This window comes from Rhinoderma darwinii, chromosome 7, assembly GCF_050947455.1.
Source record: "Rhinoderma darwinii isolate aRhiDar2 chromosome 7, aRhiDar2.hap1, whole genome shotgun sequence".
Lineage (NCBI taxonomy): Eukaryota > Metazoa > Chordata > Amphibia > Anura > Rhinodermatidae > Rhinoderma > Rhinoderma darwinii.
In genome coordinates, this window is record NC_134693.1 from 4533919 (window position 1) to 4606007 (window position 72089).

The following is a 72089-nucleotide window of genomic DNA, read 5'->3' on the forward strand; positions in this document are numbered from 1 at the left end:
ATTAAACTTGCATTTCAGTGTGAACCTTGTCCTGACTTTCATTGCAAAGATGATCCATATGTGGTGCGCACTAGGCTATTTCTGGGGGGATGCACATAGGAGAGACCGCGGCACTGAACACCAGCTGGGAGGGTGCACATAGGAGAGACCGCGGCACTGAACACCAACTGGGGGGTGCACATAGGAGAGACCGCGGCACTAAACACCAGCTGGGAGGGTGCACATAGGAGAGACCGCACCTACTAAGCACCAGATTTGGGGTGTGCACATACCAGAGCCCGCAGCTACTGAACACCAGGCTTGTGAAGGGGAAGTGTATATAGGAGAGACCGCAGCTACTGAACACCAGCTAGGAGTACTGTACACAGTAGAGCGAGCAACTACTGAACAGCAGCTTGTGAAGGGGGAGTGTATATGGGCGAGACCACGGCTACTGACAGCAGCTTGTGAAGGGGTGGTGTATATAGGAGAGACCGCGGCTACTGAACACCAGCTAGGGAGTACTGTACACAGTAGAGCGAGCAACTACTGAATAGCAGCTTGGGGGGGGGGGGGTGCACATAGGAGAGCCCACAGCTACTCAGCACCAGCTTGTGAAGGGTAGGGGGAGTATATAGGAGAGAACGCGGCTACTGAACACCAGTTTGGGGTGGTACATAGAAAAGAGAGCTGCCAACTTTTGCTAACTTTTTCTTTTATAGAGCAGTTACTGAACTCCGTCCTTGCGGCGCTGATAACCAGGAGAGAGCAGCACTGCATTACAAGCATGGGGATGCTGAACACCAGGAGAGAGAACAGTGCTGCATTATGAGCTTGCCAAGTTTTCAGCAGCGACAAACACAATGAAGTGCCGCTCTCTCACCGGATGATCAGCGTCACCAAGTGCATAATGAAGCGGTGCGCTCTCACTGATTATCAGCGGCAACAATGCATAATGAAACGCCGCTCTCTCTTCCTGTGTTCAGCGCCAGACACCGGAGGGAAGTGTACCAACAAATGATGCACCAGACTTGCAGGTTGCTGACCCCTGGTATAATGAAACATTCTAAAACCAGTTCAATATTTCTGCTAGCTGTCAGTGAATGGGACTATTCTTGTTAACAATCAGAAGCTGAAAAACTGTCCTGACAAAATTCTGTAACATTGTCTGGAGAATCTAGATAATCCTCTGTGAGCTACAATCTGGGTACCAGGCAGATACATCCTACTTGCACTGACACATTGTAATAAACTATCGGGTTAAGAGAGTGATTTGTGCTGCTAATGTGTTTAGCTCAGAGGATTGTCTTCACTAGATTTAACTGTACCAAACCCTCAGCTTTGAGAAGTATTAGGTATGTAGGATTTTTAAGCAATATAAACCATAATGTTTCCATACATTGATAACAAGAAGAGATTTGGTGAGGACTTGAAGAAGTTGCAGAACTTTTCATTAAGCATTGGTTAAGCTTTAGTTATATAGGACCGGACGACGTTTATATTATGAGCTAGTGAAATCATTGAGACATGTCAATCGCCCCCGTGTGTAGGTGCCGGGTACATGATACAGTGATGTGTACCAGGATACCCTATATAGCTGTGCACAGGTAGTCAAGGCCATAGTATATGTACAATGTAGCAGCATTCTATATGAGAGAACTATTGAAGACACGCCTGGAATTCACATTACACTTAACCTGGTTATACTACATTTACCACACTTATACACTTCATCATAGCGTATGTTGACCGCAACCCCAAATTACAAATAGACCTAATCTACATAAACAGTTGAATTACTTTGTAAACACATTACATTACTTATCCTGACTTATATCCTGTATTATACTCCAGAGCTGCACTCACTATTCTGCTGGTGGAGTCACTGTGTACATACATTACATTACTTATCCTGTACTGATCCTGAGTTACATCCTGTATTATACTCCAGAGCTGCACTCACTATTCTGCTGGTGGAGTCACTGTGTATATACATTACATTACTTATCCTGTACTGATCCTGATTTATATCCTGTATTATACTCCAGAGCTGCAATCACTATTCTGCTGGTGGAGTCACTGTGTACATACCTTACATTACTTATCCTGTACTGATCCTGAGTTACATCATGTATTATACTCCAGAGCTGCACTCACTATTCTGCTGGTGGAGTCACTGTGTACATACATTACTTATCCTGTACTGATCCGGAGTTATATCCTGTATTGTACTCCAGAGCTGCACTCACTATTCTGCTGGTGGAGTCACTGTGTACATACATTACGTTACTTCTCCTGTACTGATCCTGGTGTTACATCCTGTATTATACTCCAGAGCTGCACTCACTATTCTGCTGGTTGAGTCACTGTGTACATACATTACATTACTTATCCTGTACTGATCCTGAGTTACATCCTGTATTATACTCCAGAGCTGCAATCACTATTCTGCTGGTGGAGTCACTGTGTACATACATTACGTTACTTCTCCTGTACTGATCCTGAGTAACATCCTGTATTATACTCCAGAGCTGCACTCACTATTCTGCTGGTGGAGTCACTGTGTACATACATTACATTACTTATCCTGTACTGATCCTGTGTTATATCATGTATTATACTGCAGAGCTGCACTCACTATTCTGCTGGTGGAGTCACTGTGTACATACATTACGTTACTTCTCCTGTACTGATCCTGAGTAACATCCTGTATTATACTCCAGAGCTGCACTCACTATTCTGCTGGTGGAGTCACTGTGTACATACATTACATTACTTATCCTGTACTGATCCTGAGTTACATCCTGTATTATACTCCAGAGCTGCAATCACTATTCTGCTGGTGGAGTCACTGTGTACATACATTACATTACTTATCCTGTACTGATCCTGAGTTATATCCTGTATTATACTCCAGAGCTGCACTCACTATTCTGCTGGTGGAGTCACTGTGTACATACATTACTTATCCTGTACTGATCCTGAGTTATATCCTGTATTGTACTCCAGAGCTGCACTCACTATTCTGCTGGTGGAGTCACTGTGTACATACATTACGTTACTTCTCCTGTACTGATCCTGAGTAACATCCTGTATTATACTCCAGAGCTGCACTCACTATTCTGCTGGTGGAGTCACTGTGTACATACATTACATTACTTATCCTGTACTGATCCGGAGTTACATCATGTATTATACTCCAGAGCTGCACTCACTATTCTGCTGGTTGAGTCACTGTGTACATACATTACATTACTTATCCTGTACTGATCCTGAGTTACATCCTGTATTATACTCCAGAGCTGCAATCACTATTCTGCTGGTGGAGTCACTGTGTACATACATTACGTTACTTCTCCTGTACTGATCCTGAGTAACATCCTGTATTATACTCCAGAGCTGCACTCACTATTCTGCTGGTGGAGTCACTGTGTACATACATTACATTACTTATCCTGTAGTGATCCTGAGTTACATCCTGTATTATACTCCAGAGCTGCAATCACTATTCTGCTGGTGGAGTCACTGTGTACATACATTACATTACTTATCCTGTACTGATCCTGAGTTACATCCTGTATTATACTCCAGAGCTGCAATCACTATTCTGCTGGTGGAGTCACTGTGTACATACATTACATTACTTATCCTGTACTGATCCTGAGTTACATCCTGTATTATACTCCAGAGCTGCAATTACTATTCTGCTGGTGGAGTCACTGTGTACATACATTACTTATCCTGTACTGATCCTGAGTTATATCCTGTATTGTACTCCAGAGCTGCACTCACTATTCTGCTGGTGGAGTCACTGTGTACATACATTACGTTACTTCTCCTGTACTGATCCTGAGTAACATCCTGTATTATACTCCAGAGCTGCACTCACTATTCTGCTGGTGGAGTCACTGTGTACATACATTACATTACTTATCCTGTACTGATCCGGAGTTACATCATGTATTATACTCCAGAGCTGCACTCACTATTCTGCTGGTTGAGTCACTGTGTACATACATTACATTACTTATCCTGTACTGATCCTGAGTTACATCCTGTATTATACTCCAGAGCTGCAATCACTATTCTGCTGGTGGAGTCACTGTGTACATACATTACATTACTTATCCTGTACTGATCCTGAGTTACATCCTGTATTATACTCCAGAGCTGCAATCACTATTCTGCTGGTGGAGTCACTGTGTACATACATTACATTACTTATCCTGTACTGATCCTGAGTTACATCCTGTATTATACTCCAGAGCTGCAATCACTATTCTGCTGGTGGAGTCACTGTGTACATACATTACATTACTTATCCTGTACTGATCCTGAGTTACATCCTGTATTATACTCCAGAGCTGCAATCACTATTCTGCTGGTGGAGTCACTGGGTACATACATTACTTATCCTGTACTGATCCTGAGTTATATCCTGTATTATACTCCAGAGCTGTACTCACTATTCTGCTGGTGGAGTCACTGTGTACATACATTACATTACTTATCCTGTACTGATCCTGGAGTTACATCCTGTATTATACTCCAGAGCTGCACTCACTATTCTGCTGGTGGAGTCACTGTGTACATACATTACATTACTTATCCTGTACTGATCCTGAGTTACATCCTGTATTATACTCCAGAGCTGCACTCCCTATTCTGCTGGTGGAGTCACTGTGTACATACATTACATTACTTATCCTGTACTGATTCTGAGTTACATCCTGTATTATATTCCAGAGCTGCACTCACTATTCTGCTGGTGGGGTGACTGTGTATATACATTACATTACTTATCCTGTACTGATCCTGAGTTACATCCTGTATTATACTCCAGAGCTGCACTCACTATTCTTCTGGTGGAGTCACTGTGTACATACATCACATTACTTATCCTGTACTGATCCTGAGTTACATCCTGTATTATACTCCAGAGCTGCACTCACTATTCTGCTGGTGGAGTCACTGTGTACATACATCACATTACTTATCCTGTACTGATCCTGAGTTACATCCTGTATTATACTCCAGAGCTGCACTCACTATTCTGCTGGTGGAGTCACTGTGTACATACATCACATTACTTATCCTGTACTGATCCTGAGTTACATCCTGTATTATACTCCAGAGCTGCACTCACTATTCTGCTGGTGGAGTCACTGTGTACATACATTACATTACTTATCCTGTACTGATCCTGAGTTACATCCTGTATTATACTCCAGAGCTGCACTCACTATTCTGCTAGTGGAGTCACTGTGCACCAGCAGAATAGTGAGTGCAGCTCTGGAGTATAATACAGGATATAACTCAGGATCAGTACTAAGTAATGAATTTACAACTTTTTATGTAGATTAAATCTGAAAAAAACTGTAAAATGGTTTCCGAGGTGAACAGACCTTTCTACCGATAAGTAAATATGATGAATCATGGTTAAACATCATTACTTGCAGAACGTCATTCATCTTATGTCGTCTTTAATCAACGTTTGAGGATTTACAGCTTCGGAGTGTAGCCACATGGTAACGCGGAGATCGTGGTAGGAGAGGATTCAGCCGGAGGCTCTTAAGACCCAAACGTAGAGAATGCAAAAACAAAATTGATGCATCTCTCCACATTCGTTTCCATGCTGAAGGATTAACAGAATGCAAAACAAGTATAGATTACAGAACCCAAGTATAAGAACAACTGCAAAACAGGACCGGATAGTCCCCCTCAAGTGATCGTCCTCCTGCTGCCAGAACGTCATTTGCTATGTACAGGCCGTGATAATATGTAGCCATTATGTCTATCGAGGTAGAACAGATACATATAGGACTCATGTGAACTTCCTGTGCTGCAAAAAAAAGTCTCATTATTTTATAGCCGTTCATTAAAAAAAAAAAAAAATCTCTAAATTTAAATGGGGTTGTTAAGGATAAGAAAAACATGGCTGCTTTCTTCCTGAAACAGCGCCACACCTGTCAGTGGGCAGTGTCTGGTATTGCAGCACAGCTTCAGTTGTGGCACTGATTTTAGAAGAAAGCAGCCATGTTTTCCTACTCTAGACAGCCCCTTTAATCTGTTAGAAACTCTGTTCATTTCTTGGAAAGCTGGGTGACATCAACGTAGCTGCCATCCAGCTTTCTAAAGCTCTAAATAGCAATTCTGCCAAATTATGCAGAGACAAGACACAGACCCTGTTTTTAATATAGGTCGAATGAGGAAATAATTTGGCAGATATAGGATATGGCCAAGAGTCTGGGTAAACTGGGTGACGGCCCCCGTAGTCTGTCAAATCGGCTGTCACCCATCTTTTCCAGTAACAGATACAAATAAGGAATATCGCAATACAATTCCTTTTTCTGGTAAAGGTGGGTGACAACTAATAGGGCCACCGTGAGGGAGTCGTTATCCAGATTTTCCCTATGCTAAGCCTGTCTAGCTGTGTAGTGATACAGACGCGCCATGGCATAATTAGGCAGATTTGCCATTCAGGAGCCTGAGAAAGCGATCTCCGAAGGCGCTTTCCAAGAAGAAGAAACACAAAGATGGAAGAAGATCATGAAGTTGAGTTTACTGGGGTTTTCTTGCCCTTTGAGCCATTATATCCCCTATATGTAGACAGCGTTATTTTCCCCTACAGCTGGTTGTTCAATATTCGCACATTTCCCGCTCCCTGGCGTCTACCAGCCGCAACGACACAGAGAAAGCGACATTTACATGTAGAGAAGGATGAAGAGCGGGACGACCATCCTGAGTCTCAATGGTCCTGACGGCTGACGGATCCCGGGTGCCCAGCCTGGGCGCAATGACCTATTTACGGGCACGGACTCCTAGATGCCCTCAGTCTCAAGCTCTCTATAGACACATGGGCTGCAGCAGCCGCGGGATTTTTTTTATTTATTTTTTTTGCTTTCTGTGAGTGCGTCTCAAAGAAAGAACTGGAGCAAAACTTGATGGAGAAAGGCTACAGAACATAAAGAAATCATAGGGGGAGGAGGGGGAGAGAACAGAAAGCTAAATTGAATCAAATAAAGAGGAAGAGAGAGAGAGAAAGAAAGAAAAGTGAATGAAATAAACCCAAAACACACCTGTGCCAGGAGTTGCATAAATGAATCAACAATATCAGGATGGTCCCTGGGTCCTAAAAATATAATAAAGATGTAACTTAAGAGAAAATTATACAAACAGCAACTTAATCTCATATAAGTCATGTGATACAGAAAAGTTCACAGGGGGGGGGGATGCGAGGAGGGAGCGGGAAGGACAGAGGGGGGAGCGGGCAGGAAAGTGGATGGTCGGGGGAGGGGAGAAGTGAGGTGCGGGGATAAAAAGACATGAACAACTTGTCAAAGAAACAAAATTATGAGACTTGGAAAACCCAAAATATAGAACGAACAAATTAAAAAGAAAGATGCCTCAGACCCTGACCATCCCGCACACTCAAGACATCAGTGATGGAATGCGGAAGGAGGACGTGGACGAGTCAGCGGTCATGGAGCGCCGTCCCCGTACAGAGCGAGGGATGGGGGCCCCTGAAGAGCCACCTGAAAGATGGCCGCTGTCCTTCTCCAGACCTATGACCTGGATAACATGTCCTGCGAGGAGCCGGTAACATTGTATCACTCGTCCTACTCACGCGTTTCAGTATTTGCCTAGTCTTCTGCACGTGAAGCTCGATCGCTGTATATTAAAAAAAAAACTGCAACTTTTTTTTCTATAGACGGAGTCTCCATTTCTCAAAGGCTAAAAACCCTTCTGACCGAATCCTGCTCACACAGCTGATGGGATTGTTACAATGTATGCAGCGTAGGTAATTCTCTATGAGTAATAAACAGCAGCGGTACAATTTTCTTTCATGTCCTGAGGGTTTGCGACAATGTATCAATGTATATAAGAGCCGTCAGGCCCCCTGCACACGGCCGGAGCCATAATTACGTTCTGTGATTATGGCTACGGACGGCCGCGGACAGTCACCCATTTGCGGGCCGTGCTCTCATTATAAAGTACGGGAACACGGTCCGTAAAAATCAAAAAAATAGGACATGTCCTATTTTTTGCGGATCATTTCTACGGCCCGGACACCTTCCTGTAAATATATGGGAAGGTGTCCGTGGGCCATACAAATTAATGGATCAGTATTTTGATCCGCAATTACGGTCCCTAATTGCGGATCAAAATTGCGGTCTGGAAAACAGGTTGTTCAGCTCAGGGAGGATTGCCTAATAACCTTTCAGCTGCCAGAAGTATTAGGTCTAGACCTGCTCACTCATCTGACGGGTTTGTTACAATGTATACGTCAAAACTGTACACCGGAAGACCAGGACAGGAAAGGGATTTGTTCTGCTGTTATGTTTAATTCAGAGGATTGTCTAAACTGATACATTGTACAAAACCCAGCAGCTGTAATAAGGACTAGGCCAGGACCAATTTTCAGCCTCTGGTTGTAAACACCAAAACAAAAATGTTTCCATTTGATGGCAGCAAACAGAGATCTTGAAAAGATTAACTGAAGCCGGAAGTCTGTTTTAAAGTTGTTGGACTTTGCATTATACAATGATTAAGCTATATTCACATGAGACCGGACGCGCTTTAAGGATCACCTTATGATCCCGGCCCGACATGGCTTTATTAGTTCAAGCCTACGGACTGAGGGGGACCGCCGCGTGCAATGCAAAACAGGGAAGAGAACGCAGAACAGTGAGAAGTGGAGAGAACATGATCTACACCCCAGGTTTAACAGCCGTGACATCACAGGTGACAAAGACCCCCCCCCCCCCCCTCAAGTTTTAGGTAAATACATCTTAATCATTGTATAATAAGTCCTGCAGCTTTATAATCTACTTGGTTTCAATACCTCACCATTTTCAAGATCACTACTTCCTGTCTTTGAATGGGATCGTTGATTCAGTCCTGCTCACATAAAGGCTGGACTTGTTACAGTGTTTCAGTATAGAGCGATCAGCCTGGAGTACAGGACAGGAGAGAGATATCAGCCTGGAGTACAGGACAGGAGAGAGATATCAGCCTGGAGTACAGGACAGGAGAGAGATATCAGCCTGGAGTACAGGACAGGAGAGAGATATCAGCCTGGAGTACAGGACAGGAGAGAGATATCAGCCTGGAGTACAGGACAGGAGAGAGATATCAGCCTGGAGTACAGGACAGGAGAGAGATATCAGCCTGGAGTACAGGACAGGAGAGAGATATCAGCCTGGAGTACAGGACAGGAGAGAGATATCAGCCTGGAGTACAGGACAGGAGAGAGATATCAGCCTGGAGTACAGGACAGGAGAGAGATATCAGCCTGGAGTACAGGACAGGAGAGAGATATCAGCCTGGAGTACAGGACAGGAGAGAGATATCAGCCTGGAGTACAGGACAGGAGAGAGATATCAGCCTGGAGTACAGGACAGGAGAGAGATATCAGCCTGGAGTACAGGACAGGAGAGAGATATCAGCCTGGAGTACAGGACAGGAGAGAGATATCAGCCTGGAGTACAGGACAGGAGAGAGATATCAGCCTGGAGTACAGGACAGGAGAGAGATATCAGCCTGGAGTACAGGACAGGAGAGAGATATCAGCCTGGAGTACAGGACAGGAGAGAGATATCAGCCTGGAGTACAGGACAGGAGAGAGATATCAGCCTGGAGTACAGGACAGGAGAGAGATATCAGCCTGGAGTACAGGACAGGAGAGAGATATCAGCCTGGAGTACAGGACAGAGATATCAATGATACATTGTAACAAAGCCATCAGCTACGTGAGCAGATCTAGGCCTTTCAGCCTCTGAATGTATATTCCCATTCACGGATAGTATTCGGAGGTCCTGAGAATGGTGGGAAATTAAAAGAAAGTATATTGGAAAGTTGCAGGACTTTTCTATGAACTAGGATTACGTTTTATTATAGAAGGAAGTGGCGAAATGCGACCATTACGGAGGAAAAAGCTGCAAAGATTGGATTATAGAGCTACATGTGACAATGTTAGACATGGACCCTACGGAGGCATCTGTTACGCATATCGTCAGCCTCGCGCATTCATTTTCTGCTTCCATTGTAGGAGTATACTTAGGGTACAAAACACATATGGAGTATAATCCACTATGGATTTGCAGGAAAATGTCAATGGGCACAACCCTTTCCATTTAAATTTATCAGAACATATTGTAACCAAGTCAACACACTGCACAGAGTCTAAAATAGAGTGGCTAATGCTAAAAGATCTGGGCTAGCAGCAGAGACGGGCGGTTCAGAGTACGATGCACGCTCTGAATATTGTACATTACAGTATTTCCCAGAACAGATCAAAGTAATTCTGCATGACCTCCGCATTTCCAGGGGAGAACCGCGTCTGCAGAACCAATCTATGTCCCCGGACTGAGGGTATCCGCTAAGCGATGCGGTAATTGGTCTGAATGTACTATATCCGTTATGTCCTGTAGTAGCAGTGGTGACACCTGCTGGCCATTAGTGGTACTGCCACACTCACCAATCAGATCACGAGGTACAGAAAGTGCAACAGAAATAATTCTCCCTCTTAAAATGAACTTGTACTTTTTATCTTCATAACAAAATAATAAAACGTATGATCAGTGAGGGAATCATCTCTTACTGGCACGAGATCAATTCAGAACAGTAATGACTGGATCATAAAGTCATGCCGGTCATCAGTCAATAAGAATGTGTGTGAACGTTACCTTGTGGACCAGCAGCGAGGGGCTCGGTTGGAAATTGGTTAAATGGTTTTAACCTGAATTCTCATTCAAAGGTTTTCTGGGACTTTAATATGGATGGCCTGCCCATAGGATAGGAAGCAGTATTTGATCTGTGGGGCTCTGACTATTCAACAGATTCAGGAGCGCCTCATGCCCTTCATTATTAACCACGTACAGTCCTGTGCCTGGGTGAATAATGACGGGGACTCTATTTATTAAGGTCATTGCTAAGCAACAGCCATGGAAAGTGGGTGACAATGCCGGACCACCTCTCTCCGGTCACTCAGGGGATGGTAACATGTACTAATCACACGTCTCTAGGGGGCATGAGACGCCAACCAGTCCCCATGGCTCCCAACTAAGCTGTAGTGGAATTGCATCGGGGCACAGGAGCACGGTCGTTTTCCTACTCATGTTCCCCTCAGGGTAAGTCACTGCATGGTTATTATTTTGCCCTGTAGGGGGCATATGCTTTACATGTTTGTACTGGACCCATTACAGGTCCACAGAACTGGATCATGCATGGCCGCCAGGTTTGACCATACATGTGTAGGCCTGTTGCATGTCATACTCGGTATATAACTGGGCCTGGGGTAAACTCAATACTCTGCTCTTGTTATTTTTCCTGAGGGTGATCCATTCAAATGTATGTTTTTAAATCTGTCTGTATTTAAGGGCCTGTTCACATCACCGTTCGCTTTCCGTCGGAGGTTTCCGTCGGGTGGACCCCGCAACGGAAAGTGAAACCGCAGCTTCCGTTCGTCACCATTCTGGCAGGTTTCCGTTTTAACGACGGAATCAATAGCGGAGTCGACTGCGCTATTGATTCCGTCGGACAAACGGAAACCTGCCGGAATGGTGACGAACCATTAGCGATGTTTCCGTCACCATTGACATTAATGGTGACTGAAACGGAAGCTGTGGTTTCAGTTTCACTTTCTGTTGCGGGGCTCACCCGACGGAACCCCAGAACGGAAAGCGAACGGTGATGTGAACAGGCCCTAATAAAGAATATTATCTCTTTAGACAACGAGCTCTGTGGAGTTTTTGTAGGATATTCAGTCCCCAAACTCTGAAGCATGAGAGTCCAGTCACACGTTGCGTTGCCGTAATTTTTTTTTTTTTTACTGCAACCGCATTGAAAAATGCACCAAATCGCTGCAAAAACGCGTGTGGTTTTCTAACCGCACCCCAACCACAATGTGTGAACGGACCCGGTCTCTGCAATAGGTTTAGTTTCTGCTCTTCCGAGGACTCTCGAGTGATGGGATAGTCCTGAAGTTTGGACTCCTTAGATTATTATCATTTCTGTTACTTTCACATTCATTTGCTTGTATATCAACGACAGCACGGGACGGGCCGCGCACGCTTCTCATGTGACAGATCTCATCAGGACATGAATATTGTCTGACTCAATAGTTGGAAGTGTATTTGGTGGCTGATGGTCATAGACCTGACAAGAGAAACCGAAACCTGACCGAGAGTGGTCGTCATCCCCTCAGTCTTTAGACCGTCGTGCTCGGACTAAACTCTGTTCAAGGTGGGCAAGAAAGACAAACATGGACTGGAAGGGAGAGGTTGTGGTGAATTGGAAACTGACCACATACATAAAAAGGAAGTTTTCATTCTATGTCCTATAGTAATCTCAGTGAGCGTCAACCATGTGAGTTTCCCTTTAAACGACCTCATGTCTGCGCATTGAAAAGCTGCCGCTGACAACACAAGGGACCCGTTCTGGCGTCACCTGTGACATTATATTGTACGCGGCTTTTCCCATAACACACTCCTGGGGGAGGGGGGGGTTTAGGTCGGACTTTTCCCTAGACTCTGCTGTGTAGCGGATCGCCCCGTGGGACCGGATATTATAATTTTATACTATTGTACAACATGGTATGAACATCTCCCCATTAGAAACCCTCAGCGAGTGCCAGAACGTCATCTAGGAAGAGAAGGGCTGCAGTTACAGCGCGGAGAGTGGCCATCCCGGGGTAACTAACCTTGCTGAAAAAGCGACAGGGTCAGAGAGGTGACCAGCAGGAAAAGGGCTCGGATGGGAGGGAAGTGCACGGGCTCATTGGCAAAAATATGAACCATCTGTAAGAAAACAAAACGAGAGCACCAGGTATTACCGAATTACAAGATAATGTCCAGCTACCACCTAATCAATCTATAGGATCCAACACTGTAAACAATGAATATATTATACAGATTGGAATTCATAGATTAGTATTTTTAGGTGTCGTTTATGTGACTTCCTGTCTGGAATGAATGGGTACTGGGAACCTTGTTCAGCGTTCAGACCCCCATCAATCCCACTCTTAAGCCATATTCATTTAATATAACATGAATGTGTCAATCACGGGCGGATTCTTCAAGTCTTTAGTCCTTTTTCAGAGTATAAGATGTCGCTGGGATAAGCCGCTTACCTGCCGTGTCAGATCAATGGCAGACGCCTGGGGAATTGTACTGTACATTTGACCCAGCATCTCGCATAACTGAGGAACGATGGGGGCAAAATCATCCAGCAGCGTCTTGACAGACTTCTCAAATATGGTGCACACGGCCTGCGGGAGAGAATGGAGGTGGTCAAGATTAATAACAAAGAGGTAAAGCGCCGCAGAGGGATATTACTAGGGCCGGTCTGCTGCAGCCCAAATCAATGCAACCCACATGCAGAAAATAATGTAGAGCCCGGCGACATAACAACATGATCCAGCCTGATAATAACCAGAACCGAAATGCTAAATAAATCATCACACATAAAAAGGGAAGATAAAGCTAAGTTCACATGAAGTATTTTTGCCAAGTTTTTTGACACGGAAACTGCGCCAAAAACGGCCCGAAAATACATCCCATTGATTTCAATGGGAGGCGGAGGCTTCTTTTTCCCGCGAGCGGTAAAACCGCCTCGCGGGAAAAAGAAGCCACATGCCCTATCTTTGGGCGTTTACGCCTCTGACCTCCCATTGACTTCAATGGGAGGCAGAGAAAGCGTATTTTGCGGCGTTTTATGCCCATGGCGTTCAATGGCCGTGGGCGAAAAACGCAGCGAAAATCGGTGTGCAGGGAGAGGAAAATCTGCCTCAAACGTCAAAACGGAATTTTGAGGCAGAAATTCCGCCTGCAAAAAACTCTGTGTGAACATAGCCTACTAATATGTTCACACGGAGTATTTTGGGGGAGGAATATCTGCCTCAAAGCTCCAAACGGAATTTTGAGGCAGATATTCCTCCCCCAAAATACTCTGTGTGAATAGCAATTATCGCGCCGTTTTTCGCCCGCGGCCATTGAGCGCCGCTCCTGCCTCCCATTGAAGTCAATGGGAGGTCAGAGGCGGAAGCGCCCGAAGATAGGGCATGTCGCTTCTTTTTCCCGCGAGGCAGTTTTACTGCTCGCGGGAAAAAGACGCCGACGCCTCCCATTGAAATCAATGGGAGGCGTTCTCGGGCCGTTTCTGCCGAGTTTTGCGACGCGGTTTCCGCGTCAAAAAACTCGGCAAAAGACCCCGTGTGAACATAGCCTTAGAGGGACGCAGCCAAGGAAGAGGAGATTAGGAAGGGAGAAACGTCACACCCACAGCAAACAAGATCAGTGGAATATTCTCTTTTTTCAGTTTCCTTATACGAACCTCCACAACCTGAGCGTCATTCAGCCAAGTGCTGAGAACCTTCCTGATCAGCTGGAAAACCTGCTGCAGAACCAGGACAACCTGCGAGACACAAGATACAGCAATGAGACCGGAAGACGCCCTGCTGGTTATATCGATCATGCTGGATTTACAGGATAGGAGGTCATGGACAAAGCAGTTATAGGAGTATATTGTGTGATAACAGGGTGCAATGTCATAACTTTACCTGCTTCCTTAGGGCTCATTCAGACCAGCGTGAATCTCGTCCGTGTGATGAGACAACGCACAGAACACGGACCCATTGATTTCAATGTGGCTATTCACACATACGTGAGTTTTCATGCAGCGAGAGTCCGTTGTGTGAAACTCACTGCATGTCCTATATTGGTGCGTTTTCACGCAATTAGTCGCCCACTGCAGTCAATGCGTGCGTGAAAACCACGGACAGCACATGGATGACCAATCCGTGTTTCACGCATCAATTACATTGAAAAAAAAAAAAGAGAAGTGCTTGCAAGTCCGTGAAAAACACGCATCACACGCCAGGCACACTGATGCAGAACGCAACGCACACGGACAGAGTTACGCACGTTTTGTGTGACTGTCGCCTTGAGGTTTCGGAGTGTTCTCCAGCACGATCTGATACATACTTTATATTGCTGAGCCGTTTATCTTGCCCATAAAGCTAAAAGCATTTTTCGATATTCTTGGATAATCTTCAGCTTCGCACTTTGCGGTTTTCTTGCAGTTTGTTTTTTATTAACAGGTTCCCGACCGCTGGCCGTAAATATACGGCCAGCGGTCAGGGTCTCTAAAGTCCGGCGTATAGTATATATACGGCCGCACTTCAGAGACTGTGCACGCGCGATCGCGTGCACACAGCTCTATGCCCTGGCTGTTGCTAACAGCCACGGGCACTGGGCAGAATGTCAGGGGTCAATCTTTTGACCCCTGAACATGTGATCGCTGTGACAACCAATCACAGCGATCACATGCATTTCTGCATAGAAAACAGTGTGCACGCGATCGCGTGCACACAGCCCTGTGCCCACGCTGTTACCAACAGCTCTGGGCACTGGGCAGAGTATCAGGGACCAATCTGATGGTCCCTGATCATGTGGTCGCTGTGAAAACCTATCACAGCGACCACATTTGTTTTATTTAGACTTTTCTGGCAGTAAATCTCCTGCCTCTTTTCTTCTCCTCAAACATTGTTTCAGTTTGAGGAGAAGAAGAGACTCGGGAGAATTGCTGCCAGAAGATTACAGTGAAAAAAAATACAGTTACACTCTAAAACATTCTCTGTATAGATAGATTTCTATCTATCTATACAATCTATCTATCCATCTATCTTTTTTTCTATATATCTACCTTTCTATCTTTTATTCTATTAGAATAGGCAGGTAGGGAGTATATAATTATATATATATCCACATATATATAATATATATAGCAATAGCGGTTTATTTTTTTGTTAGCGGTAGTGTAGATATATATAGCAGTTAGTTTGTGTGTTTTATAAAAAAAACAAAAAAAAAAACAATTTGTTTAGTTAGTGTTAGTTACGTTATGGCGAGGAAGTTGTTTAGCGCCGAGGAGGCATACGCCATGCTGTGGTCTGAGTCGGAGACCGCATCAGAGATGGCGTCCGAGATGGAACCTGTTTTAGGTAGTGACGATGACAGCGTCACTTCAGGTTCATCTTCAGGGGACGTTGTCCCTGATGCAGTCGAAACTGCAGAACATGAAAGCGCAGGGCCAAGTAGCGCTGTAGCACGGGACAGCCTGGTCCCTCCAGTCCAGGCTCTTGTATGGGCACCTGCCCCATCTTTTGGGCCTAGAATCCACGGATTTACGGCCACTCCTGGCATAACCGTGGACAATACAAATTTTGTCCAAATGGATTACTTCCATTTATTTATAACGGACGACATCCTAAATCAGATTGTCCACGAAACAAATTTATATGCCACGCAATATATAAGGCAGAAACCTTCATCCACCCATGCCAGAGATTGGACGCCCACCAATTTGCAGGAATTAAAAATTTTTTTGGGGCTCACCCTAAATATGGGTATTGTCAAAAAGCCCTCCATTAGGTCTTACTGGTCAACAAGACCCGCCCAAGCCACCCCAGTATATTCTGCAGTAATGCCCAGGTCTCGTTATGAGACAATAATGAGGTTCCTCCACTTCAACGGCAATGCACAGGCCCCCCCAAGTACCGATGCAAACCGGGATCGGTTGTTCAAAATAAGACCGCTAATAAATTCCCTGAATAATTTATTTCTGCAACTCTACACCCCTGAGCAGAATGTAAGTGTGGACGAATCCCTCCTCAACTTTCATGGCAGACTTAGCTTTCGCCAATATCTTCCTTCAAAAAGGGCAAGATATGGCGTTAAGCTCTACAAATTGTGTGAAAGCGGGTCAGGATATACCACCGCCTTCATGATTTATGAAGGGCGGGACCGCTCAATAAATGTTCCTGGATGCCCCCCTGATCTTTCCACCAGCAGTAAGATCGTGTGGGAGATCATGCAGCCTCTGCTTCACAAGGGGTACCACCTGTACTGTGATAATTTTTATTCCAGTGTGCCCCTGTTTAGGCATTTGCATGCTGCAAGGACTGGGGCATGTGGTACCATGCGCAAAAACAGAATTGGTTTTCCACAGCAATTAGTGGGGAAGCGCATGGTAAAGGGGGACTCCTGTGCTTATGCATCCGAGGAATTGCTGGCGGTCAAGTTCAGGGATCGCAAAGATGTGTATGTGCTAAGCACGATTCATACCGCAGGAACAGTGGCAGTGAGGGAAAGAGGGGCAACATCGGACAAGCACAAACCAGTGAGCGTGTCCGAATATAACAAGTACATGGGGGGGGTGGATTTAAGCGACCAGGTTTTACAGCCCTATTTAGTAAAACGCAAAACTAAAACCTGGTACAAAAAGGTGGCCATTTATTTGTTACAGGTGGCAAATCCACAACTCATTTGTGCTCTATAAAAAAAACAGAGGCAGAGACACATACCTGGATTTCCAGGAGAAAATTATTGAAGGCCTCATTTTTGATGTTCAGGACACCCGAGAATGCCCCCAGTCTGAGGATGTCACGCGACTGACTGAAAGACACTTCATCAGTCGGATTCCCCCAACACCAACCAGAAGCAACCCCCAGAAAAAGTGCCGCGTCTGCAGAAAAGACGGGCACCGCAAAGATTCCCGATATTTCTGTCCCTCATGTCCCTCGCAACCAGGCCTGTGCATTGAGCCATGTTTTAAAAAATACCACACTGTTCTGAATGATTAGATTTTAGTTAATTTGTTGAAAATATATTTGCCCTACATTACGTTTTTATTTTTCCCCTGATTTTACTCCAAGGGTGAGGGAGGGAATGGGTGGGGGGTGGATGTCATGTTTGCATATTCTCTAAAGTTCATCTGCTGGAGAGCTCCATTTGCATAAACCTGCAATTTCTTATTTTAGAAAACCCCAAAAAATAAATTCCTATTATACCCCTAGATGAATATTTTGGGATTTCTGCTTCGAGAGCAGATATTTTGGGTGTTATAGAAACTCTGTTGAGTTTTGTAAAACCAGCTTTGAAAAAAAGCGATTTGTGAAATAATCTTCTTCTATCCTCCGCCCTCCTACTTCTCGATGTGATAAATAAGGCCACATATTTGGTATCCCCGTGCACGGGAGAAGTGGCAGAATGTGAACGGAGATTAATTTTGACCGTGGTCTATACCGTGTGTGAAAAATGCTCAAGTAAACTGACGCATTTGCTAAAAAATTGCTAATTTTATTTTGATCCATCTTATTCAAGAAACTTTCAGAAGAAAACTGGACTGTCTAAAAATATGATAAACCCCTTGAAGGAAACCTTGTGGGGTCTACTTGTGTGAATGAAGTCATTTATGGGGTGTTTCTAATGTTTCAGCAGCATTAGGCCCCCCAGAAACAGTATGCGGCTATAAAATCAAATGCTAAATTCCTGGACCGAAAAGCCCAAAAAGCCTCCTTTTATGCCAAGCCCTGGCACATGCCCGCACAGTGAATAAGGCACACATATTTGGTATCCCCATGCACGGGAGAAGTGGAAGAATGTGAAAGGAGATGAATTTTGGCCGTGGTCTATACCGTGTGTGAAAAATGCTAGCATAAACCGACGCAATTGTTAAATTCTTGCATTTTTTTCCAATTTTGCCCACTTTAGAGAAAAAAATAAAAATGATATATACTGACAAATGCCACTAAAACAAAGCCCTATCTGTCCTTTAAAAAGAGTGTAAAATTCAAAGATGAACTTTATTCACCTGCTGAGTTATAGTCATGTAAAGAAGCGCATAGCAAAATTGTGAAATTTGCTCTGGTCATTTAGCTGTAAAACAGCCTAGTCCTTAACCGGTTAAACTAGACAATGAGGATATGAACTGCGAAGAATGCTCAGGAATAAACATGGCTGCTCTAGTGTGTACAGGCCGGGGCAGGAGACTCACCGGGTTGGGCCCCTGAACCGCAGGTAACTTCTTGACTTCTGTGGCCTCGTGATCGTCGTCATGGCAGCTGATGTCCAGCGTGGCGAACAAGTTGGAGAGAAGTCCGAGGATGTGGATAATTGCTAATTTATTGGAGGGATTTGGCTACAGAGAAGAAAAGGAGAATCACGTCATATGACTATTTTGAAGTAGCCGTTGTAAGAAATGTTCCAGTAATGATTCTATGGAAAACGGTGTTGCGGTTTTGTATGCGAGTACAATTTTTTTATTTTTTTTTAATGGCGCAGTTTTCCTCATTGAAGTCGATAGGAAAAAATCGCAGCAAAGGGGCGGCAATAATGTGATATATAATAGGGCAGGCGTCCGTTTTATAGATTAAAAAACAATTGCACCGAGCCCTAGCAAAATTACATTTCTTTGTGTGAACGGGATCTTAGAAAATGCTGTTCAGTACGATGTCACGTATGGCGTCTATAGTAAATTTAAAGAAACATTTGCACAATATTCTCACTAGACCTGCATCTATGGGAAGTGCCGCTATTCCTCAAATAATTACTGATTGTTAATGCTGCATCATGCCCTTAAAAACAATACTATTGCTTGCTGTCCATGAATGGAAACGAAACATTCTTGCTTACCATTGTCTGAAAACCCATCTTGACCGATAACTATGTACAGCTGAGGGTTTGCTACAATTGTATCCAGTCTAGACAATCCTCTCCTCTAAACAGTATGGACTCCAGGCTGATACATTTGACCTACACCGATACATTGTAGCGCACGATACAGGAGAGAGATTTGTGCCGCTTATGTATTTAGCTCATGAAGGATTGATTAGACTGGATACAACTGTAGCAATCCCTCAGCTGTGAGAAGTATTTAGACAAAACAGAGATTTTGACATGTTAAAGGGAGGAGATTTATCAAAAGTGGCGCAAACATTTTTATCCAATCAGGTTTCTGCTTTGATTTTCCAAAGGACCTCCACGAAATTAAAAGGCTATGTACACTTTTGAAATCGTTGATTTTGTTTTTTTATATAAAAATGTCTATCGGTGCGATTGGTGCAACTTTCAAAATTTGTATTCAAAATTATTTTAACTTTTTGAGATCCAGCTGCTTTGCATCCTGTATACATAGAAGCTGTATCGTGCGCGAAGACCTGAATCCGTCAGATCAGTGGGACTGACGGGTTAAGGGACAGTGGGTCTGGAGTGTCTCGGACACGCAGGATTCACCTGTAATCTATCACATCTAAGTTATGAACAGTCACAGACACTGCAGGACCCGCGGACACTGAACCCGTCAGTCCTGTTGAACTGACGGATTCAGGTCTTAGCGCACGATACAGAGTCTATGTATACAGGATGCAAAGCAGCTGGATCTTAAAAAGAAAAAATAATTTTTAATAAAAACTAATTATAAAGTTGCACAAAACACTCCGATTGATCTTTTTATTTAAAAAAAACTATTTCAAAAGGTGAACGCAACTTCTTCACTTTTTCCTTTGCAGTCGTTTTGATCAATTCCCCCATTGAATAATAGAAACTTGCCGCACTTTTCAATAGACCGATCAAGCTTTACTTACAAAAAAATAATAAAATGCTTTTCCCTGTACGAGCTCCACTTACCGTCTCATCTGCCAGTTTCTCCAACTGCTGGATATACGGGGTGATGAGCGAGTGCAAGTTGCTCAGAATTTCCTCCACCTGCAGCGCTGATAGCAAGAAACCGAGAGCCTGCATGAGCCACATACACTGACTGGTCTGCAAGACAACAACCCCCAGCAGTTATTACCGGTCCTGATGTCACAAATGTCCCGAGCGCGTCGGCCGCAGACAGGGAATATTAACATTACCTTGTGGATCTGTTTCAGCAGCACGTCCTGGAAAGACAAACACCATGAATTACTCAAGTATCGTTCCTGGTCAGGGTACGGCACCACGTAGCGGCACCGCAACCACTCATTTGTGGTGGCCAACGGCCGCACGATTTTCTAGATAATTCCCGGCAAAATCATAAGGCTATTGGCCACCGCAAGTGAACGCGGTCTCAGCCGCACGCAGGCGCCGCTACGTGAGAATATTAAATCAATTACGGATCATTGTACAAGAGAAGTCTGTGCGCCTCCGCTGCCGTTCCTGCCCGCCGCTGTGTATGGACATAGCTGAAGCGATGCCTTATACCCACATCCAATCACGGGTCTCAGTGGGTATACGGGCACGTCAGCGCTGCAGCTATGTCACTACACAGCGGTGAGGAGGAACGGAGCGGCGGCGCTGGTACGACGAGGATCTGGGAGGTAAGTCATGGCTTTTTTTTTTGCATTGGCCAATTTTTTAAATAACTTGGAAAACCCCTTTAATCTTTTGTTATTCCGCACCTAATATCATAGGGGGCATAACAGACCTGCCGGGCTTCAACAGACACATATAAGCTCATGTCGCGCCGCACAGGAAGGACGTTACATGGGGAAGATGGTAGAATTTTTTTTAAATCATGATCAACATGAAGGATCCTAAACCTGTGACATCAATGACAATCCAATTTCAAGCAGGATCCAAACGTATGAATATGAAAGATGTGAAGGAGACACCTACGGGTGGGCTTAGTCCGCCTCGCCCACCCAATCAGTACTAGAGACAAGGAAAAAGGAGGCAGCACTGGCAAAGTCAAAGTGCGACTCTCGTGTGAGCGCCGGCTTTTTCCTACCCAAAAACCTGTGAAATTTGTCACAACCTGCACAAGCAGTTATTAAAGGGGCTTTCCAGTTAGTGTAACTGCCATCAACTCGTGAGGGTCCTAGCAGTCGGACCCCCACTGATTTGACAGTGATGCAAATACTAGTGATAGGACATCAATCTCTGTAATAGGAATAACCCTTTAATGTAAAGATGAATGTTTCCATCCACTAACAGCAATCAGAGATCTTGAAAGTGAGTAGTAACGGAAACAAGGTCTATTAGAGAGTTGTAGCACTTTTTTTTTATTATATAAGTAAACCTTAAACTCAAACAATTAGTAGAAAGGTGAAGGACGACGTTACCTGGGACACGGCGACGATATTAGCAGCGTAGGGAAGAAGATCGTATTTGCACTCTCGACAGATTTTTTTCAAGGTGGAGACACTGGACACGGACAGCTCAGGGTTCCCCAAAGCGTGGAGGACTAACGGCAGCACCTTACTGATCATCACCGGGTGGTCGGCCAGCCATTCAGCCAGCGCCCCTGATAATACAAGCAACAAAATCATTAATCAAAGAGTTACACGACGCGGTACAAACAAACAAACGACCATCATTGACCATCATTGACATGTGCTGAGCCTTGTGGGGAGAACATTCATAGGTCAGAACATGGAAACTTTATACATGAATGTTCTGCCCCCGAGAACTGCTGACCGGATGTCCCAGAAATGTCATATCAGAAGACCAACTAATAAAATACGTCACAAACGTGGTGCCCCTCCTGGTGCTGCAGTGATGTCCAGGGGAAGAACTAGTCAATTTATTGGGTCTGGAATTAAAGTCTTGCTTTTGAAAAAAAATTGCGGCAGGTTCATGAGCGCCCGTCCTACTCAACAGGGTCAGAAATAAAACTCCAGTCATCTTGAGGGAACTTTTATATCTGCAATCGGCTTGAACTGAACTTGTAGACGCTGCATCTAATTCTATGGCAACAGTTGACATTAAAGGGAAGGTGTCACGAAAAAAAATTTTTTTATATGTTTTTGCTTTTAGTATGTTATTATTAAAATTTTATTTATTTGTGTTTTTCTTTTTTCTTTCTTTTACTTCTCCATGGGGGCTGACATACAGAGATGGAATACGGCACATACATCCCCATAGAGAATGCGAACGGGAGCCGTTCCATTCACTGCAGCGTACGCCGTCTGAGGTGTTCAGCCGAGCGACATCCGGCGCCATTTTCATGTGGACCGGAAGCCGCGGCCGGACAGTAAGGTGACTACTTCCGGTCGCGGCTTCCGTCCATATGTTCAGAAGCAAGGTCTAGGAGCGGAGGGAGCGGACGCAGCAGGAGCAGGTAAGTTATGTTTGTGTATGTTCGTGTTATACTGTGTGATTACCACTGTATCTAATCCTCCTACACTGTGCATTCGCTCAAAAAAAATGGCGGCACATAGTGTAGGAGGTTTGAAGATTCAACCCCCTCCTCCTCCTGGCACTAGCCAGAATAAGGGAGGGGGGATTGTGTGAGGACACTAGAGCGTGTGTGTCTTCTCCAATTTTGCAGCATAAAGCAATGAGGTTGCTTTACCACATGCCAATGCTGCAATTTTGGGAATTGCTCCCTCTAGTGGCCAGCACATGGAAATGTTATAAATTAGAATCTAATTTATAATATTTCCTGACTTGTGAAAAAATTAAAAAATTAGAACAATGTGTAATCATTTATATACTAACAGTTTAACTAAAAAAAAAAAATTATTTTTCTAGCGACACATTCCCGTTAAAGGGGTTGTTTTTAAAAAAAAGAATGTTCTTTGCCACTTTTGGTTAAAACATTGTCAACCCCTGGTACTTGTGAATTGAATGGATTTTCAATGTGCCACGCTCCCAATACCGGTCTCCCTTACCAATAGTGAACATCACGGTGTCTGCGAGCTGCACGTTATTTATGTTGATCCTTGGGATGAGGCCAATGAGTCCGGGGACGACATCCGAGTAGTTGACATCAACCGTTTCGGCAATGGACTGGAAACCAAAGAGCAAAGCTTCTGTGTGCTGCAGGGGACGAAGAATGTTACCGTTAGAACGCCGTCATTCTGCGGGACCCCTGAACGCCAGTCCATCATTTTTTAGGACTCCAAAATAATAACAATGATATATTATAACAAATATACGGATAGTATTTGGTAATAAAGGAACACGACCGTCTAGAAGTGCAGCTTCACCTTTGATTAACCTACAAGTTCATACTTGGGAATATGTTTCTAAACCAATTCCCTAATATAGGACTATGATCGGAATCCATAGACTTACAGGCAGGTGTGATAGATGGACAGGGAAGTCCCAATCAACTAAAGATCCCACAGAGGTTTCCATCCCTGAACATTTATAATAAATGTTGCAGTTTTTTGGAATACAAATGGAGTTAAAAATTGAGCAAGAACCTGAGCGCCATTACTTGCATGGGTGTAATCCGCCAGTCATCCAAGCCCGGGTGTGAAAAACACACTCCTAACCCGCTAATGCAATGACGCAGAAGTCAAGCCAGTCCCTGCACGCTCAGCAGTTCTCTGTGAATGAAGGCCGGCCGATAGCTGCGGGTTACATTATATCACCTCATACAGACGCTTAAAGAGGCTCTGTCACCACATTATAAGTGCCCTGTCTTCTACATAAGGAGATCGGCGCTATAATGTAGGTGACAGTAATGCTTTTTATTTAGAAAAACAATCTATTTTTACCACTTTAGGAGCGATTTTTAGCTTTATGCTAATGAGTTTCTTAATGCCCACGTGGGCGTGTTTTACTTTAGACCAAGTGGGCGTTGTACAGAGGTGTATGACGCTGACTAATCAGTGACCAATCAGCATCATACACTTCTCTCCATTCATAGCTATATCGTTATGTGCAGAAACACTAACATTACTACAGTGTCCTGATAATGAATACACATGACCTCCAGCCTGGACGTGATGTTTATTCAGAATCCTGACACTTCTGAATCTTTTCTGTGAGATTCCAGCAAGGCAAGCGTAATCTCGTTTGAAATGACTGTTTACATCGTAATCTCGCGAGATTACGCTTGCCTTGCTGGAATCTCACAGAAAAGATTCAGAAGTGTCAGGATTGTGAGTACACACGACGTCCAGGCTGGTAGTGATGTATATTCATTATCAGGACACTGTAGTAATGTTAGTGTATCTGCACATAACGATATAGCTATGAATGGAGAGAAGTGTATGATGCTGATTGGTCACTGATTGGTCAGCGTCATACACCTCTGTACAACGCCCACTTGGTCTAAAGTAAAACACGCCCACGTGGGCATTAAGAAACTCATTAGCATAAAGCTAAAAATCGCTCCTAAAGTGGTAAAAATAGATTGTTTTTCTAAATAAAAAGCATTACTGTCACCTACATTATAGCGCCGATCTCCTTATGTAGAAGACAGGGCACTTATAATGTGGTGACAGAGCCTCTTTAAGGAATGATGAGGGGGGCACATTTATCATTTTGAAAGTACCAAATCAGCCGTATAGAAGTCTCTGTCCTTCAGTAATTACAATGTCAGTATAACATTATTTGTTTTTGTAATAAATCAGATGCCTACAGCAGATTTGTCACATTTTGGGAAAGACAGAGGGTAAAATACTAAGCTGTAAAACAATTCTAGGCTATGTAAACCTTTAAAAGCGATTTCTTTTTTTTAATGAAAAGGTCAGTGAGTGTGTTTTGTGCAACTTTATAATTAGTTTTTAGTAAAAAAAATGTTTACTTTGATACAGCTGCTTTGTATTCTGTATATAGAGCAGCTGTATCGTTCGCTATGACCTGTATCCGTCGGGTCCGCTGGACTGACGGGTTCAGTGTTAGCGGGGCCTGCGTGTCTGAGAGTTCATAATTTAGATGTCAGAGACATGCAGGACCCCCTGACACTGAACCCGTCAGTCCAGCGGACCTGACGGATACAGGTCATAGCGAACGATACAGCTGCTCTATATACAGAATACAAAGCAGCTGTATCTCAAAAAGTAAAAATAATTTTTAATAAAAACTAATTATAACGTTGCACAAAACACACTGATTGACCTTTTTATTTAAAACAAAATCTCTTTCGAAGGTGTACATGGCCTTTAAAGGGGTTTTCCAACTTCTGACAACTGATGACCTATCCATCGGATAGGTCATCAGTACATCAACTGTGGGGGTCTGACACCCGGGCCCCGCACAGATCAGCTGGTCCGGTGCCTCCATACATCGGACGCACATGCCGGAAGCAGTTGGCTCCGGCCACGGAATAGCGGCTGAGCTGCAGTTCTGTTCAAGTGAATAGGAGCGGACCTGCAGCACGGCCGCTATGCGATGTACGGAGCCAACTGCTACCGGCTCCATACATATTATTATGTGCCATAACATCCGGTGCCGCGGGCCACCAAAGCGGCTTAACGGTGCGGGGTCCGGTAGTGGGACCAGCACCGATGACATACAAATGACCTATCCGGTGGACAGGTTATCAGTTGTCAGAAGATGGAGTCAGTGCACAAAGTGTTACACCAATTATGTCAAACGGACAAATACATTTTTAAGATCTTTTAATTTTCTCTTCATGTGTTCTAGGGAAAGCGGAGTGATAACCCACACGGTACCCGTTACAGGTCCCACACGACTGGTCACCAACTTTCCTACAAACCTATGACAAGGAGGTCTAGTTATCAGGGATATTGGAGCAGGGGAAGGTTTACTGCCTAACAAACCTATTTGACATTGAGGACTCTAGAAAAGTTGGGTGACAAAGACTTTAGAAGCTGCAACGGCGGTCCATCAGCTTTCCTAGAAAGAGAGTATAACGGACAACTTGACAAAGGGAGACGACACAAAGACTTGCATAGCGGCCACAAGGACATGATACATCACGTTAGGACGTCTCACCTGGAGTCTCCAGACTTACCTGCCAGGACGTGGGTTGTTCTGAAGAGGTCAGGAGGCGTCCGAGCTTCTCATACAGGTTACTGAGCAGCTCCGCTCCCAGCATCTCATATACATACATAAGAGTGTCAGATATGTCCACCCTGCAAAACAAAAGGAAGAGTCTGCTGGTGACCGAGTGACTGATATCGGATATCAATATGTCTGACCAGTGCACATGCAGCACATAGCCCGATAGTATCCGCGTATGGTCATTTCCCGCAGTATCGTGGCCCGGATATTTTAATACGACATTTGCACTGTCCCGCCCGCCTCTTCCACAGTAACCCTTTTTTGGGGCTGTCCGTGATTCAGATAAATTACACATTAAGATAAAGCCTCGGTACCTGTAGATTCGGAATTGCTCTTTCTCATCGGACGACCAGGAAGCATACTCATCATCCGCAGGAAATTGAGCTTTCTGAAGCAAAACGTCAACCAGCTGGAAATAGACTGGGCGATAAACCTGCAAATATACAGTCTGTTTCTCCGTCTCGAACGAGAGGATGTCGTCCTAGGAAGAGAGAAGTTTTTCAAAACCTGGACTGTGAATACCATAAAAGTGTACTTAACCCAATTACTATTTTGAGTCCAATTATTATTTCGATAAAATGTTGTTTTAATATAATATTAGTCTCTGTAGGGTCCAACATATCCCAGCACACAACGCTGGGCACATCAGGGCACGGGATATTGTCTGACAACTTTGTTCCCACGCTCTTGCCGCAAACAAATAGGAGAGCCAGATGGAAAGAGACTCCCACCAATTTAAGCCGATAAGGAAAGCAGAAAAATTCACAATGTTACGATGAATCATTTTCTATATGGGAATCTCTGAGATTTTGCCACGGAGAGCAGAAATTGGACACCACTATAAGTCATTGCGTCCCATTGCAACCCATCATTAGGGTGTATTCACACAAGGTCGTTTTGTGGCTTTTATGGGCGAGGTTATGGCAAAATTGCAGCGGTTCTGCAAAAATTGCCGCAAAAATGCCACATTTACCAAAATCTTTGTGTTTTCTCAAAACCACAGCAATTCTTTGCCACCATTTTTGCTAGTTTAACACACCCTTAGTGAACTGAAACATTCTTAGTTACATTCAGTGGCCAAGAACTCGGTTTAACGATTAACACTTAATGACCCATGCACCTTCGGAAGTAAACAAGCATGTTTCCATTCACTGACAATAAACAGAGCTACTAGAAAATAGTGAGGCGTTGAAGCACAGCGTATATTAGAAGGCTGCTGAATTTTTCACTCTACAAGGATAGAGTTTTATTTACATAAGACTGTACAATCCCTTTGAAGGCTTATTCTAAAAAAACTAAAAACGACTTGTGCCCCTAGTGGTGACGCCAGGAAACGGCATCCGAAAAGAGAAGCCTTACCTGCAGCGTGTACCAAAACGTCAGCGTGAGAGAACTGGTGGTCTCATTGACTGGATAGTGCCCGGGAATTCCAGTGCAGAACATGATCATATTCACTAGTGCCAGGAAGCTTTGCCAGTGATCGACTTGATCCAAGAGGGCCCTGCAAGAGATCGCACAAGGATTGACACTTGACCGGGAGCGAATATTATATAGAACTACATTGATATTATATTATCCGCTGCCCAGTTTTGGGGCTACTGATAGGGATGTCAGGTACAACTCACAGGGCGGGAGATCATCCTGCAACACATAATACTAATAATAGGGGTCAGATACGAAAGAGAGGAGGGTTACGGTAAAACTCCTTTAATCCGGCATTGAATAGCGCAGAGAAATAGTCCGACACGAAATTTAAAGGGGTCGGACACTTTATCTTTATTTTCCCAAATGCTCTGGAAACGGCACATAAAGTCAGGAACATAATGTTCATATAAGATCTGCTCCAACATCTGGAACGGTATAGTGTCGCCCCCTTATTCAGTCCAATCTTGATCACTGACTGTACGGAGCTCCAGTTCCAACATGGCCGCTGATGTAGGGACATGTGACCAGACCTATCCATCAGCGGCCTCCATTGAACAACACCGTGCATGGACAGGGAGGCTACTGCAGTGCCAGTCGCACGTAAGCCTGGCCTCAAAATTGTGCAGTGCATGAGAACCCCTGTCAATAGGAATTCATAAACCATTGGTTTTACATGATTGATAGGTGCAGGATTCTGGGATGTTCTGGATTATCGGACTGGCATATATTAGCTTTACTTAGAGAACATTCAGGCAGACCAGGAGTCAGAAATTTAAAAAAAAAATCCATCACAAAATCTGCTGCTGTTTTTGTTTTTAACCCTCTCTGCTTCTTCTTTTCCTAGTCATGTGACATTCCACTCTATATTGCAGATTTGTGCTGGACTATCAGATGCCGGATTATAGTGGAGCACCAACCGCCCCGTGTGTCCTCTGATTGATAGAAATAAAAGTCTCATGTCTTGATTCAGCTGCATTAGGTGGTTTATGTATTGACCAAGTAGCACAAAGTGATTATAAGTTTCATATTCCCACCAACAAAATAACCAGATTTACAAGATTCCATCAGTGGGAATGATGAGCGCTACATACCGGGAATGGTTTTCTCCTAGAGCCACCACAATCCGACAGATCCCATGGGAAGTCTCGATATCTCCGTTCTGAACTGCTTGATGGAGCTGATCCTGCAAGCCGAGTGCCTGAGGGATAAGTTTGAGAAGGGTGTTGACATACCTGAGAAAACAACAAGAAAACACACACCATTACCGACCGAGCATGGCATGACGGGACTCTCTGCGCCCCTTAAACTGCCCATGGATGTCATAATAGTTAACAATATCCCTGTGCACATACATTACATTACTGATCCTGAGTTACATCCTGTATTATACTCCAGAGCTGCACTCACTATTCTGCTGGTGGAGTCACTGCGTACATACATTACATTACTTATCCTGTACTGATCCTGAGTTACATCCTGTATTATACTCCAGAGCTGCACTCACTATTCTGCTGGTGGAGTCACTGTGTACATACATTACATTATTTATCCTGTACTGATCCTGAGTAACATCCTGTATTATACTCCAGAGCTGCACTCACTATTCTGCTGGTGGAGTCACTGTGTACATACATTACATTACTTATCCTGTACTGATCCTGAGTTACATCCTATATTATACTCCAGAGCTGCACTCACTATTCAGCTGGTGGAGTCACTGTGTACATACATTACATTACTTATCCTGTACTGATCCTGAGTTACATCCTGTATTATACTCCAGAGCTGCACTCACTATTCTGCTGGTGGTGTCACTGTGTACATACATTACATTACTTATCCTGTACTGATCCTGAGTTATATCCTGTATTATACTCCAGAGCTGCACTCACTATTCTTCTGGTGGAGTCACTGTGTATATACATTACATTACTTATCCTGTACTGATCCTGAGTTACATCCTGTATTATACTCCAGAGCTGCACTCACTATTCTGCTGGTGGAGTCACTGTGTACATACATTACATTACTTATCCTGTACTGATCCTGAGTTATATCCTGTATTATACTCCAGAGCTGCACTCACTATTCTGCTGGTGAAGTCACTGTGTACATACATTACATTATTTATCCTGTACTGATCCTGAGTTACATCCTGTATTATACTCCAGAGCTGCACTCACTATTCTGCTGGTGGAGTCACTGTGTACATTCATTACTTATCCTGTACTGATCCTGAGTTACATCCTGTATTATACTCCAGAGCTGCACTCACTATTCTGCTGGTAGAGTCACTGTGTACATACATTACATTACGTATCCTGTACTGATCCTGAGTTACATCCTGTATTATACTCCAGAGCTGCACTCACTATTCTGCTGGTGGAGTCACTGTGTACATACATTACATTACTTATCCTGTACTGCTCCTGAGTTATATCCTGTATTATACTCCAGAGCTGCACTCACTATTCTGCTGGTGGAGTCACTGTGTACATACATTACATTACTTATCCTGTACTGCTCCTGAGTTATATCCTGTATTATACTCCAGAGCTGCACTCACTATTCTGCTGGTGGAGTCACTGTGTACATACATTACATTACTTATCCTGTACTGATCCTGAGTTACATCCTGTATTATACTCCAGAGCTGCACTCACTATTCTGCTGGTGGAGTCACTGTGTACATACATTACATTACTTATCCTATACTGATCCTGAGTTACATCCTGTATTATACTCCAGAGCTGCACTCACTATTCTGCTGGTGGAGTCACTGTGTACATACATTACATTACTTATCCTGTACTGATCCTGAGTTACATCATGTATTATACTCCAGAGCTGCACTCACTATTCTGCTGGTGGAGTCACTGTGTACATACATTACATTACTTATCCTGTACTGATCCTGAGTTACATCCTGTATTATACTCCAGAGCTGCACTCACTATTCTGCTGGTGGAGTCACTGTGTACATACATTACATTACTTATCCTATACTGATCCTGAGTTACATCCTGTATTATATCCCAGAGCCACAAATACAATTCTGCAGGTTGTCCCTGGAAACAGTCAGTAAGCTTGTGGACAAAAGGTCCCGTCCCCCCTATCTATGCAGTAGGGCAGTTTTTTTCAACTTAAGATGACTGTACAGTGTCCAGTGTAAAGACAGTATCTCCCAGAATCCAAAGAACAAGCTGTAAGCAGACACTGAATGGGCCTATCGCTTGTTTGTGTCATGTGACTTAAGTGGTTTGTTCTCTATAGGGAACCCCTAAAGCACATGCAATAATGGGATGTGAAGAGTTAATAGAACTCCCTTCCTTTATTAGCCAGAAAGAAAGCCATTACAAAGAGCAGCCCTGGCAATGTGCAATGCATGGCCCAGGAGTTCATTTACCCTTAAAATTAGCAAATCAGTCACCAACAACCATTGTTAACGGGGAACCTGTCAAGCAGAAGGGTTTGACCAAAGGGGACGACCACATTAAATCCTTAAAGAGGCTCTGTCACCAGATTTTGCAACCCCTATCTGCTATTGCAGCAGATCGGCGCTGCAATGTAGATTACAGTAACGTTTTTATTTTTAAAAAACGAGCATTTTTGGCCAAGTTATGACCATTTTTGTAATTATGCAAATGAGGCTTGCAAAAGTCCAAGTGGGTGTGTTTAAAAGTACAAGTCCAAGTGGGCGTGTATTATGTGCGTACATCGGGGCATTTTTAATACTTTTACTAGCTGGGCGCTCTGATGAGAAGTAACATCCTCTTCTCTTCAGAACGCCCAGCTTCTGACAGTGCAGATCTGTGACGTCACTCACAGGTCCTGCATCGTGACGGCCACATCGGCACCAGAGGCTACAGTTGATTCTGCAGCAGCAACAGCGTTTGCAGGTAAATGCTCGTTTTTTTAAAATAAAAACGTTACTGTAATCTACATTGCAGCGCCTATCTGCTGCAATAGCAGATAGGGGTTGCAAAATCTGGTGACAGAGCCTCTTTAAACAGGTTTCCTAGATTAGGAAACACATTTTTAAATCGGGATCAGATGTTACGAACATTTTCCTCTTCTGGTTTTGCTGCGAATTCGCAGCAAAGAAATTAATTTTTTTTACATACTGTAAAATCTTTTTCTTGTTGCATTCATTGGGGACGGGGCCGCACCATGCTTGTAGACCCTTGCCACCACGAGGTTTATATTAGGCAGGAAGAACTCTTGGCTCACCACAGGCAGGCCAAACCCTTCCCACAGACACTGGCTAAATCAGTTTGTACCAAAAGTAGAAGACAAAAATCAACAAAAAGTTCACGGCCCGGGAGAAAAAACAACAACAACCAAAACAGCCAGAACAAGAGGTTCTGGGCCTGGAGCAAACAAAAGAGTGCAGGATCTGTGTCCCCCCCCATTGAATGCAATGAGAAAAATATTTTAAAAGGCGAGTACAAAAATCCAATTTTCTCATTTAAATCATTGGGGACAAAGCACGAAAGCAGTTCCGGGGAATGAGAGGAAATGAAAAGAAAAGGTACAGCCCTGCGGCCCCCCAAACACACAGCTGCCTGCAGCACCTGGCGACCAAGACTGGCATCAGAAAAGGCCAGAGAATGGATCTGGTAAAACTTGGTGAAGGTTTGCACCGAAACCCAGGTAGCAGCCCTGTAGACCTGAGCAACTGAAGCTTCATGCCCGACAGCCCAGGAGGCAAAAACAGCCCTTGTAGAATGCAGTGACCCGAGGAGGGGAACTTTACCCTGAGACCAAAAGGCTTCCGAAACCGCAGACCGGATCAAACACGCAACAGTGGACTTGGACGCCACCAATCTATTGCGTGGTCCTTCAGAAACAACAAAAAGAGAATCCGAGACTCTTGTAATGGAAGAGACAGCCACCAGACAGACTTTTCCCGGAAAGTAAGTGCAGCGAATTGTCCCTCAAGGGTTCAAAAGGAAAGACCTGAAGAGCTCCAAAGACCAAATACAGATCCCAAGGCTCAGTGGGGGTGACTGAATGAAGGGACGACATGAGCCAAAAATTCACTTGGGCCAATGCCCGCTGAAAAAGAATGGCTAAAGCAAAAACCTGACCCTTAAAGAGTCTCTGTCACACATTATAAGTGGCCTCTCTTGTACATGATGTGACCGGCGCTGTAATGTAGATTACAGCAGTGTTTTTTATTTAGAAAAACGATCATTTTTTACGGAGTTATGACCTATTTTAGCTTTATGCTAATGAGTTTATCAATGGACAACTGGGCGTGTTTTACTATATGACCAAGTGGGCGTTGTACAGAGGAGTGTATGATGCTGACCAATCAGTGACCAATCAGTGACCAATCAGCGTCATACACTTCTCTCCATTCATTTACACTGCACATAGCGATATAGTTATATCACTATGTGCAGCCACATAAACACACTATAACGTTACTCAAGTGTCCTGACAGTGAATATACATTACCTCCAGCCAGGACGTGATGTGTATTCAGAATCCTGACACTTCTGTAGCATTTTACAGCAAGGCAAGCGTAATCTTGCGAGATTACGATGTAACCTGTCATTTAAAACGAGATTACGCTTGCCTTGCTGTAAATATCACAGAGACCCTACAGAAGTGGTCAGGATTCTGAATAGACATCACGTCCTGGCTGGAGGTGATGTATATTCACTGTCAGGACACTTCAGTAACTTTACTCTGTGTGTATGTGGCTGCACATAGTGATATAGCTATATCGCTATGTGCTGTGTAAATGAATGGAGAGAAGTGTATGTCACTGATTGGTCAGCGTCATACACTTCACTCCACAACGCCCACTTGGTCATATAGTAAAACACGCCCAGTTGTCCATTAAGAAACTCATTAACATAAAGCTAAATAGGTCATAACTCCATCAAAAATGATCGTTTTTCTAAATAAAAAAAATACTGCTGTAATCTACATTACAGCGCCGATCACATCATGTACAATATAGGCCACTTATAATGTGGTGACAGAGACGCTTTAAAGAGAAGACAATTCAAGTGCCAGATAAGAGGTCTGATTGCATCACAGACAGGATTCTAGGAGTAGAACATACCACAAGATGGGCTTCCTGGCCTTCAACACATAGTTAAACACATCTGATTTAAAGTGGAGTGGAATAGTGGACTTTAGGAAAGGAGGTTGGGTCGAGTTGGATGACACCAAGATGCGTCTGCAAGCAGGTCAACTAGGTCAGCATACAGGCCTGGCAAGGCTGGTCCAGTACCATCAAGTTTGCGGGAACGTCTTCCCTCTTTAGCACTCCGGGCAAGAGCGGAATCGGAGGGAACAGATACAGTAGAAAAAAAACTCGGCCCATGGATTGACCAGGGCGTGGATCGCAATGGCCCTGGGATTGTTCGTCCTGGCCACATAAGTTGGAACCTTGTGGTTATGATGTGACGAGAAGAGATCCACTTCCAGTGTTTCCCACTTTTCACAACGATGATGGAATACGCCTGGGTGAACTCTCCCAGTTTTCCACTCTTGATATGTGGACCGCTGACAATGCTGGAACACGACTATCTGCCTTTAGAAGAATCTGAGAGAACTCTCAAAGAGCCGAAGCACTCCTGGTGCCAACCTGGTGGTTCAGATAGGCAACCGCTGTGGAGTTGTCGGTCTGGATCCTGACCAGGTGACATTGGAGGAGGTACAGGAAGATTGCCCTCAGATTGATCTTTAAGGATGACTCCTCTGTCGACCAGGTGCCCTGGACCCTGTGTAGGCCAAAAACAGCACCCCACCCGGTCAGCCTGGTATCCGATGAGATTGCAAGCCACTGGAGGGGAAGGAAGGACCATCCTTGTGTGATGGCCAGCCAGGACTCTCACCAGCACAACTCCTGACAAATCCACAAGGCAGGAGAATGAACATTCAAAGAAGTCTGAGATTTGTCCCATCGTGAAAGGATCGATCCCTTAAGGGGCCCGGAATGGAATTGGGCATATGGAACTGCCTCTGAAGATCAAGATCATCCTGCCCAGCACCCGCATGCAGAAGCGGACGGGAGATTTTTACTCCCCCTCTGTAGTCTTCGGTTATTTGCAGGGTCACCTCTTCAGTAACCTCGCGCTGATAGGTGGAGCGCCAGTAACTCCACTGTGGATGCAGAAAATTAGGTCACCGGCGGTGAGAAGTAGTCAGTGCAGAGACCGGCTTGGTTTTCCAGAGAGAAAGGAAATAAATAAAAAAAACTCCACAAAAAAAAAGCAGCAGATGTGAGAAACAAGCCATATCGGCCTTCTAGGACACCAGGCGAAAAACGGATTTAGCCAGTGTCTGAGGGAAACAATGTACAGCCTGCTTGGAGGGAGCCAAGACTTCTTCATACCTAGTGTCAACCTCCTAGTGGCCAGAGCCTCTACTTACAGTGCTGTCTCCCCCACTGATATGAAGGAGAAATCAGCATGCGTTGCATGCACATTTTACTGCAGATTTCACCCTTTGCATTGCATTGCATCACACAACAAAATGGGCACGGTGCAGATTGAAAATTCATGCAGATTTTTTTCACTACTTGTGCATGGCCCTTTAAAAAGCCCCGTCCACGTGGTTTGTACTGTCAAGTGTTGCAGATTTTGGTTGCGGAAACCACAATGAAAATCTGTGACAAATCCTTAGTGGACGGAGTTAATAAAGGGATCATTCATTCATAAAGTTCATCAATTAGCCAGAGCAGGATCAGCGGCAAAGATATTCTCCCTCTCCGGAGGATCTTGTCCATGAAGGTACAGCCCATTGATATCAATGGACAGGGTGTAATGCTTCGTTACAGCTGTGGTGGCGCTGCAGGGGAATTGGACATTTGAAGCCAGGTCCCCTCGCGGATTACAACGGATTGCTTGGGGGTCTGAGCAGTGTATTTTTGGGGGACCTTCCTAACCAAAAAGGAAAGTCCAAAAAGGGACTCCTCATTTAAACCCTTAAAGCTGTATTCCCGTTACTACAAGTTATTACCTATTCAATGGATAGGTGATTACTAATAGATCGGGGGGGGTCTGGCCGCTTGGACCCCCACCAATTGCTGGAATGGGGGTCCCGTGTCCCCCTCTCTCCCCAGCCGCAAGCCCACTGCCAGGAGTTTAATGGATCTGTGGTGGCGCATGCACCTGCCGCTCCAGTCACACGCGATGTCACTGACGGAAACTGCCGAGCCAATCAATTAGTTATCACCTATACGGTAGATAAGTGAAAACTTGTAGTAACCGGAATACCCCTTTAATTTTATACATTTTTAGAACTGTTTTAATGGCTAGAACGTTTTAGGCTACGCCTGTGAATTTTAACATTTTTCATAATTAGACCAATTTGTCCCCCCCTTTTTTTTATCTTAAAAAGGACCAGTCACCGCTCCTAAATAATTGTGTTCCCCATGAAATAACAATACGGGGGCACCTATTCTTAGATCTCTATGTTGTGCCGTTCCTCTGTTATTCCTCCTAGAAATGTATGAATAAACAGACAACTGGGTGATACCTTTCCCCTTGTCAACACAGGGGGGGCCCTACAAGTCTGGAACTGTCCAATCAGTGCGGACACAGTCAGTGTGTAGGGACGCCCCCGTGATGACAAGGGGAAAGGTAACACCCAGTTGTCTATTTATTCATACATTTCTAGGAGGAATAACAGAGGAACGGCAGAACGCAGAGTTCTAAAAGATACTCCGGAATGTTATGTCATGGGGAATATAAGTATTAGGGCCTGTTCACAACAGCGTTGGCTTTCCGTTCCGGGGTTCTGTCGGAGGTTTCTGTCGGGTGAACCATTCCGGCAGGTTTCTGTTTTAATGACGGAATAAATAGCGTAGTCGACTGCGCTATTGATTCCGTCGGAAAAGCGGAAACCTGCCGGAATGGTGACGAACGTAAATCATTAGGAATGTTTCCATCACCGTTAATATCAATGGTGACTGAAACGGAAGCTGTGGTTTCAGTTTGACTTTGCGTTGCGTCGTTCACCCGGCGGAAACCTCCCACGGAACCGCGGAACGGAAAGCCAACGCTGATGTGAACAGGCCCTTATACTAAAATAGACAGGAGAAGTGACTGTTCTTCTTTAAACACAGGGTCCTCCATAGACTTTCGCGGTACACTACACTTATATTATGCATTGGATGTAAAATGAGGGAATTTAGAGATTAACAAATAAAAACCCCTGAGTCGGGAAGCCTTCATAGCTTCATCAGTGCCAACGCTCACTGTCAGGTCCGCGGTTCCCGGCCTCCGCCCAGCCCTGGTAATATACAATATAGAAGTACGATTTGCATTAACAGCGCTGCGGAGATCGATGACGGATTGTGTACCGGGGGCTCATTCTTTGTCATTTCATTGCTGTCAATGAGACCGGATCTGGCGCTAATGTCCTGGTGTCTGAACAGCAAACTAGTATCGGGGTGTAAGCAGCCAAAGTCCTTCTAGTGATAGTATCGGGGTGTAAGCAGCCAATGTCCTTCTAGTGATCGTATCGGGGTCTGTGCAGCCAATGTCCTTCTAGTGATAGTATCGGGGTGTAAGCAGCCAAAGTCCTTCTAGTGATAGTATCGGGGTGTAAGCAGCCAATGTCCTTCTAGTGATAGTATCGGGGTGTAAGCAGCCAATGTCCTTCTAGTGATAGTATCGGGGTGTAAGCAGCAAATGTCCTTCTAGTGATAGTATCGGGGTGTAAGCAGCCAATGTCCTTCTAGTGATAGTATCGGGGTGTAAGCAGCCAATGTCCTTCTAGTGATAGTATCGGGGTGTAAGCAGCCAATGTCCTTCTATTGATAGTATCGGGGTGTAAGCAGCCAATGTCCTTCTAGTGATAGTATCGGGGTGTATGCAGCCAATGTCCTTCTAGTGATAGTATCGGGGTGTAAGCAGCCAATGTCCTTCTAGTGATAGTATCGGGGTGTAAGCAGCCAATGTCCTTCTAGTGATAGTATCGGGGTCTGTGCAGCCAATGTCCTTCTAGTGATAGTATCGGGGTGTAAGCAGCCAATGTCCTTCTAGTGATAGTATCGGGGTCTGTGCAGCCAATGTCCTTCTAGTGATAGTATCGGGGTGTAAGCAGCCAATGTCCTTCTAGTGATAGTATCGGGGTCTGTGCAGCCAATGTCCTTCTAGTGATAGTATCGGGGTCTGTGCAGCCAATGTCCTTCTAGTGATAGTATCGGGGTGTAAGCAGCCAATGTCCTTCTAGTGGTAGTATCGGGGTGTAAGCAGCCAATGTCCTTCTAGTGATAGTATCGGGGTCTGTGCAGCCAATGTCCATCTAGTGATAGTATCGGGGTGTAAGCAGCCAATGTCCTTCTAGTGGTAGTATCGGGGTGTAAGCAGCCAATGACCTTCTAGTGATAGTATCGGGGTGTAAGCAGCAAATGTCCTTCTAGTGATAGTATCGGGGTGTAAGCAGCCAATGTCCTTCTAGTGATAGTATCGGGGTGTAAGCAGCCAATGTCCTTCTAGTGATAGTATCGGGGTGTAAGCAGCAAATGTCCTTCTAGTGATAGTATCGGGGTGTAAGCAGCCAATGTCCTTCTAGTGGTAGTATCGGGGTGTAAGCAGCCAATGACCTTCTAGTGCTAGTATCGGGGTGTAAGCAGCCAATGTCCTTCTAGTGATAGTATCGGGGTGTAAGCAGCCAATGTCCTTCTAGTGGTAGTATCGGGGTGTAAGCAGCCAATGACCTTCTAGTGATAGTATCGGGGTGTAAGCAGCAAATGTCCTTCTAGTGATAGTATCGGGGTGTAAGCAGCCAATGTCCTTCTAGTGATAGTATCGGGGTGTAAGCAGCCAATGTCCTTCTAGTGATAGTATCGGGGTGTAAGCAGCAAATGTCCTTCTAGTGATAGTATCGGGGTGTAAGCAGCCAATGTCCTTCTAGTGGTAGTATCGGGGTGTAAGCAGCCAATGTCCTTCTAGTGATAGTATCGGGGTGTAAGCAGCCAATGTCCTTCTAGTGATAGTATCGGGGTGTAAGCAGCCAATGTCCTTCTAGTGATAGTATCGGGGTCTGTGCAGCCAATGTCCTTCTAGTGATAGTATCGGGGTGTAAGCAGCCAATGTCCTTCTAGTGATAGTATCGGGGTCTGTGCAGCCAATGTCCTTCTAGTGATAGTATCGGGGTCTGTGCAGCCAATGTCCTTCTAGTGATAGTATCGGGGTGTAAGCAGCCAATGTCCTTCTAGTGGTAGTATCGGGGTGTAAGCAGCCAATGACCTTCTAGTGATAGTATCGGGGTCTGTGCAGCCAATGTCCTTCTAGTGATAGTATCGGGGTGTAAGCAGCCAATGTCCTTCTAGTGGTAGTATCGGGGTGTAAGCAGCCAATGTCCTTCTAGTGATAGTATCGGGGTCTGTGCAGCCAATGTCCTTCTAGTGATAGTATCGGGGTGTAAGCAGCCAATGTCCTTCTAGTGGTAGTATCGGGGTGTAAGCAGCCAATGACCTTCTAGTGATAGTATCGGGGTGTAAGCAGCCAATGTCCTTCTAGTGATAGTATCGGGGTGTAAGCAGCCAATGACCTTCTAGTGATAGTATCGGGGTCTGTGCAGCCAATGTCCTTCTAGTGATAGTATCGGGGTGTAAGCAGCCAATGTCCTTCTAGTGATAGTATCGGGGTGTAAGCAGCCAATGACCTTCTAGTGATAGTATCGGGGTGTAAGCAGCCAATGTCCTTCTAGTGATAGTATCGGGGTGTAAGCAGCCAATGTCCTTCTAGTGATAGTATCGGGGTGTAAGCAGCCAATGTCCTTCTAGTGATAGTATCGGGGTGTAAGCAGCCAATGTCCTTCTAGTGATAGTATCGGGGTCTGTGCAGCCAATGTCCTTCTAGTGATAGTATCGGGGTGTAAGCAGCCAATGACCTTCTAGTGATAGTATCGGGGTCTGTGCAGCCAATGTCCTTCTAGTGATAGTATCGGGGTGTAAGCAGCCAATGACCTTCTAGTGATAGTATCGGGGTGTAAGCAGCCAATGACCTTCTAGTGATAGTATCGGGGTGTAAGCAGCCAATGTCCTTCTAGTGATAGTATCGGGGTGTAAGCAGCCAATGTCCTTCTAGTGATAGTATCGGGGTGTAAGCAGCCAATGACCTTCTAGTGATAGTATCGGGGTGTAAGCAGCCAATGACCTTCTAGTGATCGTATCGGGGTGTAAGCAGCCAATGACCTTCTAGTGATAGTATCGGGGTCTGTGCAGCCAATGTCCTTCTAGTGATAGTATCGGGGTGTAAGCAGCCAATGTCCTTCTAGTGATAGTATCGGGGTGTAAGCAGCCAATGTCCTTCTAGTGATAGTATCGGGGTCTGTGCAGCCAATGTCCTTCTAGTGATAGTATCGGGGTGTAAGCAGCCAATGACCTTCTAGTGATAGTATCGGGGTCTGTGCAGCCAATGTCCTTCTAGTGATAGTATCGGGGTGTAAGCAGCCAATGACCTTCTAGTGATAGTATCGGGGTGTAAGCAGCCAATGACCTTCTAGTGATAGTATCGGGGTGTAAGCAGCCAATGTCCTTCTAGTGATAGTATCGGGGTGTAAGCAGCCAATGTCCTTCTAGTGATAGTATCGGGGTGTAAGCAGCCAATGACCTTCTAGTGATAGTATCGGGGTGTAAGCAGCCAATGTCCTTCTAGTGATAGTATCGGGGTGTAAGCAGCCAATGTCCTTCTAGTGATAGTATCGGGGTGTAAGCAGCCAATGACCTTCTAGTGATAGTATCGGGGTGTAAGCAGCCAATGTCCTTCTAGTGATAGTATCGGGGTGTAAGCAGCCAATGACCTTCTAGTGATATTATCGGGGTGTAAGCAGCCAATGTCCTTCTAGTGATAGTATCGGGGTCTGTGCAGCCAATGTCCTTCTAGTGATAGTATCGGGGTCTGTGCAGCCAATGACCTTCTAGTGATAGTATCGGGGTGTAAGCAGCCAATGTCCTTCTAGTGATAGTATCGGGGTGTAAGAAGCCAATGTCCTTCTAGTGATAGTATCGGGGTCTGTGCAGCCAATGTCCTTCTAGTGATAGTATCGGGGTGTAAGCAGCCAATGACCTTCTAGTGATATTATCGGGGTCTGTGCAGCCAATGTCCTTCTAGTGATAGTATCGGGGTGTAAGCAGCCAATGTCCTTCTAGTGATAGTATCGGGGTGTAAGCAGCCAATGTCCTTCTAGTGATAGTATCGGGGTCTGTGCAGCCAATGTCCTTCTAGTGATCGTATCGGGGTGTAAGCAGCCAATGTCCTTCTAGTGATAGTATCGGGGTCTGTGCAGCCAATGTCCTTCTAGTGATAGTATCGGGGTGTAAGCAGCCAATGACCTTCTAGTGATAGTATCGGGGTGTAAGCAGCCAATGACCTTCTAGTGATAGTATCGGGGTGTAAGCAGCCAATGTCCTTCTAGTGATAGTATCGGGGTCTGTGCAGCCAATGACCTTCTAGTGATAGTATCGGGGTCTGTGCAGCCAATGTCCTTCTAGTGATAGTATCGGGGTGTAAGCAGCCAATGTCCTTCTAGTGATAGTATCGGGGTGTAAGCAGCCAATGACCTTCTAGTGATAGTATCGGGGTCTGTGCAGCCAATGACCTTCTAGTGATAGTATCGGGGTCTGTGCAGCCAATGACCTTCTAGTGATAGTATCAGGGTGTAAGCAGCCAATGACCTTCTAGTGATATTATCGGGGTCTGTGCAGCCAATGTCCTTCTAGTGATAGTATCGGGGTGTAAGCAGCCAATGTCCTTCTAGTGATAGTATCGGGGTGTAAGCAGCCAATGTCCTTCTAGTGATAGTATCGGGGTGTAAGCAGCCAATGTCCTTCTAGTGATATTATCGGGGTGTAAGCAGCCAATGTCCTTCTAGTGATAGTATCGGGGTCTGTGCAGCCAATGACCTTCTAGTGATAGTATCGGGGTCTGTGCAGCCAATGACCTTCTAGTGATAGTATCGGGGTGTAAGCAGCCAATGACCTTCTAGTGATAGTATCGGGGTGTAAGCAGCCAATGTCCTTCTAGTGATATTATCGGGGTGTAAGCAGCCAATGACCTTCTAGTGATAGTATCGGGGTGTAAGCAGCCAATGACCTTCTAGTGATATTATCGGGGTCTGTGCAGCCAATGTCCTTCTAGTGATAGTATCGGGGTGTAAGCAGCCAATGTCCTTCTAGTGATAGTATCGGGGTGTAAGCAGCCAATGTCCTTCTAGTGATAGTATCGGGGTCTGTGCAGCCAATGTCCTTCTAGTGATCGTATCGGGGTGTAAGCAGCCAATGTCCTTCTAGTGATAGTATCGGGGTCTGTGCAGCCAATGTCCTTCTAGTGATAGTATCGGGGTGTAAGCAGCCAATGACCTTCTAGTGATAGTATCGGGGTGTAAGCAGCCAATGACCTTCTAGTGATAGTATCGGGGTGTAAGCAGCCAATGTCCTTCTAGTGATAGTATCGGGGTCTGTGCAGCCAATGACCTTCTAGTGATAGTATCGGGGTCTGTGCAGCCAATGTCCTTCTAGTGATAGTATCGGGGTGTAAGCAGCCAATGTCCTTCTAGTGATAGTATCGGGGTGTAAGCAGCCAATGACCTTCTAGTGATAGTATCGGGGTCTGTGCAGCCAATGACCTTCTAGTGATAGTATCGGGGTCTGTGCAGCCAATGACCTTCTAGTGATAGTATCAGGGTGTAAGCAGCCAATGACCTTCTAGTGATATTATCGGGGTCTGTGCAGCCAATGTCCTTCTAGTGATAGTATCGGGGTGTAAGCAGCCAATGTCCTTCTAGTGATAGTATCGGGGTGTAAGCAGCCAATGTCCTTCTAGTGATAGTATCGGGGTGTAAGCAGCCAATGTCCTTCTAGTGATATTATCGGGGTGTAAGCAGCCAATGTCCTTCTAGTGATAGTATCGGGGTCTGTGCAGCCAATGACCTTCTAGTGATAGTATCGGGGTCTGTGCAGCCAATGACCTTCTAGTGATAGTATCGGGGTGTAAGCAGCCAATGACCTTCTAGTGATAGTATCGGGGTGTAAGCAGCCAATGTCCTTCTAGTGATAGTATCGGGGTGTAAGCAGCCAATGACCTTCTAGTGATAGTATCGGGGTCTGTGCAGCCAATGTCCTTCTAGTGATAGTATCGGGGTGTAAGCAGCCAATGTCCTTCTAGTGATATTATCGGGGTGTAAGCAGCCAATGTCCTTCTAGTGATAGTATCGGGGTGTAAGCAGCCAATGTCCTACTAGTGATATTATCGGGGTGTAAGCAGCCAATGTCCTTCTAGTGATATTATCGGGGTCTGTGCAGCCAATGTCCTTCTAGTGATAGTATCGGGGTCTGTGCAGCCAATGACCTTCTAGTGATAGTATCGGGGTCTGTGCAGCCAATGTCCTTCTAGTGATAGTATCGGGGTCTGTGCAGCCAATGACCTTCTAGTGATAGTATCGGGGTCTGTGCAGCCAATGTCCTTCTAGTGATAGTATCGGGGTGTAAGCAGCCAATGTCCTTCTAGTGATAGTATCGGGGTCTGTGCTGCCAATGACCTTCTAGTGATAGTATCGGGGTGTAAGCAGCCAATGTCCTTCTAGTGATAGTATCGGGGTGTAAGCAGCCAATGTCCTTCTAGTGATATTATTGGGGTGTAAGCAGCCAATGTCCTTCTAGTGATAGTATCGGGGTCTGTGCAGCCAATGACCTTCTAGTGATAGTATCGGGGTGTAAGCAGCCAATGTCCTTCTAGTGATAGTATCGGGGTCTGTGCAGCCAATGACCTTCTAGTGATAGTATCGGGGTGTAAGCAGCCAATGACCTTCTAGTGATAGTATCGGGGTCTGTGCAGCCAATGACCTTCTAGTGATAGTATCGGGGTCTGTGCAGCCAATGTCCTTCTAGTGATAGTATCGGGGTCTGTGCAGCCAATGTCCTTCTAGTGATAGTATCGGGGTGTAAGCAGCCAATGTCCTTCTAGTGATAGTATCGGGGTCTGTGCAGCCAATGTCCTTCTAGTGATAGTATCGGGGTCTGTGCAGCCAATGTCCTTCTAGTGATAGTATCGGGGTCTGTGCAGCCAATGTCCTTCTAGTGATAGTATCGGGGTCTGTGCAGCCAATGACCTTCTAGTGATAGTATCGGGGTGTAAGCAGCCAATGTCCTTCTAGTGATAGTATCGGGGTGTAAGCAGCCAATGTCCTTCTAGTGACCTTGTCCTAGACTTCTCAGCAGGCCCAGCCTATAGCGGAGGCCTCAGTCTCCCGGCAGCCTCTGCTGCAGTCTGGGAAAATACAAGCTGCAATGCATCTTTTTCTAGCAATGACTGTCACCCGTCCTGTAGCCTCGGCCCGGTGCTGAAAGGGTTAATATAGCAGCATTCCCCAGACATGGAGAACATACAGCAGCTCTGCAATTAGGTTCCTTTTATTATTGCTGGTGTGAACGCAGGCGTGAGCCAGAAGGAAGGGAAGAGGATAAGTGGTTGCTAAGCAACTGGAAGGTCGAGCAGCCAATCGGCGGGCCGCGTTTGTGGTCACGACGGGTACCGTTTCCCAGGGATGTAAGATGCAGTGCGCCGGGATCACAAGCAGGAACTGCACCCCCCCCCCCCCATATCACACACCTTTAAAGAGACGGCAACAATACGGAGGATGGGGGAGGGGTGTCTAATCAGGCCGCATTCTACAACATGGAAGCGGGAGTATAACGCTGGACACCCACGGACGGGGTCTCCTCTATTAATGTCACCTGAGACTCCGGGATCGGTGAGGTCAGGCCTGTATATAGACTGTATTCAATACACAGCTCAGGAGGGTGCGAGATACAATGATATATAACGCATACATAATAATATAAACTCTACCTAATAAGCAGCCAATCACATCAGGAGCTTAAATAATAAAAAGTCCCGCAACTTTCTGATACACTTTGGGCCTCGTTTATCAAAACGGTCGATCAGAAAAACTTCTGGCTTCCCATAGAAACCAATCAGAGCGCAGCCGTCATTTATACAAGCAGATTAAGAAATTAAAGGCAATCACCCCCCCCCCCTTTGTGTTTCTACGTCTGCTCATCTCTGCTTGTTGTCAGTGAATGGGAAAATTCTCGTTTAGATCCAGAGGCTAAAAACATGAACAAACCTGATACAGTATCTCTGACAGCTGAGGGGTTGTTACAATGGAGATTACCGGTATGCAGTCCAGCCTGATATATTAATGGAGGTAAAATGTATTTGGATGCAAATGTAACAAACCCCCAGATATGATATGAATAGCCTGTGATTGGCTGCGGCGGTCACTTGGGATTAAACGTCATCCCAGGAGGCCGTGCTGGAGGGAGGAACACAGACTTCTGGGTAAGTATGTTTTTTATTTTTTATGTATTGCGTTTTTTTGCGGTGGGATCGCTGTGAACCCGCCGCAAAAAACGCAACCACTGCTATTTGTTGCGGGATTAACCTCCCCGTTGAATTCAATAGGAAAACCTGCAACAAATAAGCAGCGTTACGGCAATAACATTGACATGCTGCGGAATAAAATTCCGCACGGCAGGTCAATTTCTGCGTGTTTTTTCTGCTCAGTATTTACGCAGCGTGTGGAGGAGATTTGTTTGATCTCATCCACTTTACCACTTTATTTGCTGCGGACTTCACACAACGAATTCCGTTCAGGAAAAACTGCAGTATTTACGCAACTTGTGAACTGATCCTTCCTTTAAAGAGACAGGTCTCCCTTAAATTTGAGTTCCAAATAGGTTTTATGAATGATTATATTATATGAATAAAACATCTTAAGTGCTGAATCCTGGAGGTTCTCACATAAAGTGTAAATGGGTTGTCTAGCGAAGACTATAGTCACTCGGCGATCAGATGTTGGCTCGGGGTCCGTCTGTTAAAACCCTTGGAAACAGCTATTATCTCCAGATCCGCCAGATCACAGCACAAGTCCGCCAGATCACAGCACAAGTCCGCCAGATCACAGCACAAGTCCGCCAGATCACAGCACAAGTCCGCCAGATCACAGCACAAGTCCGCCAGATCACAGCACAAGTCCGCCAGATCACAGCACAAGTCCGCCAGATCACAGCACAAGTCCGCCAGATCACAGCACACGTCCGCCAGATCACAGCACAAGTCCGCCAGATCACAGCACAAGTCCGCCAGATCGCAGCACAAGTCCGCCAGATCGCAGCACAAGTCCGCCAGATCGCAGCACACGTCCGCCAGATCGCAGCACAAGTCCGCCAGATCGCAGCACAAGTCCGCCAGATCGCAGCACAAGTCCGCCAGATCGCAGCACAAGTCCGCCAGATCGCAGCACAAGTCCGCCAGATCGCAGCACAAGTCCGCCAGATCGCAGCACAAGTCCGCCAGATCGCAGCACAAGTCCGCCAGATCGCAGCACAAGTCCGCCAGATCGCAGCACAAGTCCGCCAGATCGCAGCACAAGTCCGCCAGATCGCAGCACAAGTCCGCCAGATCGCAGCACAAGTCCGCCAGATCGCAGCACAAGTCCGCCAGATCGCAGCACAAGTCCGCCAGATCGCAGCACAAGTCCGCCAGATCGCAGCACAAGTCCGCCAGATCGCAGCACAAGTCCGCCAGATCGCAGCACAAGTCCGCCAGATCGCAGCACAAGTCCGCCAGATCGCAGCACAAGTCCACCAGATCGCAGCACAAGTCCGCCAGATCGCAGCACAAGTCCGCCAGATCGCAGCACAAGTCCGCCAGATCGCAGCACAAGTCCGCCAGATCGCAGCACAAGTCCGCCAGATCGCAGCACAAGTCCGCCAGATCGCAGCACAAGTCCGCCAGATCATAGCACAAGTCCGCCAGATCACAGCACAAGTCCGCCAGATCGCAGCACAAGTCCGCCAGATCACAGCACAAGTCCGCCAGATCATAGCACAAGTCCGCCAGATCACAGCACAAGTCCGCCAGACCACAGCACAAGTCCGCCAGATCAAAACCCACCATTTCCAGCGGCTCTCCGTTCCGGCTAGAAAAAGCAGAAACGTATGAAGTCTAAATGCCCTAATAGAATATATGGACCTGGGTTATCCTGAGAGGGCAACTCCTTTAATTATTTGAAGAAAATGTCTTTAACTTCTTCAAGGCCTCTGCTTGACGTCAGTGAATGGAAAAATTCTCGTTTGTATCCAGAGGCTGAAAACCTGTCGTCACTCAGTCCTGCTCACACAACTAAGGCCCTATGCACACGAGCGTAGTTTTCATCTGTAATTACGGATAATCTGCAGTCCCATTCATTTCTATAGGCCACGGACACCCTTCTGTATATTTACAGGCGTGAGTCTGGGCCGTAGAAATGATCCGCAAAATATAGAACATTTCCTATTCTTGTCAAAAATTGCGACATGAACTCCCCATAGAAGTCTTGCGGACGGCCACGGATGTGCAACCGTATATGCGCTCGTCCCCCATCCAGAGCTCCGTGTGACAGGAACAAACGAGCGCCGATCAACAAACTGTCTCGTTGATCGGCGCTCGCTGCACCGGCCACAATCGGTGGCCCTTTTACTTGGGCCAATTATCGAGAAAACGCTCTTGCATCTGATGATCGTATCGTTTTTAAACTGAAAAATATTAATCGGTGTCGGCAGCGCATCTTGGTGTGTAAACAGGGGACGCGCTGCCGACTAAATAGAAATGTATGGGGACGAGCGATCGGAGTAACGAGCGCTCGTCCCCATACTAGCGCCTTGCGAAAGGAGCAAACGAGCGCCGATCAATGAGCCGTCTTGTCAATCGGCGCTCGCTTACATGGCCCATTTTGGCAGATGCAGCGAGCGCCGATCAACAAGAGAGCTCGTTTATCGGCGCTCAATTGCTCATTTCACAAGGCGCTAGTATGGGGACGAGCGCTCGTTACTCCGACCATACATTTCTATCATGACGGTGGCGCGTCTCCCTGTTTACACACCAAGATGAGCTGCCGACAATTATAATATTTGTAACATTTGGAATGATACGATGAGTAGATGAACAAGCGTTTGCTCGTTCATCTGCCGATTGTTGCCCTGCTTACACGGTCTGCCCTGTTCTGTGAACGCTCGTTTGCCCGATAATCGCCCAGTGTAAAAGGGCCTCAAAGAACTGTAACAAGGACATGAACCGTGTGAGAAGGACTAGATGAAGGCCGGCTTTCAATCTCTTAATGGAAACAAGAATTACCATTCATTGACATCATGCAGAGATCTCGAAAATGATGAAGAATTGAAAGTATATTAGAAAGTTTAACCCTATGTTGACTGTTAAGGCCCTTTTACAGGGGCCAATAATGGGGCAAACGCTCGTTCCCAATCATTGCTCTGTGCAAGCGCTCGTTCATCGGCCGATCGTATCATTTATGCAGAGGAAAAAATAATCATTGGCGGCAGCGCATCTCCCTGTGTAAACGACGACGTGCTGCCGGCATCATAGAAATGTATGGGACCGAGCGATCGGAGTAACCTGACCCCATACATAGCTCTTTGTGAAAGACGCAAACGAGCGCCGATCAACGAGCCGTTTCATTGATCGGCGCTCATTCACACGGCTTACATCGGGACGTATAAGAGGACGCTTAGGCTGCATTCACACGAGCATGTTCGGTCCGTAAAGGACGGAACGTATTTCGGCTGCAAGTCCCGGACCGAACACACTGCAGGGAGCCGGGCTCCTAGCATCATAGTTATGTACGACGCTAGGAGTCCCTGCCTCGCTGCAGGACAACTGTCCCATACTGAAAACATGATTACACTACGGGACAGTTGTCTCGCAGCGAGACAGGGACTCCCAGCGTCGTACAGGACTATGATGCTAGGAGCCCAGCTCCCTGCCGTGTGTTCAGTCCGGGACTTGCGGCCGAAATACGGTCCTTTACGGACCGAACATGCTCGTGTGAATCCAGCCTTACTCTTGAATGTAGCCTCCTTATACCAATAAATTCATTCGATATTTGGGTGCCACATTGAACACAACAGATACGTAAACATATAAAAGAGCCATAATACCAGTGCAATCGAGAATCTGACCTTTGTGCATCGGGCTGAGAGATGGTATTCACTAAAGCCTCCACTGCCGAGTCAAACAGCTCAGGGTCCCGTAGCGCGGAGAACGCCGCCATGGTCAGTTCTTCGCACTCTGTTAGGGGGATGCCCAGTTGGGCCCAACTGGAAAAACACTTCAGCACCTTCTGCTTGACAAATCCCGGGGAGTCGCTCTGTTGTAGGAGCTGCCGCAGCAAGGGGAAGACGCACGCGCACTCCTGTGACAGGCAGCTGCGTACTTGTCCTTTGCGGTAGGGTGGAAGACGACTTGTCTGGAACTCCTCCGGCAGAACAGTTAACAACTCTAAAAGCGCCAAACAGCGAGCTCTGCCATCCGTCTGCCCATCCTCCGTCTGAAACACCCGCACCATGTCCGGGACAGCATGTGGCCACGTGTCAGGCATCATGTTCAGCGCCAATGACGCGAGGGCCACACAGAGCCGGGTAAGGACAATCTTGGAGCTGCTGGCAAAGGCAGAGATCTGTGAGAAGAGCTGGGACTTCAGGGTCTCATACTGATCGGAGGGTATATCTCCCCAATAGCGGGATATCTTGATGTGCAGTGCGCTGGCACCGAAGTATTGGATTTCTGGTACTTTGCCGCCGTTCAAGAGCTGCCAGCTGAACTGCCAGGCCTGAGGGGACAGCTGGGCCTGCATTAACCACTTCTGAGCAAGGTTCTTGTTGTCAATGTTGGGATCGTAATATAATTGGTGAAGAGCCTGCAGAACGAGAGACAAGAGGGACACGATGACAACATGCAATACAATCATCTCAGCTGGAAGGAAAAATTCTGTTCACGCCGCCATTGTTTTGGCAGCCATTTTTATGGGAGTGACAAATTAGGTAACGGATGAAAAAAAAATGTTCCTCAAAATAAGGCGAGGTGAACAGAAGTGAACTTTAAATATGACGACAGGTCGCTCCACGTTACAAAGGACCAAAAACTTCAATAACGTTACTCTTTATAATAAAGCAAGAAAACAAATCTGAAACACGAGACGACAATTGTAACAGAAGACTCCAGGACGAAGATATTTACATCGATTTTCAGTGTTTCCCAAATTGTGGGTCGCGAAGCCCTGGGGGGTTCGTGTGAAGACCTCTGGGAAGTTGCGAGCCTCTCACCGATGTCCCGGTTTCAAATGTATCTGCGTCCTCGGGAGCCGACGGCTCCCTGCTCCAGCATTCACTATGTAATGCCGGCCGTGAGCGGCTCGGCGCAAATAGGCGCGATGTAGTGACATCATCTCACTTGTCTGTGCCGAGCCGCTCACTGCACAGACAGGAGGAGCAGAGGGATCTCCGTCACTCATCGTGGGAACAGGGATAGGTGAGTAATTATTTTTTTATTAGGCACTATGGGGGCATTATACTGGGTATGGGGGTAGCTATGGGTAAATTATACTGCGTGGGAGCATCTATGGGGCAATATTCTGGGTGGGGGGGGCCACTCAGATGTGTTTTGCCCCCTCCTGTGCTAAATCGCTAGCTACGCCTCATATGGCCACGTCGGGACACATGACCCACCATCAGTGGCCGTAGTCGGGCCTCAGCGCTGCACAGCAGCAGGATACCTCGATCCCACCCCATCCCCCACAATTATCATTATTTTTGATGTTGCAGGGTCTTATTTTTAAAATGGAGCGAAGTACCAGCATCTAACTATAAATGATGTGGACATACGCGAGAAGAAATGGGGGGTCCTAAACAAAAGTCTTGGCCAAAAGTGAGTTCCAGCCTCAGACAGTTCGGGAACCACTGATTTAAGTTATCCCTCCATTGTTTGCAACATATTCAGGTGTCGGCACGAAATGTCTCATATAATCAGTGTTACATTCAGTCACAACATACGCCCCTCCTAAACTCTACAAACAGATCCTGCCCTGAAGAGCCGAAAATGAGAGCGTTCAAGGCATTAGTGATTGCAAAGCAATGAGGCATCTTAGAGCGGAGCTCCCTGCCCGATCAATTATGCCCCATGCCAGGAGGATCCTGTCACCAGGAGGAGGAGGAGGGGGTCACACAGCTGCTGTGCACTGGGTAACGTCATGCCAGGGAAGTCGCCCAGTGTCAGCGCTCAACCCACATGCTCCACATACCCCTGCAAGAAACCTGCAGCTGCTAAGAGACAAGAAAATCTCTGAGAGCCCAGCCACTGGAATACACTGCCGGAGCCCAGCCACTGGAATATACTGCAGGAGCCCAGCCACTGGAATATACTGCAGGAGCCCAGCCACTGGAATATACTGCAGGAGTCCAGCCACTAGAATAGACTGCCGGAGCCCAGCCACTGGAATATACTGCAGGAGCCCAGCCACTGGAATATACTGCAGGAGCCCAGCCACTGGAATATACTGCAGGAGCCCAGCCACTGGAATATACTGCAGGAGCCCAGCCACTGGAATATACTGCAGGAGTCCAGCCACTAGAATAGACTGCCGGAGCCCAGCCACTGGAATACACTGCAGGAGCCCAGCCACTGGAATACACTGCAGGAGTCCAGCCACTGTAATATACTCCAGGAGCCCAGACACCGGAATGCACTGCAGGAGCCCAGCCACCGGAATGCACTGCCGGAGCCCAGCCATTGGAATATACTGCAGGAGCCCAGCCACTGGAATGCACTGCAGGAGCCCAGCCACTGGAATGCACTGCAGGAGCCCAGCCACTGGAATGCACTGCAGGAGCCCAGCCACTGGAATGCACTGCAGGAGCCCAGCCACTGGAATGCACTGCAGGAGCCCAGCCACTGGCATACACTGCAGGAGCCCAGCCACTGGAATGCACTGCAGGAGCCCAGCCACTGGAATGCACTGCAGGAGCACAGCCACTGGAATATACTGCAGGAGCCCAGCCACTGGAATGCACTGCAGGAGCCCAGCCACTGGAATGCACTGCAGGAGCCCAGCCACTGGAATATACTGCAGGAGCCCAGCCACTGGAATATACTGCAGGAGCCCAGCCACTGGAATATACTGCAGGAGCCCAGCCACTGGAATGCACTGCCGGAACCCAGCCACTGGAATGCACTGCCGGAACCCAGCCACTGGAATATACTACAGGAGCCCAGCCACTGGAAGATACTGCCGGAACCCAGCCAGACCAAGCAGGGATATGCCATAGACTGGAGACCGTAGCCAGGGAGCTGCCATTCCGCCCATGTTAGGTTGGATGGCAGAAATCCGGATCTTTACACATTACGCCACCACTGCATTCTGAGATTTAGAATATTTTCCCATAATCAATGTTACTATATGCCCACAGCTGCGGCTGCCAGGGAAGCAATGGCAATATGTAATCCTAATTATAAGTTATCTGATGCAACCCCCAGTCAAGTGAACACATGGTTTACTGTTACATTTACACATCACATCTGATGACACAAGAAGCTCTCATCCCCTGCGGTGACATAACGTGCACAATTCTGTCCCCGCCATCTCCAGACTCACAACAAAAGCCAAATGTTCTTCAGATATGACAACACCATCCCCCCCCCCCCCCCCATACAGCGGCAAAGCCGGGCACAGCTGTACCCAGTGTCAATGCACGCTCCTCCAGCAGAAGCAGCGAGGCGCATTCATGTCGAATAGTCGTTCTGCAACCCATGGGTACGTCAGTGATGCTGCATGATGTTACGTCAAAGCAGCATAATGGGTGAGATATATGGGATGTACCCGCCTGGCACTGGGTGATATATAGGAGATGTACCCGCCTGGCACTGGGTGATATATATATGGGATGTACCCGCCTGGCACTGGGTGATATATATATGGGATGTACCTGCCTGGCACCGGGTGACATATAGGAGCTGTACCCGCCTGGCACCGGGTGATATATATGGGATGTACCCGCCTGGCACCGGGTGATATATATGGGATGTACCCGCCTGGCACCGGGTGATATATATGGGATGTACCCGCCTGGCACCGGGTGATGTATATGGGATGTACCCGCCTGGCACCGGGTGATATATATGGGATGTACCCGCCTGGCACCGGGTGATATATATGGGCTGTACCCGCCTGGCACCGGGTGATGTATATGGGATGTACCCGCCTGGCACCGGGTGATATATATGGGCTGTACCCGCCTGGCACCAGGTGATATATATGGGCTGTACCCGCCTGGCACCGGGTGATATATATGGGCTGTACCCGCCTGGCACCAGGTGATATATATGGGCTGTACCCGCCTGGCACCGGGTGATATATATGGGATGTACCCGCCTGGCACTGGGTGATATATATGGGATGTACCCGCCTGGCACTGGGTGATATATATGGGATGTATCCGCCTGGCACTGGGTGACATATATGGGATGTATCCGCCTGGCACTGGGCGACATATATGGGATGTATCCGCCTGGCACTGGGCGACATATATGAGATGTACCCGCCTGGCACTGGGTGACATATATGGGATGTATCCACCTGCCACTGGGTGACATATATGGGATGTACCCGCCTGGCACTGGGTGACATATATGGGATGTATCCACCTGCCACTGGGCGACATATATGAGCTGTATCCGCCTGGCACTGGGTGACATATATGGGATGTATCTGCCTGGCCCTGGGTGACATATATGGGATGTATCCGCCTGGCACTGGGTGACATGTATGGGATGTATCCGCCTGCCACTGGGTGACATATATGGGATGTATCCGCCTGGCACTGGGTGATATATATGAGATGTACCCGCCTGGCACTGGGTGATATATATGGGATGTACCCGCCTGGCACTGGGCGACATATATGAGATGTATCCGCCTGCCACTGGGTGACATATATGGGATGTATCCACCTGCCACTGGGTGACATATATGGGATGTATCCACCTGCCACTGGGTGACATATATGGGATGTATCCACCTGCCACTGGGTGACATATATGGGATGTATCCACCTGCCACTGGGTGACATATATGGGATGTATCCGCCTGGCACTGGGCGACATATATGGGATGTATCCACCTGCCACTGGGTGACATATATGGGATGTATCCGCCTGCCACTGGGTGACATATATGGGATGTATCCGCCTGCCACTGGGTGACATATATAGGATGTATCCGCCTGCCACTGGGTGACATATATGAGATGTACCCGCCTGCCACTGGGTGACATATATGAGATGTATCCACCTGCCACTGGGTGACATATATGGGATGTATCCACCTGCCACTGGGTGACATATATGGGATGTATCCGCCTGCCACTGGGTGACATATATGGGATGTATCCGCCTGGCACTGGGCGACATATATGGGATGTATCCACCTGCCACTGGGTGACATATATGGGATGTATCCACCTGCCACTGGGTGACATATATGGGATGTATCCGCCTGCCACTGGGTGACATATATAGGATGTATCCGCCTGCCACTGGGTGACATATATGAGATGTACCCGCCTGGCACTGGGTAATATATATGGGCTGTACCCGCCTGGCACTGGGTGATATATATGAGATGTACCCGCCTGGCACTGGGTGATATATATGGGATGCACCCGCCTGGCACTGGGCGACATATATGGGATGTATCCGCGTGGCACTGGGCGACATACATGGGATGTATCCGCCTGGCACTGGGTGACATATATAGGATGTATCCGCCTGGCACTGGGTGACATATATGAGATGTACCCGCCTGGCACTGGGTAATATATATGGGCTGTACCCGCCTGGCACTGGGTGATATATATGAGATGTACCCGCCTGGCACTGGGTGATATATATGGGATGCACCCGCCTGGCACCGGGTGATATATATGGGATGTACCCGCCTGGCACCGGGTGATATATATGGGCTGTACCCGCCTGGCACTGGGTGATATATATGGGATGTACCCGCCTGGCACCGGGTGATATATATGGGATGTACCCGCCTGGCACCGGGTGATATATATGGGATGTACCCGCCTGGCACCGGGTGATGTATATGGGATGTACCCGCCTGGCACCGGGTGATATATATGGGATGTACCCGCCTGGCACCGGGTGATATATATGGGCTGTACCCGCCTGGCACCGGGTGATGTATATGGGATGTACCCGCCTGGCACCGGGTGATATATATGGGCTGTACCCGCCTGGCACCAGGTGATATATATGGGCTGTACCCGCCTGGCACCGGGTGATATATATGGGCTGTACCCGCCTGGCACCAGGTGATATATATGGGCTGTACCCGCCTGGCACCGGGTGATATATATGGGATGTACCCGCCTGGCACTGGGTGATATATATGGGATGTACCCGCCTGGCACTGGGTGATATATATGGGATGTATCCGCCTGGCACTGGGTGACATATATGGGATGTATCCGCCTGGCACTGGGCGACATATATGGGATGTATCCGCCTGGCACTGGGCGACATATATGAGATGTACCCGCCTGGCACTGGGTGACATATATGGGATGTATCCACCTGCCACTGGGTGACATATATGGGATGTACCCGCCTGGCACTGGGTGACATATATGGGATGTATCCACCTGCCACTGGGCGACATATATGAGCTGTATCCGCCTGGCACTGGGTGACATATATGGGATGTATCTGCCTGGCCCTGGGTGACATATATGGGATGTATCCGCCTGCCACTGGGTGACATGTATGGGATGTATCCGCCTGGCACTGGGCGACATATATGAGATGTATCCGCCTGCCACTGGGTGACATATATGGGATGTATCCGCCTGGCACTGGGTGATATATATGAGATGTACCCGCCTGGCACTGGGTGATATATATGGGATGTACCCGCCTGGCACTGGGCGACATATATGAGATGTATCCGCCTGCCACTGGGTGACATATATGGGATGTATCCACCTGCCACTGGGTGACATATATGGGATGTATCCACCTGCCACTGGGTGACATATATGGGATGTATCCACCTGCCACTGGGTGACATATATGGGATGTATCCACCTGCCACTGGGTGACATATATGGGATGTATCCACCTGCCACTGGGTGACATATATGGGATGTATCCACCTGCCACTGGGTGACATATATGGGATGTATCCGCCTGGCACTGGGCGACATATATGGGATGTATCCACCTGCCACTGGGTGACATATATGGGATGTATCCACCTGCCACTGGGTGACATATATGGGATGTATCCACCTGCCACTGGGTGACATATATGGGATGTATCCACCTGCCACTGGGTGACATATATGAGATGTACCCGCCTGGCACTGGGTGATATATATGGGATGCACCCGCCTGGCACTGGGTGACATATATGGGATGTATCCGCCTGGCACTGGGCGACATACATGGGATGTATCCGCCTGGCACTGGGTGACATATATAGGATGTATCCGCCTGGCACTGGGTGACATATATGAGATGTACCCGCCTGGCACTGGGTAATATATATGGGCTGTACCCGCCTGGCACTGGGTGATATATATGAGATGTACCCGCCTGGCACTGGGTGATATATATGGGATGCACCCGCCTGGCACTGGGTGACATATATGGGATGTATCCGCCTGGCACTGGGTGACATATATGGGATGTATCCGCCTGGCACTGGGCGACATACATGGGATGTATCCGCCTGGCACTGGGTAATATATATATGATTTATCCACCTGGCACTGGGCAATATATATATATATATATATGATGTACCCGCCTGGCACTGAGTGATATTTTTGGGATGTGCCTGCCCTGGCATAACAAAGCGTCACTTACTTTCTCCACATTGTCCATGGTGAAGTCCAGGCTCTGCGGCTCCTGCCTGCGCTCCATCTCTGGTCCTGGGGGGTAGGGGATGCTGGATCGGTTTGCACTTCCAGATGATAATGATGGTGAATCAGCACATCCCAGCGTTGCGCTCCATCCCTGCTCCGTTCATCTCAGTGCAGCTCACACACAGCACAGGGGGGAGGGGACGCTCACAGACACCTCCCAGCTGATTACAGGGAACGTGCCCCCCACCGCTCTGCATATAGTGACAGCACCAGCGCCAGTGTGCAGGTATCCGGACCGATCAAGGAGTGCCAACCTGTGAAAAGTGCAATCAGATGAGTGTGCACTCTCCTGTATGTCAGCCTGTCTCTCCTGAGTGTGCACTCTCCTGTATGTGAGGCTGTCTCTCCTGAGTGTGCACTCTCCTGTATGTCAGCCTGTCTCTCCTGAGTGTGCACTCTCCTGTATGTCAGCCTGTCTCCTGAGTGTGCACTCTCCTGTATGTCAGCCTGTCTCCTGAGTGTGCACTCTCCTTTATGTCAGCCTGTCTACTGAGTGTGCACTCTCCTGTATGTGAGGCTGTCTCTCCTGAGTGTGCACTCTCCTGTATGTCAGCCTGTCTCTCCTGAGTGTGCACTCTCCTGTATGTGAGGAGGTCTCTCCTGAGTGTGCACTCTCCTGTATGTCAGCCTGTCTCTCCTGAGTGTGCACTCTCCTGTATGTCAGCCTGTCTCCTGAGTGTGCACTCTCCTGTATGTGAGGCTGTCTCTCCTGAGTGTGCACTCTCCTGTATGTGAGCCTGTCTCTCCTGAGTGTGCACTCTCCTGTATGTGAGCCTGTCTCTCCTGAGTGTGCACTCTCCTGTATGTGAGGCTGTCTCTCCCGAGTGTACACTCTCCTGTATGTGAGGCTGTCTCTCCCGAGTGTGCACTCTCCTGTATGTCAGCCTGTCTCCTGAGTGTGCACTCTCCTGTATGTCAGCCTGTCTCCTGAGTGTGCACTCTCCTGTGTCAGCCTGTCTCCTGAGTGTGCACTCTCCTGTATGTCAGCCTGTCTCTCCTGAGTGTGCACTCTCCTGTATGTCAGCCTGTCTCTCCTGAGTGTGCACTCTCCTGTATGTGAGGCTGTCTCTCCTGAGTGTGCTCTCTCCTGTATGTGAGGCTGTCTCTCCTGAGTGATCACTCTCCTGTATGTCAGCCTGTCTCCTGAGTGTGCACTCTCCTGTATGTCAGCCTGTCTCTCCTGAGTGTGCACTCTCCTGTATGTGAGCCTGTCTCTCCTGAGTGTGCACTCTCCTGTATGTGAGCCGGTCTCTCCTGAGTGTACACTCTCCTGTATGTGAGGCTGTCTCTCCCGAGTGTGCACTCTCCTGTATGTGAGGCTGTCTCTCCCGAGTGTGCACTCTCCTGTATGTCAGCCTGTCTCCTGAGTGTGCACTCTCCTGTATGTCAGCCTGTCTCTCCTGAGTGTGCACTCTCCTGTATGTCACCCTATCTCTCCTGAGCGTGCACTCTCCTGTATGTGAGGCTGTCTCTCCTGAGTGTGCACTCTCCTGTATGTCAGCCTGTCTCTCTTGAGCGTTGATGATCAGACTGCCCTCGCTCCGTGTGTGTATTCCTGGGATCTATGCACCGGCTCCGAGGCCTCCCTCACCCTGCAGCCGGCCCGGTCTCCCCTGCGCCGCTCTCTCACCCACAGTGACACACACCAACTGCAGGTCCTGCCAGGGCGGCCCGCACACATGCCTGACTAATGAACCCACACACATAACACCCATGACCTTGTGACTTCTTCCCCCCTCAACCATTGTTCAAACGCCCTGGAACCGCCGTGTTATCGCACGACGTCGACAAGCGATTTTTTTTTTTAAACTGGCAGAAAAAAAGACCGACCAGAAAGGACCCCGCAGCATTGCTTCATGGGAGATGTAGTCCCGGTGTGGCTGCTTGACTGATATTGATCCCTGGCTGAGTAGTTACTCTGCAGTTGAATGTAATCTATTGCTCTCTGCTATCAGCCTTTTCAGACTGGGATGAGGCTGTCCAGAGGACAGGTGAATACATTCTATTGTGCCCTGTTATCAGCCATTTCAGGATGGACATGGGCATCTAGATATCGCTCATTTCTGATGCGTGTGAGAACAATCGCTACATAGCTGTGGAATATGTGAGCGCTATATAAGCAACGGGAAATAAAATCTCACACCGTGCCTGGCACTGTATGGGGGGCTTGATGGCGGGCACTGTATGGGGGCATTGGCTGGCATGTATAGCTGGCTCTGTGTGGGAGGCACTGTCTCTGGCACTGTATAGGGGGCACTTTTCCTAGCGCTGTGTGGGGCACTATTGCTGGCACTGTATGGGGGGCATACTGTCGGAGCCACTGTATCAAGGGGCACTCTAACTGGCAATGTTTGGGGGGCACACTGTTTCTGGAACTATGGGGACATTGTGTCTGGCACTGCATGGGGGCCACTGTGGCTGGCAACGTATGGGACAGGGCTGGCCTTAGGATAGATGGCTCCCTGTGCAAAATTATCTTTTGGCGCCCCACACACATCATAAAAAAATGCCTTATGTAGTGCCCCCACACAGTATAATAATATATTATAACTCCTTCAAGGACACAGTATTTTGTCCTCTAAATGTGCCCACAGTATAATGCCCCCCTCCCCTGGCTGCCACACACAGCCCCCCCCCCCCCTTGTAGATCGTGCCCCACTATATACAGTGCCATACAGCCCCCACCTCCCCATGTAGACAGCGCCATACAGCTCCCACCTCCCCCTTGTAGACAGTGCCATACAGCCCCCATCTCCCCATGTAGACAGCGCCATACAACTCCCACCTCCCCCTTGTAGACAGTGCCATACAGCCCCCACCTCCCCCTTGTAGACAGTGCCATACAGCCCCCACCTCCTCCTTGTAGACCGTGACATACAGCCCCCCACCTCCCCCATGTAGACAGTGACATACAGCCCCCCACCTCCCCATGTAGACAGTGCCATACAGCCCCCACCTCCCTCTTGTAGACAGTGCCATACAGCCCCCCACCTCCCCCTTGTAGACAGTGACATACAGCCCCCCATCTCCCCATGTAGACAGTGACATACAGCGCCCACCTCCCCCTTGTAGACAGTGACATACAGCCCCCACCTCCCCCTTGTAGACAGTGACATACAGCCCCCACCTCCCCATGTAGACAGTGACATACAGCCCCCACCTCCCCATGTAGACAGTGACATACAGCCCCCACCTCCCCCTTGTAGACAGTGACATACAGCGCCCACCTCCCCCTTGTAGACAGTGACATACAGCCCCCACCTCCCCCTTGTAGACAGTGACATACAGCCCCCACCTCCCCATGTAGACAGTGACATACAGCCCCCACCTCCCCCTTGTAGACAGTGCCATACAATCCCCGGCCAGGCGTCGGCAATGCTCTGGCCGGTGATTCCGCGGCAGGAGGTGCCCCTGACGTCACTGCCCTTATATGGACAGTGAAGTCATGGGCTACTCCTGGAGCGCCAGAATCCCCGGCGAAAGCGTTGCTGACGCCCTGGCCGGGAATTCCTCTGATAGAGAGAGCCCTGACTTCACTGTTTATACAAGGGCAGTGTTGTTAGTGGCACCTCTTGCAGCGGAATCCCCGGCCAGGACAACGGCCACAGTTTGGCCGGGGATTTGGCTCCAGGAGGAGTGAATGGCAGAGCAGGAAGCGGATAGTTTGCTGCTCTGCCATAGTATTCAATTGTATTTGCGTCCTGAGGGTGAAGATATAATTGAATGAAGCAGTTGCCGGAACTGTCTTTGTAAATTCGGGACAGTCCCGGCAAATTCGGGACAGTTGGCAAGTATGTAGGTCTGCTGTACTTATATGGGGAGCGCTCCCCCGCCGCCATCCTCCTCTCCCGCCCTTTATGCCGGTGATTGACAGGCTGCTGGGTATACCTGCACATACAACAGACTGTCATCCCACCGCAGAGAGAGGCGGGGGGAGGAGGATAGTTGCGGTGGAGCGCTCCACTCATAACTATGAGTCCGCTATATTTATGAGGGGAGTGATTCACGACCACTATCCTGCTCCCTTGCCGCTATCCTCCTCTTCCGCCCTACATGGCGGTGATTGACAGGCTGCTGCATATATAACCGCATGTCACCACCGCAGAGAGATGCGGGGGGAGTGATCCCCTCATGTCAATCAGTCCGCAGTATTCTTTCAGCAATCCTATTAGCAGTGGCACATCATTTTTGGTAGCTGTAGAGCCAGGATCGCACACACAGTTTTGGTGCAGTTTTTGGCTCCGTTTCTCTAGCCAAAGCCTGAAGTGGATACAATAGGAAGGAAAGGTATAAAGAAAAGACTGATACATATCCTTTCTGTTCTGTCCACTCCTGCGATTGGCTCAAAAAAACAGCCAAAAACTGCGTGTGCGATTCTGGCGAAAGGCAATGTTCACACGTTTCGTAAAAGTTATGCTGTGGAACCGGACTAAAAATCCGCAATTGCAATCGTGGTGAAAACCCAGATAATTTCCTGCAACGCATAGAGGAGCATGCTGCGGAAATCAGCAGCATGTCTAGAATCTGCAGAAGATTTTTTATGTTGTGAGTAAATGGGGTTCGCTGACATGGTAATGTACTTAGTTGCAGAATTTTTGTTTCGATTCCACAACAAGTATGCGATGTGACACCACCCTAATATGTTACCCTTACACAGGGCAGACAACCGCTTTAAAGGCAGTCTATCAAGTGATTTTGCTTTATGGTTACTAGTCTAATACCATTGCCGGGTAGGGGACTTAAACAGAAGTTGGTCAACTTAGGCCCCATTCTCAGCATGAAAGCTTCCTTCATACATGATAAACGTGTTCATAGGGCTCCATTATCCCAAGGAAGACCAAAAGAGGTATACGTTTCTTCACATGGGAGCCTATGGGTGACGGATGTAACTATATGGCATCTGTCACCGGTATATATTAAACATATACCTTGGGGAGCATATGGACAGTGATGTCAGGGGCTTCTCCAGTGTCGGACTCCCCTGCCAGAGCATTTCCGACGCTCTGACCGGCAACTGCGGCTTTGCAAAGCTCCTGACATCACTGTCCATATATGGACAGTGACTACAGGGGCTTCTCCAGGGCTTAATCATTGCTGATTTTCTGACAGGGGTCTCCAGATTTGCAAAGTTCCCAACGTCACTGTCAATATATGGACAGTGACGTCAGAATCAGTGCCGGAGCCCCAGGGCAGAGCACTAGCTGATGCTCTGCCCGGAAACTCCAGTCATGGGAAAGCTCCTGACATCACTGTCCATATATGGACAGTGACTTCAGGATTTTTCCTACGCCCATTCCCCAGCGACATATCAAACTGTATGCCATACAGTGGGATATGTGTTGACCTTTTGTCGGAGCTATACATTGGAAGTAGATGGACAGAGACGTCAGGGGCTTCTCTTGGAGTGGAATCCCCGGTCACAGCGTCGGCAACGCTGTGAACGCCCAGTTGGTGAAAAGTAAAAACCCGCCCAGTTGGTCATTAAGAAACTAATTAGCATAAATCTAAAATTGCTCATAACTCGCTCAAAAATGATTGTTTTTCAAAATAAAAACCACTGCTGTTATCTACATTCCAGCGCCGATCAGATTATGTAGGAGACGGGCACTTATAATCTGGTGTCAGAGCCTCTTTAACTCCTTAACGCCAAAGGACGGATATATCCGTACTCAGCAGCTGCTAGTTTGCGCAGGAGGACGGATATATCCGTCCTGTGATGGCGCGGGTACTGACACTGTACCCACGCGATCAGCGGCAGGAGCACGGCTGTTATACACAGCCTGGCTCCTGCTGCAACTGCTGGAATCGAAGCGCGCTCCGATTCCGGCAGTTTAACCCATTAAATGCCGCTGTCAATAGCGACAGCGGCATCTAATGTGTTTGACAGAGGGAGGCAGCCAGGGGGCCTAACAAAGACCAGGTCTGTCTTCAGCAAATGCCTGTTAGGCGATGCCGGAGGCATGACCTAATAGATCGCCTGTCAGCTTTACACTAAGTATACCAAAGCATTATATATGCGATCGGCACATCGCATAGTGAAGTCCCCTGGTGGGACTAAAAAATAAAATGTCAATCAGTTAAATAAAGTTTGTGAAAAAAAAAATAACAATTACAGTCAAAATCAAATAAAACTACTTTTTTTGCCCAAAAAGTGTTTTTATTTAATAAAAGTGTCAAAACAAATCACACATACACATATATGGTATCCCCGCGATTGTAACAACTTGACCAATAAAATGAACACATTAATTAAACCGCCGGATAAACGGCGTCCAAAAAAAACGCAAAAAAACAACGGCATAATTCTCTCTTTTCTCCCATTCCCCCCATAAAAAATAAAATAAAAGTTAACCTATAAGTCCTATGTACCCCAAAATAGTACTAATAAAAACTACACATTGGCCCGCAAAAATCAAGCCCACATACGGCCACATCGACGGAAAAATAAAAACGTTACGGCTCTTGGAACGCGGCGATGCAAAAACAAGTAATTTTTTCTAAAAGGCTTTTTATTGCGCAAACCTAGGAAAACATATAAAACCTTTACATATTTGGTATCCCTGTAATCGTGCCGACCCATAGAATAAAGGTAACATGTTATTTATGCTGCATAGTAAACGGCGTAAACTTATAACGTGAAAATCAATGCTGGAATAGCTGCTTATTTTCAATTCTCTCCTAAAATAAAGTTAATAAAAGTTAATCAATATATTGTAAGCATCTAAAAATGGTGCAATTACAAAATACAACTCGTCCCGCAAAAAACAAGCCCTTATACGGCTGTGTCGACGGAATACAAAAAAAAGTTACGACTCTTGGAATGCGACCGTGAAAAAACTAAAAATAATCCTTGGTCATTAACGTGCAAAATGGCCCGGTCGTTAAGGGGTTAAGAGGAGGAGCGGCACGCTTTCTCTTTTTGTACGCCATTAATGCAGCAGGGATTTTGCTCTGGCGACTGCGCGCGCCGCTGATTTGGCGATGGGAAAATACGTAGCCCAATAACAATAACACAAACGAGGCTTTCTTTATTTAGAACGTGGGTTGGCACGAGGGGCGGCCGCAGCTTTATTATATTTATATTTGTTTATTTTCTTGCCTTTATTTATAACAATAACCGATTGCAACAAAGTATTCCTAAATGATTATTATTACCTGGGAATGTAACACAGTCATAGTTCCTGGGGCCAATAAGCCTGAGGGCCTGTAAGACATGCTGACTTGTTTGCCCCTCCCCCTTCCATACTATAAGATATCCTGATTGATCGCTATGTATTATATAAACACCTGTAATCTCTTGTAACCGAGTTTGCTTCCGGGGATCCCCCCCCCCCTTCTTTTATTTTTGTTTTGCTTTTTTATTTTCCCTCCTTTTTATTCCCGTACCTTATATTTTAAAAAGTTTAATAAACAAAATCAGGAAAAAACCCATATAATGACTATTTTTTACTGGATATAGCGCATACTGTACGTGCTGTCCCGCAATGCATTACACAAGGGTTCGGTGCTAGAAACATCCCCCATAACGGCTTGTTTGAACAAATTCGGATTTTAGCAAACCCGTTTTTCGTTTCCGGTGACGTCTCATGTAAATAATCCGGCTCTCCCGCCCCCCCACAATGACTGACAGCCCCTCCTGGGTGAGTTTCTCTACATTACAACTGTTAATCGTTCTTTGAGGGAAAGCGAAAGGTGTTAATTGTACATTGTAGAAGATTTGTTCTGATCAGACTGTAGTGCACGTGGACCTCGTTACATGCGACAGTTCATTTATTATGCACCATATAGGTGCATTTTACTCTCTATAGGTGACCTGCAAAACTAGCCCATCAAAGACCTATTTTAGCAAGAATGAAAGTTGTTTTTTATTTTTTTTTAATCCGACAACTTTTATTCAGATAGAACAATAAACAGCCCAGCTATGGCAGATGCTGCAGAACGTCATTACAGGTGTACAAAGCGCTGTACATGCATCACGTGGTACAAAAATGACAAGCAACGCAATAAGCACCCCCCCCCCCCCCCCCCACCAGACCAGACCGGGTCCTCAATCATAGAAATATTACTTGTGATCAAAATATGCAATTATTGTTCCAGGAAAGGCAAAAAATATTAACGCAAGAATGAAAGGCAAACAATTCACTCACACGTGATTCCCGGAGCAAAATACAGCGGGGCAGATTTACTAATCAAAATACGCCAGCGTAAAAACGTGCCACATACTGCGTGCTACATACTGTGTGCCACATACTGCGTGCTACATACTGCGTGCTACATACTGCGTGCCACCTACTGCGTGCCACATACTGCGTGCCACCTACTGCGTGCCACATACTGCGTGCTACATACTGCGTGCCACATACTGCGTGCTACATACTGCGTGCCACATACTGCGTGCTACATACTGTGTGCCACATACTGCGTGCTACATACTGCGTGCCACCTACTGCGTGCCACATACTGCGTGCCACCTACTGCGTGCCACATACTGCGTGCTACATACTGCGTGCCACCTACTGCGTGCCACATACTGCGTGCCACCTACTGCGTGCCACGCTTTAGATGCTTCTTGCGACTCACTCGACAAGGGTGCATGGCTTAAGATGCGCCAAATCGAGCCAAAACTTTGGCGCCGAAAAAAGTCTAGCCGGCCAAGAGGAGGTACAAAATTGGACAGATGTGTATAAAGATGCGCCAAATCTATCATCTCGCACGATGACACTTATAAATTTGGCGCATCTAGTCTAATTCTAAGCTGCATAAAGTTTAGACAGTAAATCTCCCCCGATAAGTACAGATATTAGAAGTGAAGTTCTGCAAAATAAATATCTAATCTTGTCGAAAACCCTTCACAATGTTTGCAGCTGTCGGCCGCTAACGGTTTTTTGGTGTAGAATACATGGCGGGCGCGTGAAGTTCATATATGGAGAATAAATATATGTCCGTAAATGTGATGACTATAGAGCACGTTCATGTAAATAAGCCCTAAATGTGATGACTATAGAGCACGTTCGTGTAAATAAGCCCTAAATGTGATGACTATAGAGCACGTTCATGTAAATAAGCCCTAAATGTGATGACTATAGAGCACGTTCGTGCACCATTTTCCGTGTTTCCTCAACATCACTATTTGGACTAAAGTTAAAGGGAATCGGTCACCAGCATTTCACCTATTGAACCCCTCTCACCCCTCGCCGGCCGCTGCTGTCAAGAGTTAATTACCGTTATCCGTTCTCCAAAACTCCTCCTCCGAACGCAAATAACGATCCGCAAACATTTTGCACCTTTTATTTTAATAATCAAGCATTCTCGTTCGTTCCTCTTCTTATGCCGACCCACCGCCCAAAACTGGCCCGCCCTGAATGCCGAAATCTCGTCTGAGAGAGCCCCGCATGCGCCCGTCATGTTTGGTCCGACGCCCCTCCCTGCTTTGTCCAGGCCTCAAATCTAGTTACTGCGCATGCGCCGCTGTGGTGTCCCGTCGTGCTGAACATCGATGCACAAGCGCAGGATTTCGTGTGTGCTGGGGGGAGGCGAGGAGCTGTCAATCAAAAGTAAGGAGGGGTAAACTCAGAAAGGAGTGAGGAATGAAGATGTGACGCTTTTATGCTTAGCAACACTAAAAGCCGGAATACTAAAAGGTACAAAGTCTAATTAGAAGATAATTATAGGTTACATAAAAAATTATTCCCCCCCCCCCCTTCTACCACCAGGTGTTGCTGGTTTCATAGGTGAAATGCTGGTGACGGGTTCCCATTAAGGCTGGGTTCACACGTCCGTTATTCAGGAGAAAACAGGCACTTCTTTGACGCGGGCGTCTTTTTTACGCGCCGTCTTTTGACAGCGGCACGTAAAAAAAATGACCGGCTTTGGAGCCGTATTTTCGGACGTAATTCGAGGCTAAAACGCCCGAATTACGTCCGTAAATAGGGTGTGTGAACCCAGCCTAAGGGTATGTTCACACGGCGGGGGTCCGTAACGGCTGAAATTACGGGGATGTTTCAGCCTGAAAACATCCCCGTAATTTCAGCCGTAACGGCATGTGCAGGCGCTTGAACGCCGTGTCAATTACGGCCGTAATTAGCGCTGCTATTCATTGAAGTCAATGAATAACGGCTCCAATTACGGCCAAAGAACTGACAGGTCACTTCTTTGGCGCGGGCGTCTATTTACGCGCCGTCATTTGACAGCGGCGCGTAAATTACGCCTCGTGTGAACAGACAAACGTCTGCCCATTGCTTTCAATGGGAAGATGTTTGTCAGCGCTATTGAGGCGCTATTTTCAGACGTAATTCGGGGCAAAAACGCCCGAATTACGTCCGTAAATAGGCCGTGTGAACATACCCTAAGGGTATGTGCACACACACTAATTACGTCCGTAATTGACGGACGTATTTCGGCCGCAAGTCCCGGACCGAACACAGTGCAGGGAGCCGGGCTCCTAACATCATAGTTATGTACGACTCTAGGAGTAATCATGTTTTCAGTCCAGGACAGTAGTTCCACGGAGTAGCAGGGACTCCTAGCGTCATACATAAGTATGATGCTAGGAGCCCGGCTCCCTGCACTGTGTTCTGTCCGGGACTTGCGGCCAAAATACGTCCGTCAATTACGGACGTAATTAGTGTGTGTGCACATACCCTAATAGGGAATATGGGGTCAGGTTGTCATTAGTCTATGTTGCCACTAGATGGCAGATCTGCAATTCATTCCTTAGGCCACTTTTATACCGCAGTATTTAGAAGCCAAAACCAGGAGTGAGTCCATAGCACGGAAGAGGTACAAATGTTTAGGGTAAGTTCACATATAGCGTAAATACTGCAGATTTAGTTGCGGAAAATCCACAGCAGTAGCAGCAGAGTGGATGAGATTTGAACAAATCTCCTCCACACGCTGCGTAAATGATGAGCAGAAAAGAACGCTCAGAATTTGACCTGCGTGCGTTTTTTTTATCCGCATGTCAAATGTATTCGCTTAATCGCTGCTATTTTTGTTGTTGCAGGTTTTCCCCATTGAATTCAATGGGAAGGTAAAACCCTCAACTAATAGCAGATTTTAAGATTTTTGCAGCAAAAAAACTGCGATTCCACCGCAAAAATCGCAACTCAGGAAAAACAAATTCCTATACTTACCCAGAATTCTGTGCTTTGTCCAGGCCGTCCTTCTGGGACAACGTTTCATCCCATGTGACCACTGCATCCAATCACATGCTACAGCGGTCACATGGGATGAAACGTCTTCCCAGCTGGCTGGCCTGGACGAAGAAGAACAGAATTCTGGGTAAGTATAAGATTTTTGCAGTGGAATCTCAGTTTTTCCACCGCAAAAATCGCGACATCTGCTATTTGTTGCGGGTTTTACCTCCCAAAAAAAACAGCGATTACGCAAATACAATTGACATGCTGCGGATTAAAAAAAAAATACACCGCAGGTCAATTTCTGAGCATTTTTTTTCCGCTTATCATTTCCGCAGCGTCTGGAGGAGATTTGTATTATGCTGCGGATTTTCCACCACTAAATTAGTTTAGGAAAAAAAACAGTATTTACGCATGGTGTGAACGCGGCCTTAGTCTTCTTATATTATTCCATGCTCACTGTCACGTTTTTAGCGCCACCCCTCACCAGAAATGATCTATTTACCAGAACAATGTCTGCAAAATGGAAAGCGAAAACCCCATTCACACGCATATGAAAGTTTAAGAACAGGCGGCGGCTTGTAAAATCTGCATCGTGCTGTATTCTGTAGTGGATTTGTTCCGGATTTCATTGGCTAAGGCGTCGTGCACATAACCGTTTACATTTGTGGACCGTAGAACACGGATCCTAGTTGCCTCCATATGCTGTCCGTTGTTTTTTTTTGCGGACCCAAACACTAGAATGGATGAGACTGACCACAATTACGGACACGAATAGGACATGTTCTATAATTTTGCGGAACGGACACATGGATCTGAAAAAAAAAAAACGGAAGTGCGCATGGCTCCATAGAGATGAATGGTTCAGTCCGGTATCCGCTAAATAAAAAAAAAAGGGACCAGACCTGGAAGAAAACAACATAGGCTTTGTTCACATCTGCGTTGGGGTCCCGTCTTGCTTACCTGAAATGGAAATTTAAGGGCCCCCCTGACGCTTCCCGACCCATGATGTGTCGGCACATCATTTAGCGGGGAGGGGATGATGTTTGGAGCGGGCTCACTGCAGGTGTCAGCTGTGTTTTACAGCTGACACACTGCTCTAAGGGCCAGGAATAGCAATGGCGCTGTTCCTGGCCGTTTAACTAGTTAAATGCTGCGGTCAATACCAACCGTGGCATTTATAGGGTTTTCCCATGAAGGACATTTCTGACATATCCACAGAATATGTCATAAATGTCAGATAGCTGCGGGTCCCACCTCTGGGACATGCACCTATCTCTAGAACGGGGCCCCGTAAGCACCATTCTATCTTACCCGGCTCCGCTGTCTCCCAGCCACTTCCTGGTTAGGTGGTCGGGAGTTACGGAAACAGCTGGGTGCTCGCTGAGCTACGCTGTTTCCGTAACTCCCATAGAAGTTACAGAAACAGCGTAGCTCGCATGCTACATTCACTACTATGGGAGTTACAGAAACAGCATAGCTCAGCGAGCACTCAGCTGTTTCTGTAACTCATCCATGTATTGCAGTGTATTGTACCAGCGATCTAGTGATCACTGGTTCAAGTCCCCTAGGGGAACTAATAAAATGTGTACAAAAAAAAGTTAGATACATTTTCAGGAGTGTAAAAAAATATTAAACGTTAAAAAAACAAAACCTTTTCCCATTTTTTTCCCCCAAGCACAATGTAAAAAATAAAAAAAGAATGAAATAAAAAGTGATAATAAAAAAATCGTATGTACCAAAAAATGGCGCTCCGAATGTGGTGAAACAGAACGAATTATTTTTTTTAACAAATAGGTTTTGCTTTGTAAAAGTAGTAAAAAAAAAAATAATTTTTTTTTTGTTGTCTAAAACCCGGGTGCGTCTTATAGTCGTAAAAATACGGTAATTTTGTATCTTATTTTGTTTTTCTCTAAAAATGGAGAATTCTTTTATTTTGACTTTCCCATACGAAATCAGATCCACGGGTCAAGTACACACGCGCTTTTTTTGTGGCGAGGAATATGGGAAAGTTGTATCTAATATTAATTCATATGCAAAACGCTGCCAGTTTTCTGTATCATAAACATGCAACGTAGGAACAGATCTGCTTCTACTTAACGACGGACATGAGAGGATCTGGCATCAATAAGTTTAATAAATGTATTTTCTATTTTGGTTGTGGAAAAGTATAAACTCATTAGACAAAACGGTTTGAAAAAAAATATCTTTATTTTGTGAGCCACTTAGTCTGTGATTGGACGGTGATATTGCAGGTTGGGAGCATTGAAGTAAATATATATCTGTATGCAGGGCCACCATCAGGGGGGTATTAGGGGTACTGGTGTGAGGGGCCCGGCCAAACCTAATTGAAAGGGGGGCCCGGCAATTGCCGCGACATTCTTTTGGTAGGAAAAAACGGGCCGCTGCAATGGGGCCCGTTTTTTTCACCAAAAGAATGTCGTGAGCTGCTGCGGGCCCCCTCCCCTCCCCTCGTCATGGGGGGCCGTCAAACAGTCCGCCCGCGCGCGCACACCCGATTGCGCGCACACCCGATTGCGCGCACAAGGAAGCTCCCGCTCGTGCGCACTCGCGAGCGCGCACCCACGAACGCCTGCACTCGAGACCACCCGCGCGCGCACCTTCGATCGCCCGCGATCGCCCGCGCGCGCACCCGCGATCGCCCGCGCGCGCACCCGCGATCGCCCGCGCGCGCTCCCATGGAAACACATGGACAAAACTTACCTGGAGCGTGGCTGGAGGTGAAGGACTGGACGTCTGGACCGAAGACCTCGCCTGGAAGAGGACTGGAGTGGGAGCAGCTCTTCTGACACGGTGAGTAAATTATCTCAAAGTGCTGTTTCTGTATGGCCCTGTTCACACAGTATTTTGCAGGCAAAAAAAAATCTGCCTCAAAATTCCTTAAAGAATTTTGAGGCAGATTTTGACCTGCCCACACTATCTTGCCGCGTTTTTTTGCCCGCTGCGATTGAGGACAGCAGACAAAAAAAACACAGCGAAAAATGCATTTTCTGCCTCCCATTGATTTCGATGGCAGGTCAGAGGCAGAACCGCGGCAAGAAAGGACGTGCTGCTTTTTCTTTTTTCCGCGACTGGCTCCCATTGATTTCAGATTAAATCAATGGGAGGCGGTTTTGGAAGTTGTTTGGTGCTGATTCTGACGCAGTGTCCGAGTCAATATCAAGGCCCAAAAACTCTGTGAACTGAGCCTTATTGTTAGGGCTTATTCAGACGAACGTGTAATACATCCGTGCAACGTGCGTGATTTTCACGCGCCTCGCACGGACCTATGTTACTCTATGGGGCCGTGCAGACTGTCAGTGATTTTCACGCGCCTCGCACGGACCTATGTTACTCTATGGGGCCGTGCAGACTGTCAGTGATTTTCACGCGCCTCGCACGGACCTATGTTACTCTATAGGGCCGTGCAGACTGTCAGTGATTTTCACGCAGCGTGTGTCCGTGTGTCCGCTGCGTAAAACTCACGACATGTCCGATATTTGTGTGTTGTTCGCGCATCACGCACCCATTGAAGTCAATGGGTGCGTGAAAATCCCGCCCAGCACTTCCGCAGCCGTATAAACTATGAATGAAAACAGAAAAGCACCACGTGCTACAAACATACAAACAGAGTGTCATAATGATGGCGGCTGCGCGAAAATCACGCAGCCGCGCATCATACGCTGCTGACACACGGAGCTGTTATGGACCTTTTGCATGCACAAAACGCCACGTTTTGTTGCCCTTATGATGTCGCTCCTGGAGCTGCTGCCGCTCTCTAAATAGGCAGTTGGTCCAGTAGAATTTGGAATTATTTTTTTTTGTGAACTAGCTTAAAAAAATACAAAACTTTTGTGTTAGGGCCTGTTCACATCACCGTTCGCTTCCATTCCGGGGTTCCGTCTGAGGTTTCCGTCGGGTGAACCCCGCAACGGAAAGTGAAAGTGACAGCAAAGCTTCCACTTCAGTCACCATTGATCTCAATGGTGACGGAAACATCGCTAATGGTTTCCGTTCGTCACCATTCCGGCTGGTTTTCGGACGGAATCAATAGCGCAGTCGACTGCGCTAATGGTGACGGAAACGGAAGCTGTGCTGTCACTTTCACTTTCCGTTGCGGAGTTCACCCGACAGAAACCTCAGACGGAACCCCGGAGCGGAAGCGAACGGTGATGTGAACAGGCCCTAACACAAAAGTTTTGTATTTTTTTAAGCTGGTTCACA

The 72089-nt window shown here is 46.8% G+C and overlaps 1 protein-coding gene across 1 annotated transcript; it reads right to left on the bottom strand.

Moving 5' to 3' along the window:
• Nucleotides 1–6863: 6863 nt before the first annotated feature.
• On the bottom strand, nt 6864–56745 carry IPO13 (importin 13). Its single transcript, XM_075832624.1, is given in 17 exon segments — nt 6864–7111; nt 12683–12779; nt 13112–13249; nt 14314–14394; nt 18817–18960; nt 20448–20582; nt 20675–20701; nt 21863–22044; nt 23414–23561; nt 26455–26575; nt 26819–26985; nt 27864–28005; nt 29021–29161; nt 48925–49474; nt 49477–49516; nt 49518–49661; nt 56672–56745. Coding segments are annotated over 17 exon segments (2529 nt in total). The 5' UTR covers nt 56729–56745; the 3' UTR covers nt 6864–6896.
• Nucleotides 56746–72089: the final 15344 nt, after the last annotated feature.